General features: G+C 40.9%; 3 protein-coding genes across 3 annotated transcripts in view; 1 reads left to right on the forward strand and 2 right to left on the reverse strand.

Annotated features, from left to right (window-relative positions):
* Positions 1-7,799: 7,799 nt before the first annotated feature.
* LOC133574576 (TBC1 domain family member 10A-like) lies at positions 7,800-27,303 on the reverse strand. The gene is made up of 9 exons (XM_061926751.2): positions 26,552-27,303; positions 19,093-19,192; positions 18,872-18,979; positions 16,581-16,687; positions 16,382-16,496; positions 16,227-16,292; positions 14,709-14,898; positions 14,486-14,640; positions 7,800-9,994 (listed from the first exon to the last, which is right to left on the reverse strand). The coding sequence occupies exons 1-9, from the start codon at positions 26,731-26,733 to the stop codon at positions 9,632-9,634; spliced, it is 1,386 nt and encodes a 461-aa protein (XP_061782735.1). The 5' UTR covers positions 26,734-27,303; the 3' UTR covers positions 7,800-9,631.
* Positions 27,304-39,299: 11,996 nt separating this feature from the next.
* Positions 39,300-58,418, reverse strand: LOC133574609 (protein phosphatase PTC7 homolog). The gene is made up of 6 exons (XM_061926792.1): positions 57,957-58,418; positions 54,548-54,727; positions 52,134-52,332; positions 49,431-49,554; positions 39,509-39,638; positions 39,300-39,413 (listed from the first exon to the last, which is right to left on the reverse strand). The coding sequence occupies exons 1-6, from the start codon at positions 58,156-58,158 to the stop codon at positions 39,355-39,357; spliced, it is 894 nt and encodes a 297-aa protein (XP_061782776.1). The 5' UTR covers positions 58,159-58,418; the 3' UTR covers positions 39,300-39,354.
* Positions 58,419-68,193: 9,775 nt separating this feature from the next.
* The window catches only part of prnpb (prion protein b), a 4,922-nt gene continuing 1,026 nt past the window's right edge, over positions 68,194-72,089 (forward strand). Inside the window, exons 1-2 of the mRNA XM_061926768.2 lie at positions 68,194-68,496; positions 70,884-72,089. The exon at positions 70,884-72,089 is cut by the window's right edge and continues 1,026 nt beyond it. Of these exons, the coding sequence (XP_061782752.1) occupies positions 70,888-72,089 (1,202 nt within the window). The 5' untranslated portion in view covers positions 68,194-68,496; positions 70,884-70,887. The remainder of the gene's footprint in view (positions 68,497-70,883) is intronic.

Consider the following 72,089-nt stretch of genomic DNA (forward strand, 5'->3'; position numbering starts at 1 on the left):
TTGACGTGTTTCTTGCTACTTTATGTTGTATATTTTTTACGTGAGATTTCCAGTAGTAGATTAAAATATGACTGTCTATTAGAGATGCGCGGTTTGCGGGCACAACCGCGGAGTCCGCGGATTATCCGCGGATCGGGCGGATGAAATTTAAAAAAATTAGATTTTATCCGCGGATCGGGTCGGGCGGTTGAAAAAAATAAAAAATAGATTTTAAATAGATTCAGGCGGGTGGCAGTTAAACCAATTCGGAAATATATATACATAGTTAAATGTTGTTACCCACATACGAAAAACGAGCAGGCACCTGCAGCATATGCCACAACAGAAGAAAAAAAAAAGAAGAGATGGACACTTTTACGGAGGGGAGAAGGGACGCCTCGCCGGGGTCCGGGACCGAGGCCCCTTCCCCCGAGAGGGCCCCACCGGGAGCCGTAGCTGAGGCGATCCGCGAGAAGGGCCCGACGCACGTCCAGGGTCACCGACGCACGTCCAGGGTCACCACCGCACCGACACCCCGCCTCGTCCGCCTTCGCCGCGGCCGGCGTCACGCGCAGCAGGTAAGCAGCTTACCTGCCCGCCACCCCCGTGGCCGGGGGCTCGTAACAGGGGTCACTCCGCGCGCAGTGCGCTCACGAAAGGGGTGGGGCTCACCCTGGTTGATATAGACAGCAGGACGGTGGCCATGGAAGTCGGAACCCGCTAAGGAGTGTGTAACAACCCACCTGCCGAATCAACTAGCCCTGAAAATGGATGGCGCTGGAGCCTCGGGCCCATACCCGGCCGTCGCCCGCAGCGAGACGCGCTTGGAGGTGCGCTCAGCGCGGCTCCCATATGATTGCGCACTGGTGTGCGTCTGGGCCGTGACAGCGTGGCACGCAAATGTCTGTGCTGCATTGGATCAGTCTCCTTTCTTTAACAGGCAAAAGCTTTATAACCTCACTAATGCCTTGCATCGTCTATATTAGATATATAACAACGGGCGGGTGCGGGCGGATGCGGTTCTGATCAAATGTTACATCGGGTGGATGGCGGATGGTTGACGACTTTCTGATGCGGTTGCGGATGAAATAATTGCCTATCCGCGCATCTCTACTGTCTATCGGTGTTGGCCATGCGATTAGGTGGCGACTTGTCCAGGGTGTACCCCGCCTTCCGCCTGATTGTAGCTGAGATAGGCTCCAGCACCCCCCACAACCCCGAAGGGAATAAGCGGTAGAAAATGGATGGATGGATGTATTTTAGTCAGACAACAAAAAGAAAATAGCATTAAAGTGTACAGTATGGATTAGGCCTTAAACAGTATGCACATGTTCCCTACTACACATGACCCCTGCAAGTACCTTCTACTACAACAGTAGCTCCGGGCCACAAAAAAACCCAACCTCATTCATAACGATCGGCTCTCATTTCCTACCCAAAAAAAGATGAGGTTTTGATGATGATGATGATTGCACACCTGGCACGCCGGCTACCGTTATCCTGAGGAAAACCATTAAAAGGGACACACACACTTCCTGCATTGAAAGAGCATCTGTGTCACCTCTGACCTCCACTTCCTGTTCTCCACGCGTGCCTCCAACTTTACTCTTCTAAAAAGCTAACGAAGAAGGAAAAAAACTCTGAGTACGAATCAGTTTGGGGTGCTAGGAGGAGTTTGGTGTGCATTAGGGATGTCCCGATCCAGGTTTTTGCACTTCCGATCCGATACCGATATTGTTTTTGCATTTCCGATCCGATACCGATACTGACCGATACCGATACTGACCGATAATGGCCTATACGAGCATGTATTAAAGTTTAAAGTTATTTAGCCTACTTAGTTGTCAGAATCATGTTGAAAAGGGTTTTAGTACTCTTGATAACAACTAGCCAGCTGAATTAGGGGAGTTTGAATAATACACAATGGTTGGTAACAAGAAACTGACCTGTTTATTCAAGGATAAACACAAAATAGACAAAATTATACATGACAAACAGAAATGGCATCATTGAACTAGGGCTGGGCGATATGGCCTTTTTTTAATATTGCGATATTTTAAGGCCATATTGCGATACACAATATATATCTCGATATTTTGCCTTAGCCTTGAATGAACACTTGATGCATATAATCACAGCAGTATGATGATTCTATGTGTTTTGATTGATTGATTGAGACTTTTATTAGTAGGTTGCACAGTGAAGTACATATTCCGTACAATTGACCACTAAATGGTAACACCCCAATACGTTTTTCAACTTGTTTAAGTCGGGGTCCACTTAAATTGATTCATGATACAGATATATACTATCAGATATATACTATCATCATAATACAGTCATCACACAAGATAATCACATTGAATTATTTACATTATTTATAATCCAGGGTGTGGAGGGGGGGCGCCGGATGTAAGTGTCAAAAAGACAGCCAAAAGAGTTTGATATGAGAATAAATCTAAAGTTAAAATATAGGGTAGAAATGCACCCATTTGCAGGAAATGTAGTCTTGATTTTCAAAATTTTCTTTCAAGGCTTGCATGTCTACATTAAAACATTCTTCTTCATACTGCATTAATATATGCTACTTTTAAACTTTCATGCAGAGAAGGAAATCACAACTAAAAAAATCACTAATTTTTCATACGGTGTTGATGTGGAAATTTTTGCCTTGGCATTTTGATGGTGTGGACGTGTGGCACCGAATGGAGATAAGCGTCTCGACAGACGTCACAATATTTGAACAATGATGACGAAAACTGTTTTCTCTGTCGTGTCCGTGTGTCGAAAATTGTTATGTGCTTATTTTTTTATTTGATTTTGTGCGTGGCATAGATTTGCCGTGCGCAGAGGACGTTTGAGCAGGCGCGCACCTTAGCGGCTGCGCTAGCATCACAGCTAACGTTGGCCATGCCGCTACCTCGCTCTCTGCTGGGAGAGGACGTATACGTATGTGACGTGTGACGTGACAGTATGTGACGTATGACGTGACAGTATGTGACGTGTGTAAGAAGGTGCGCTCGCTGTCTGTGAGAGGGAGACACAGGCAAGAGTGAGAAGAGCCTGTCGTGTAATGCCAGCAGCTAAAAGCAACTGCGTGAGAATTGTGGATGTGTTGAAGGTGTTTTGGAAAATGCGGAACGGAAATTAGGGAGCAGCAGAAAAGTGGAATGTATTATTTAAATAGGTGCATTGAAAACACGGACCGGAGTTTTTTTTTTAAACTGGATCTGGATCGGCATTTTCCCATGCCTTGCCGATACGCAATTTTTGGCAAATATCGGCAGCCGATCCGATCCAAATATCGGATCGGGACATCCCTAGTGTGGATGAACCATTATTTTCTTCCACTTTGACTTCCTGTACGTGTGCAATGGCCGGTTGTCCCAATACATTTGGACATTATTTGTATGGCCTCCAAGTATGTACTTCAATGTTTCACATACACACGGAACATTAAATGGATAAATGCCATTAATGGTTAGAGTGTTGTGTCTCTAACCCCCTAAATCCCTCATGGGGAATAGTGGAGGGGGGTAAAGGTGCAACCCCTCTCCGACTACGTTACCAAGAAGCTTGTAGATGAAGCTTTACAGCTCACCGAAGGCCAGACTTTAATCTCCTTCACACATATGCCCACCCCACCCCCTATATGCCTCCCCTCCCCGCCAAAACAGCAGGTATCGCATGTGCAACACAAGATAGCACTTTTTAATAACAGTACAGGCACTCCAAAAAGGAAGCACTGATACAAGTGTAACAATAAGTTAACATGGTGCAATATAGAAAATATAAATGATACAAACATGGCCAATGATAGAGCTTTTAATATTATTCTTAAAGTGTGATAATGCATGTTGACACATTCTACAAAACCCAAAACCAGTGAAGTTGTCACGTTGTGTAAATGGTAAATAAAAACAATGATTTGCTAATCCTTTTCAACTTATATTCAAATGAATAGACTGCAAAGACAAGATATATAATGTTCAAACTGAGGAACTTAATTTTGTTTTGCAAATAATCATTAACTTAGAATTTAATGGCAGCAACACATTGCAAAAAAGTTGTCACAGGGGCATTTTTACCACTGTGTTACATGGCCTTTCCTTTTAACAACACTCAGTAAACGTTTGGGAACTGGGGAGACACGTTTTTGAAGTGGAATTCTTTCCCATTCTTGCTTGATGTACAGCTTAAGTTGTTCAACAGTCCGGGGGTCTCCGTTGTGGTATTTTAGGATTCATAATGCGCCACACATTTTCAATGGGAGACAGGTCTGGACTACAGGCAGGCCAGTCTAGTACCCGCACTCTTTTACTATGAAGCCACACTGTTGTAACACGTGGCTTGGCATTGTCTTGCTGAAATAAGCAGGGGCGTCCATGGAAAAGACGTTGCTTGGATGACAACATATGTTGCTCCAAAACCTGTATGTACCTTTCAGCATTAATGGCGCCTTCACAGATGTGTAAGTTACCCATGTCTTGGGCACTAATACACCCCCATACCATCACAGATGCTGGCTTTTCAACTTTGCGCCGATAACAATCCGGATGGTTATTTTCCGCTTTGGTCCAGAAGACACGACATCCACAGTTTCCAAAAACAATTTGAAATGTGGACTCGTCAGACCACAGAACACTTTTCCACTTTGTATCAGTCCATCTTAGATGAGCTTGGGCCCAGCGAAGCCGGCGCCGTTTCTGGGTGTTGTTGATAAATGGCTTTCGCTTTGCATAGTAGAGTTTTAACTTGCACTTACAGATGTAGCGACGAACTGTAGTTACTGACAGTGGTTTTCTGAAGTGATCCCGAGCCCATGTGATGATATCCTTTACACACTGATGTTGCTTTTTGATGCCTGAGGGATCGAAGGTCACGGGCATTGCCGCTTACATGCAGTGATTTCTCCAGATTCCCTGAACTTTTTGATGATATTACGGACCGTAGATGGTGAAATCCCTAAATTCCTTGCAATAGCTGGTTGAGAAATGTTGTTCTTAAACTGTTCGACAATTTGCTCAAGCATTTGTTCACAAAGTGGTGACCCTCGCCCCATCCTTGTTTGTGAATGATTGAGCATTTCATGGAAGCTGCTTTTATACCCAATCATGGCACCCACCTGTTCCCAATTAGCCTGTTCACCCGTGGGATGTTCCAAATAAGTGTTTGATGAGCATTCCTCAACTTACTCCGTCTTTTTTGCCACTTGTGCCAGCTTTTTTGAAACATGTTGCAGGCATCAAATTCAAAATGAGCCAATATTTGCAAAAAATAACAAAGTTTACCAGTTCAAATGTTAAATATCTTGTCTTTGCAGTCTATTCAATTGAATATAAGTTGAAAAGGATTTGCAAATCATTGTATTCTGTTTTTATTTACCATTTACACAACGAGCAAACTTCACTGGATTTTGTTTTGTACATAACAAATAACATATTGTTATGTATATCGCCTATCCCTAATGTGTACTCATTAAAACTGTTACACAAAAAGTGTAAACATATTGTTTATATTGAAATCATGTGTACTCACCCTTTGGCGGGCTTAGCAACTATGAAGAAGAGATTGCTGAGGTCAGTCTCTGTAAGAAAACAATTTTTAAAAAGACATTAGCCACTGTTAAAAGTGTAAAACGAGTGTGTGCCACTTACCTGCTTATGATGAGGCGGCCGGAACAAGATGCAGAGGGAGACTTGGGAGGAGAGTCTCTTCACATTGGGATTGAACAAAGCAACATACTTGATGCATATTTTTTTTATTTGTTACCATCAGCCATGTCGTACTGAGCTGCCAGGACAGAGTGGTAGGCCCTTCTTGTCTGGTTCTGTGGTTATCATCACAACATTTCTTCTTTGCCGTCACCTATGTGGTAGCTTCTTTTTATAAATTGCGCTTTATTCTGACATTCTAATGTGTGTTTGAGCAAGTTCATACCTGCCAACTTTTGAAATCAGAAAAACCTAGTAGCCAGGGTCCAGGGGCCGCAGGCCCCAGTAGGTCCAGGACAAAGTCCTGGTGGGGGGTTCAGGCCGACGCAAAATGTTTATTAGCATTCAGACAGGTTAAAATGTTGCTAAAACCATCACTTTTCTATCAGTCACAGTGACTTTTCAAAACAAAAATATTACAGCAAAAATCATATGGGTTGATTGACATGTTTATTCTGTAAGCTAACTTCAATAGTTTGAAATTATTTTGACAGTTAATGCCAGTTATCCTGTCAACCTTTCACAAGACTTCAATTTGTTAATTGAAAGTATAAACAATATAAACACTTTTTACAGTAAACAAATGGTAAAACAGTACTAAACAATTCCATTAAAAAAAATAATTGGTGTCATTATTAACTTTCTGTCCAAGCTTGTATAATCTACTGCCTTGTTCAATTGTAAAAAATATTCTGTGCCTAAAATTCACATTTCTATCACAATTATCGTACTGTAAACATGGTAAGCTAACTTCATTAAAATTAATAGTCCTGTCAATAGCATGGAATTACAATTCAAATGTAGTTTTTTTGTAAGCCTTTCAAAAGAATTCAAAATATGAAAAATTAATGAAAATTAATTTAAGCCATCAGACACTTGAAAAGTGGCACATCACATCTCTAATGTAATCATTTTAACTTTTCAACAGAAATAGCACTGCAAAAATATTAAGGACATACTTCTGTATTTTGGTAGTTATTTGAGGTTTCTGTTCCAAGACACTGAATAATGTTTGATGTTTTGGTTCGACCACATCCATATTTTTTGGCGATTTTCGAGTCGGGAAACATTTTCCGAAATAACTGTCCCGTGTGATCAGCCAGTGCGATTGGAAGTCCATGCTCAATTATTGCCTCCGTAAATAAAACTTCGGCATTTATCACATCCAAAGAATCTGTTTGGGCGACGAAAAACGTTGAAAGTTTTCCACTTGTATCGCTAGCAACGGCATTAGACTTGTGTTTTTTTGTCCCAACGTGGTCTTTTACATCGCTAATTCCTCCGTGTCCGATCGAAAAATCTTGTCTGCGCAAGGTGCAATTCGCGTAGTTTTCACCCTTTTTGGAACGGATAATTATTCCCGGATAGGCTTTTGAATATTCTTCACGGAATGACTGCAGTTTTCTTTTCGGTTTAAGACTCGTTTGCGATTTTTCTCCGGCTGATTCCATGATCGTTCGCTCGTTTGGAAACAATGGCAACTGGTGCCTCGTGCTTGGCAGCGGTGCGATAAATAGCCTCGCGCATGGCATTCGGAATGGCTCGATAGGAAGTTACGGGAAGCAGTGTCGATTGTCATTGTTGTTACGCGACTTTGTGAATAAAACTTTTAAAAAAATAAAAATTTTAATTAATGAAAAACCGTATTTTTTATCCCTGCAACCGCAACCCGGAATAGGTTGATGAAAACCGTACTAATTACGGGAAAACCGGAGTAGTTGGCAGGTATGCAAGTTTAACACATAGAAGAACCGTGTATGCGATCAATAAATTCATTTACCGACTTAATCCTGCAGTAGCGCAGCTGATCTCCATCATGGAGTCAGCCCGCCTCCATTCAGGCGTCTAAACGAGGCTAAAAGGCGCACTGGACGGCGCTGTGGGAATTGGCACTAATTCACATGCAAATTCCCCTAGCACGAGCTGAAAGAGCCGGAGCAACAGGTGTCGGAGGAAGTGCGGCGGGCGAGGGAGGGCGGAGGATGAATGCTAACTAACACAGGGTGTCTTATTGGACTTTGGCCCTGTGTGTGTTTGTCCTTTTTTTCTCTCTTAATTAGAGCAATTAAACAGAGTCATTGAACAAACCAGTCTGCAAAATCAAAATCACTTAGCTATTTTCATTTATTAAATGTAAATATAAAACAGTTGCCTTTTTCTTGAACTCATTTACAAACCAAGCAGTGTGATAGAAAAATACTTTAGCATCCCAGCATCCTGTTATTGGATTGCACTAATTAGTGATGAGCATTATTACCCTTAGGATCAGGAGCAGCTCAGTGGCGCCATCTACACATCACACAAAGCACTACATCCTGAAATAGTGTTGATTGAGAGACAGTCCAATACCCTTCACTGTTTTTCCCTTCATAAAGTTTATCGATAAATCATGTTCATGGTTGATCCTATGATTGTAAGTATATATCGATTCCCCGCCCTAAAAGTGCAATGTAAATATAATCGGAGTACGTGTACATTCGTTGGACTGCGTTTGTTTTTTAAACAGTAGAAATGATCTCCCAACAACACATTAAGGTAAAGAGGATTGTGCTTGCGTGACAACAATGTGGTTTTCCAGTAACATCCTTAGACTTGATTGCATTTTTTTGCTTCATTCGCACACATGGCTAAGCGTCTTTAAAAATCTTTGGCTAACGGTAGCGCACAAATACCTTCATGTATTAATGTCTGCTGGTGATGGAAGGTAGTGCATGGGAGCGTCACCGGCCACAACATTAGGAGCAGTGTCAAATTATTCAACATCTGTATTTTGTATGCTCTAATCCATATTATGTTTTGCCTTCAGATAGGATAGAATGTATGTAGTGGGCAAGTACACTGTTTTACTTCTTTAGATTACAAACGAGTTGAGATTGAATCTGACTCCAAAGTCCTTACCTTTACCTTATTTAGAAACACAAAATGATGGCAGAAATATTTGCCTCTCTGACAGAGTCAATCAAATCTGATCATCACTGTCTTCATACAGGCAGTATCTTATTCAAATATCTACCTGATGATGTAGCCGGTGATTGCGTAACTCCATGGTTGTCTGCCGAGACATGATCATAGTCCAGGGGTCGGCAACCCGCGGCTCTTTAGCGCCGCCCTAGTGGCTCTCTGGAGCTTTTTCAAAAATGTATGAAAAATGGAAAAAGATGAGGGGGGAAAAAATATATTTTTTGTTTTAATATGGTTTCTGTAGGAGGACAAAACCTCCCTAATTGTTATAAAGCACACTGTTTATATTAAACATGCTTCACTGATTCGAGTATTTGGCGAGCGCCATTTTGTCCTACTAATTTTGGCGGTCCTTGAACTCACCGTAGTTTGTTTACATGTATAACTTTCTCCGACTTTCTAGGACGTGTTTTATGCCACTTCTTTTTCTGTCCACCAAACTTTTAACGTTGTGCATGAATGCACAAAGGTGAGTTTTGTTGATGTTATTGACTTGTGTGGAGTGCGAATCAGACATATTTGGTCACTGCATGACTGCAAGCTAATCGACGCTAACATGTTATTTAGGCTAGCTATATGTACATATTGCATCATTATGCCTCATTTGTAGCTACATTTGAGGTCATTTAGTTTCCTTTAAGTCATCTCAATTCAATGTATATCTCATGACACACTATCTGTATGTAATATGGCTTTTAATTTGTTTGCGGCTCCAGACAGATTTGTTTTTGTATTTTTGGTCCTATATGGCTCTTTCAACATTTTGGGTTGCCGACCCCTGTCATAGTCCATCAATAGTAGCAGTTGCAGGTCAGTAGTGGAAAAAAACCGTGACTGCACTGCCCGTCATTGTCGCCACCTGCTGTTGTTCAAAGGGAATTACACATTTATAAACCAGCAGATGTGCCACTGTCCATGGCGGTAACGGACTGATAATCATGATCTTTGGCGCTCATAAGATGAGCGTGCTCACCTGGCTACAGATAGGTGTCGCTAACGCTCTCCCTGGACACTTGTGCCGGTGAGGGGAGCGGCGAGGGCTCAGCGAGACGCGAGGGAGGACCTTCCGTCTCCTGTGTCGGCAGAATAGTCCCCTTCCGCTTCTCCTTCTTGCCCTTCCTAGTGTTGTCCCTTTCGTCCTCCGGGAGGAGCTCCTCGACGATGGTGGGCCTCTGCCTCAGATCCTGTCTGCTTGGCGGCTCGGCGGCCATGACGGCCTTGGCGCCGTGCATCCTGGGAGGCGACGTGTAGTGGAGGTCGCCGTGGGAGTCCTTCCAGTGTCGCAGCTGCGCCAAGTGTTCTTTCTCGATGTCTTTCTCTGACACGGACAAGTCCAGGATCTGAGTCGCACATAATGTCAATGAATGAATACCATGAATTGATTAACGTGGACCCCGACTTAAACAAGTTGAAAAACTTATTGGGGTGTTACCATTTAGTGGTCAATTGTACGGAATATGTACTGTACTGTGCAATCTACTAATAAAAGTTTCAATCAATCAATCAATCAATAGTAGGGGTGTAACGGTACGTGTATTTGTATTGAACCGTTTCGGTATGGGGGTTCCGGTTCGGTTCGGAGGTGTACCGAACGAGTTTCCACACGGACATATTAAAGGGGAACATGCAAGCGTCAATATATACCTTGATGTTGCAGAAAAAAGACCATATATTTTTTTAACCGATTTCCGAACTCTAAATGGGTGAATTTTGGCAAATTAAACGCCTTTCTAATATTCGCTCTCGGAGCGTTGTGACGTCACATCGGGAAGTAATCCGCCATTTTCTCAAACACCGAGTCAAATCAGCTCTGTTATTTTCCGTTTTTTCGACTGTTCTCCGTACCTTGGAGACATCATGCCTCGTCGGTGTGTTGTCGGAGGGTGTAACAACACGAACAGGGACGGATTCAAGTTGCACCAGTGGCCCAAAGATGCGAAAGTGGCAAGAAATTGGACGTTTGTTCCGCACACTTTACCGACGAAAGCTATGCTACGACAGAGATGGCAAGAATGTGTGGATATCCTGCGACACTCAAAGCAGATGCATTTCCAACGATAAAGTCAAAGAAATTTGCCGCCAGACCCCCATTGAATCTGCCGGAGTGTGTGAGCAATTCAGGGACAAAGGACCTCGCTAGCACGGCAAGCAATGGCGGCAGTTTGTTCCCGCAGACGAGCGAGCTAAACCCCCTGGATGTCTTGGCTCACACCGTCCCTTAAACTGGACAGATCAGCTTTCAGGAAAAGAGAGCGGATGAGGGTATGTCTACAGAATATATTAATTGATGAAAATTGGGCTGTCTGCACTCTCAAAGTGCATGTTGTTGCCAAATGTATTTCATATGCTGTAAACCTAGTTCATAGTTGTTAGTTTCCTTTAATGCCAAACAAACACATACCAATCGTTGGTTAGAAGGCGATCGCCGAATTCGTCCTCGCTTTCTCCCGTGTCGCTGGCTGTCGTGTCGTTTTCGTCGGTTTCGCTTGCATACGGTTCAAACCGATATGGCTCAATAGCTTCAGTTTCTTCTTCAATTTCGTTTTCGCTACCTGCCTCCACACTACAACCATCCGTTTCAATACATGCGTAATCTGTTGAATCGCTTAAGCCGCTGAAATCTGAGTCTGAATCCGAGCTAATGTCGCTATAGCTTGCTGTTCTATCCGCCATGTTTGTTTGTATTGGCATTACTGTGTGACGTCACAGGAAAATGGACGGGTGTTTATAACGATGGTTAAAATCAGGCACTTTGAAGCTTTTTTTAGGGATATTGCGTGATGGGTAAAATTTTGAAAAAAACTTCGAAAAATAAAATAAGCCAATGGGAACTGATTTTTAATGGTTTTAACCTTCTGAAATTGTGATAATGTTCCCCTTTAAGTAGCGTAACACACGTTGTGTAAACAATGCACACCGAGGCACAACACACGGCATGCTAGCAGCTAACGGGATACGATAGACTGACCATACGTCCTCTTTTCACCGGACATGTCCTCTTTTGCGGAGCTGTCAGGGCGGAGTTTCTTAAATGCCTCAAATGTCCAGCATTTTGCGTGTATTTTCAATGTACGTTCAGGGTTAAGAAGGGGTTAAAAACAAAACAAATTGTGCGAGCAGCAGCATTGGTGAGGGAGGGGCAGAGACAGAGAGAGAGAGAGAGAGTTATGATAAACGTGCATGCGTCGCCAGGCTCTGCTTTTTATCCATAGATTTATCACATTTAGTTTTTTATTATCTATAGCAGGGGTGTCAAAAGTGTGCTCCGGAGGCCATTTGCGGCCCACAGCTAATGTTTTAAAGGCCCACGGCACATTCTAAAAAATACTATTAAAATAAACAAAAACATAACAAAAGTGAAATAGAAAAGCTTAAAGGTTAAATGTAATTTAGAAAAAGTTGCAATGTTGACTAATAAACAGGCATGTGATTTGACCACAATGAAAAAGACTGAAAACATTTCCGGGGGTCTGGGGGACGACGCCCCCCGAAGCTCCTGGTTTTTCACCAATTTAACATGCTAAAATTAACAAAGACAGCACCATTTGAAGAAAACATTTTAGTGTTTAAAGACATGAAAACATCATTAATAGAAGATACCTTGCTTCAAGTTGTTTCATATGTTTTTGGCGTTTCGCATGTACTTCCAAAGCCTTCAAACCTCGTGATCCATAGTCAATATTATCATGACACCACGTGCACAAAACCTTTCCGGGACGATCGATTTTCCGGATAAAATCACCGAACAAAGTCGTAACTTCCTTCTTCCCAACAGTATCAGTGATTTCCCTTTCCATCCAGTCCCATCGAAACTTATTTTTGACATGTTTATCAATTTCTTTTACTCGTAAAGCGTCCTTTCTCTCGAGAACCGACATCGTTTACATATGGAAAATGGCGGTAATAACCATTATGAATGATGACGTTATTAACGTCATCATTCATAACAGATGTCCTGATTGGTCACAAGGAACATATCGACCAATCAACTACGGCGTAATATAAACTACGTCTCGAATCTTGATTTAGCGTCGGAAAAAAACCCGGAAAAACGGGAGATAATTTTTTTTTTTCCCCCGAGATTAAAAAAGACGGAACTTTAGACGGAAAAATCACATGCCTGAATAAAACAAAGCTGTTTTTTTTCTTTCAAACTGTCATTGCTCAAAACATAATATTGAATCAAAATCAATGTTATTATGAATTATTGACCTATCCAAGGTTCCCGATACTTCACATCAAATATTACACTAAGAAAAATATTTTTGGTGGAAGATTTTGCAAATTTGATAAATAAATAACCTCAAAATGTATATTTTGTTGTTTTCTTAATGCATACTTGCCAACCCTCCCGGATTTTCCGGGAGACTCCCGAAATTCAGCGCCTCTCCCGAAAACCTCCCGGGACAAATTTTCTCCCGAAAATCTCCCAAAATTCAGGCGGACTCAGGTCCATGAGGACCTGAGTCCGCTAACCCACAATATAAACAGCGTACCTGCCCAATCACGTTATAACTGTAGAATGATGGAGGGCGAGTTCTTGGTTTCTTATGTGGGTTTATTGTTAGGCAGTTTCATTAACGTCCTCCCAGCGCGGCAACAACACACAACAACAGCAGTCACGTTTTTGTATACCGTAAAGCAGTTCGTCTGCCGTAAACAGCAATGTTGTGACACTCTTAAACAGGACAATACTGCCATCTAGTGCATTTGATGAAAGCACTTTTGTGCGTGCCACACAATCATTAGAAAGGGTGTTCAGCATGGTTAGAAAAATAGTGACAGAGAATAGAACAAGGATGGACAATTCAACCCTTAACTCAACAATGAGTAGATGAGTGTTATGTGTGTGTATATGTGTAAATAAATGAACACTGAAATTCATGTATTTATTTTATATATATATATATATATATATATATATATATATATATATATATATATAGCTAGAATTCACTGAACGTCAAGTATTTCTTATATATATATATATATATATATATATATATATATATATATATATATATATATATATATATATATATGAAATACTTGACTTATATATATATATATATATATATATATATATATATATATATATAAGTCAAGTATTTCATATATATATATATATATATATATATATATATATATATATATATATATATATAAGAAATACTTGACGTTCAGTGAATTCTAGCTATATATATATATATATATATATATATATATATATATAAGTCAAGTATTTCATATATATATATATATATATATATATATATATATATATATATATATATATATATATATATATATATATATATATATGAAATACTTGACTTGGTGAATTCTAGCTGTAAATATACCCCTTTTAGCCACGCCCCCAACCACGCCCCCGTCCCACCCCGACCACGCCCCCCCCTCCCGAAATCGGAGGTCTCAAGGTTGGCAAGTATGTCTTAATGTACCGAAAATTAACCGAACTGTGACCTCTAAACCGAGGTACGTACCGAACCGAAATTTTGGTGTACCGTTACACCCTTAATCGGCGGTATAGCTCGGTTGGTAGAGTGGCCGTGCCAGCAACTTGAGGGTTCCAGGTTCGATCCCTGCTTCCGCCATCCCAGTCCCCGCCGTTGTGTCCTTGGGCAAGACACTTTACCCACCTGCTCCCAGTGCCACCCACACTGGTTTAAATGTAACTTAGATATTATTGGGTTTCACTATGTAAAGCGCTTTGAGTCACTAGAGAAAAAGCGCCATATAAATATAATTCACTTCACTTCACTAATCAATAGGAAAGAATGATGCAAGCTGGAGTAAAAACACCACCTCACCTCTTGCACCAGAAAGCTCTCTTGCATGTACTGTGGAGGTATGGCCCTAAGACGCTCCATTGTTTCATAGAGGCCTCGGCAGGCCTTCGCCTTCTCTTGCGATCCCAACATGCGTTTGAGGAGAACCAGGCCCACTCGGAAGAGGATCTTCACTCCTGCGAGGAAGAAAGAGAGAGCTGACAACACGAAAAAGAAAGAATGTTGTTTGTTTTAAGCGTCTCGCCTTCACAGAGAAACATGTCCCAGACGCGGAGGACCGACACCCACGGCAGCGTGCGCGAGAAGGCGCACATGAACCACTCCGTCATGTACAAGATGGGCTCCAGCTTGTGCTGCTTGAGGTGACGGTGGGCCACGGGAGACGCACGCCGCAGCAGAGCGTACAGGATCTCTCCGTCCAGTTGGATGGCTTCCTGCAGGGAGGACAACACAAACCACAATCAGAGAGGTCTGATACGTTTTTATTAGAGATGTCCGATAATGGCTTTTTTGCCGATATCCGATATTGTCCAACTCTTAATTACCGATTCCGATATCAACCGATACCGATATATACAGTCGTGGAATTAACACATTACTATGCCTAATTTTGTTGTGATGCCCCGCTGGATGCATTAAACAATGTAACAAGGTTTTCCAAAATATATCAACTCAAGTTATGAAAAAAAATGCCAACATGGCACTGCCATATTTATTATTGAAATCACAAAGTGCATTATTTTTTTTTTAACATGCCTCAAAACAGCAGCTTGGAATTTGGGACATGCTCTCCCTGAGAGAGCATGAGGAGAAAGGTGGGGTGGGGGTTAGTGGGGGGTGTATATTGTAGCGTCCCGGAAGAGTTAGTGCTGCAAGGGGTTCTGGGTATTTGTTCTGTTGTGTTTATGTTCTGTTACGGTGCGGATGTTCTAACCGAAATGTGTTTGTCATTCTTGTTTGGTGTGGGTTCACAGTGTGGCGCATATTTGTAACAGTGTTAAACTTGTTTATACGGCCACCCTCAGTGTGACCTGCATGGCTGTTGACCAGTGTTGGGACTAACGCGTTAAAAAGTAACGCGTTACTGTAACGCCGTTAGTTTCGGCGGTAACTAGTAATCTAACGCGTTATTTTTTATATTCAGTAACTCAGTTACCGTTACTACATGATGCGTTACTACATAAAAAAATAACGTAAAATAACGCAGTATCGGCTAGAAACAGAAGTGACGTGCTTCTGATTCTTCCTCTGCGCTCTGTGTGTGTGTGTGTCTGGGTGTGGGAAGGGGAGGGGAGGGGGGTGCGCAATACAACGTAAACCGTTGGCCAACCAAAAAGTAACCACAGAACACTATAGTGTTCTTTTTTGGCCAACCAAAAAGTAACCACAGAACACTATAGTGTTCTGTGGTTACTTTTTGGTTGGCCAAGCGGACGTGACGACAGGCTGTCCTCACTCGGGTCCGCATTTATCGGCCGATGATATCGGCAGTGCGATATTATCGGACATCTCTAATTTAAAAGCTTTTGCGGGCCACGTTAAATAGTGCGGCGGGCCAGATCTGGCCCCCCCCGGGCTTTGATACTACATCCACAATAGCAAACATACTGTTAAATTACCAAAATACCTCTACAACAGTGTCAATCATTATACTGTATCATTAGACGGTGTACCTAATGGTGTAAATAAGAGACCTAAGTTGTGTGTATTCTCATTCTTTATCCATTTAAATGGGTTCAGAACAGCTGAGAGTGTATCTTACCAGCCCCGTGCTGTAGTACCCAGGAAGGTATTTCTCACAAATTTGCACAAGAACCCAGAACGCATCCTATTGGAGACAATGTGGTCATGTGAGCAAAAAGTTAACTTGAATGGCTTGTATGTGAGATCATTGACTTCACCATCAGATGTGTTTACCTCTGCAGGCATGTGCATGAGGAGCACAGCGGCCACAGGGGCCTGAGCCTGACAGTAGCCCTCCTCGGGACGGTGCAGCGAGTACGCCTTAAGCACACGGAACAAGTCCTGCTGCCTGCATTTTTTGCCAAAACAGACTCAGATAAAAATGCATCTTGGACTAGATACTGCGCCACGCAGCCAGCCAATCAGGGCTCACCCGTGTCCTCCTCTAGCTGAGAACATTTCATGGAAGGGAAACTGTCGATGGAGGTCTCTCTCGATGATGTCCACCCATTTGGGGTCCCCTGGTTGGATGTCCAGTTCCTAAAGGCACCATTGTGTTATAATTTGTAGCCTGATATGTAACATGTACAGTACAGGCCAAAGGTTTGGACACACCTCCTCCTCATTCAATGGGGCTTCTTTATTTTCATGACTATTTACATTGTAGATTGTCACTGAAGGCATCAAAACTATGAATGAACACATGTGGAGTTATCCATCCATCCATCCATCTTCTTCCGCTTATCCGAGGTCGGGTCGCGGGGGCAGCAGCCTAAGCAGGGAAGCCCAGACTTCCCTCTCCCCAGCCACTTCGTCCAGCTCCTCCCGGGGGATCCCGAGACGTTCCCAGGCCAGCCGGGAGACATAGTCTTCCCAACGTGTCCTGGGTCTTCCCTGTGGCCTCCTACCGGTCGGACGTGCCCTAAACACCAGGTGGCATCCTGACCAGATGCCCGAACCACCTCATCTGGCTCCTCTCGATGTGGAGGAGCAGCGGCTTTACTTTGAGCTCCCCCCGGATGACAGAGCTTCTCACCCTATCTCTAAGGGAGAGCCCCGCCACCCGGCGGAGGAAACTCATTTCGGCCGCTTGTACCCGTGATCTTGTCCTTTCAGTCATAACCCAAAACTCATGACCATAGGTGAGGATGGGAACGTAGATCGACCGGTAAATTGAGAGCTTTGCCTTCCGGCTCAGCTCCTTCTTCACCACAACGGATCGATACAGCGTCCGCATTACTGAAGATGCCGCACCGATCCGCCTGTCGATCTCACGATCCACTCTTCCCTCACTCGTGAACAAGACTCCGAGGTACTTGAACTCCTCCACTTGGGGCAGGGTCTCCTCCCCAACCCGGAGATGGCACTCCACCCTTTTCCGGGCGAGAACCATGGACTCGGACTTGGAGGTGCTGATTCTCATCCCAGTCGCTTCACACTCGGCTGCGAACCGATCCAGCGAGAGCTGAAGATCCTGGCCAGATGAAGCCATCAGGACCACATCATCTGCAAAAAGCAGAGACCTAATCCTGCAGCCACCAAACCGGATCCCCTCAACGCCTTGACTGCGCCTAGAAATTCTGTCCATAAAAGTTATGAACAGAATCGGTGACAAAGGGCAGCCTTGGCGGAGTCCAACCCTCACTGGAAACGTGTCCGACTTACTGCCGTGGAGTTATGTGTTTAACAAAAAAAGTTGAAATAACTGAAATCATTTTTCATATTCTAGTTTCTTCAAAATAGCCACCCTTAGATCTGATTACTGCTTTGCACACTCTTGGCATTCTCTCGACAAGCTTCAAGAGGTAGTCACCTAAAATGGTTTTCACTTCACAGGCGTCATAGTTTTGATGCCTTCAGTGACAATCTACAAGGTAAATAGTCTTAAAAATAAAGAAAACGCATTGAAATGAGAAGTGAAGTGAATTATATTTAGCGCTTTTCTCTAGTGACTCAAAGCGCTTTACATAGTGAAACCCAATATCTATGGACTGGACTCTTACTATTATGTTGGATCCACTATGGACTGGACTCTCACAATATTATGTCAGACCCACTCGACATCCATTGCATTCGGTCTCCCTAGAGGGGGGGGGGTTACCCACATATGCGGTCCTCTCCAAGGTTTCTCAAAGTCATTCACATCGACGTCCCACTGGGGTGAGTTTTTCCTTGCCCTTATGTGGGCTTTGTACCGAGGATGTCGTTGTGGCTTGTGCAGCCCTTTGAGACATTTGTGATTTAGGGCTATATAAATAAACATTCATTGATCTAAATTACATTTAAACCAGTGTGGGTGGAACTGGGAGCAGGTGGGTTAAGTGTCTTGCTCAAGGACACAACGGCAGTGACTTGGATGGCGGAAGCGGGGATTGAACCTGGAACCCTCAAGTTGCTGGCACGGCCACTCAAACCAAACCGAGCTATACCGCCCAGAAGGTGTGTCCAAACTTTTGGCCTGTACTGTATATGTGTGTTAGTCACACAAATATGAATATTTTGTATGAATAAAATTACAATAAAATAAAATATTAAATTAAATTTGTAGCAAATCTCCATTTCTTAAAACAAAAACGTCTGTTAACTTCATTATTTAATATTTTAGCAGATGTCATATAAATCTTCAATTTTTTTATTTTGCTTTATTTCAATATGCATGTGATTCTAAATTAACTATTTGAAAATTCTGTTCTGCGTAAAAATAAAAAATAAAGTGATTCTGACCCGGAACTTGCCCCGGTTTTGCTCCTCTTTCACTTTGCCTCCTGTCAGGTAGAGCCAGGCCCGACCACGCAGCGAGGGAGGGATGCCCTTTTGACAGCGCTCTTTCACCTGATGACACAATCAAATAAAACACAATAAAAACAAACCTTGCACAACTTAAAAAAAGTCTCCCAGGTTGGTGAACTTAGAAAAAACCTAGGTTTCAATTCAAGGTTGTGGACCTTCTTGTGTTTCTTGGCCATCCACTTGTCCCAGTTGTTGAGCATGTCCAGCCATTTGGCCTCCCGCTGCCTTAGCACGTCAGTGGGGATTTCTTCAGCACTTTGGAGAGAAATTGTTAGTTATTCTCTAATACATTGATTCTCAAACTGTGGTACGTGGGTTCCATCTTGTGGTATGCCAAAGATTTGATTCATTATTTAGATACAGTGTTGTATTTTCCTATATTCAAACTAGGGTTGTACGGTAGAGATGCGCGGATAGGCAATTATTTCATCCGCAACCGCATCAGAAAGTCGTCAACCATCCGCCATCCACCCGACCTAACATTTGATCAGAACCGCACCCGCCCGTTGTTATATATCTAATATAGACGATGCAAGGCATTAGTGAGGTTATAAAGCTTTTGCCTGTTAAAGAAAGGAGACTGATCCAATGCAGCACAGACATTCGCGTGCCACGCTGTCACGACCCAGACGCACACCAGTGCGCAATCATATGGGAGCCGCGCTGAGCGCACCTCCAAGCGCGTCTCGCTGCCGGCGACGGCCGGGTATGGGCCCGACGCTCCAGCGCCATCCATTTTCAGGGCTAGTTGATTCGGCAGGTGGGTTGTTACACACTCCTTAGCGGGTTCCGACTTCCATGGCCACCGTCCTGCTGTCTATATCAACCAGGGTGAGCCCCACCCCTTTCGTGAGCGCACTGCGCGCGGAGTGACCCCTGTTACGCGCCCCCGGCAACAGGGGTGGCGGGCAGGTAAGCTGCGCGGGCGGAGCGCGCGGAGTGACCCCTGTTACGAGCCCCCGGCCACGGGGGTGGCGGGCAGGTAAGCTGTTTACCTGCTGCGCGTGACGCCGGCCGCGGCGAAGGCGGACGAGGCGGGGTGTCGGTGCGGTGGGCGCGGTGGTGACCCTGGACGTGCGTCGGGCCCTTCTCGCGGATCGCCTCAGCTACGGCTCCTGGTGGGGCCCTCTCGGGGGAAGGGGCCTCGGTCCCGGACCCCGGCGAGGCGTCCCTTCTCCGCTACGTAAAAGTGTCCATCTCTCTTTTTTTTTTTTCTTCTGTTGTGGCATATGCAGCAGGTGCCTGCTCGTTTTTCGTATGTGGGTAACAACATTTAACTATGTATATATATTTCCGAATTGGTTTAACTGCCACCCGCCTGAATCTATTTAAAATCTAATTTTTTTTTATTTTAACCGCCCGACCCGACGATAAAATCTAATTTTTTTTTATTTCATCCGCGGACTCCGCGGTTGTGCCCGCAAACCGCGCATCTCTATTGTACGGTATAAAAGCGGTACTATACTCCGTTTGAAAAGTACCGGTTCCCCATTTATTTTTTATTTTTTTACAGTAATGAATGACATTGCTGGTTTTACGAACAGAGGAGCATGTTCGGCAGCGCACAATCACGGAGTACTTACAAGCAGACACAGTGTGTAGACAGAAAAGGGAGAATGGACGCATTTTGGATTAAAAAGTAAAGATAAAGGTGAAGCTATAACACTGAAACGCCCTCAGGAAGAGGTGCTAATATCCATCCGCAGTCGGCAGTGTTTTAGCTACTTCTAAATCAATATTCCTTGTCTCCATGGCAACAAATAAAGTGAGTTTCTTCCAAGTGTCCTTATCACTGGAGGACGAGGAATAGCTAAACATGCTTCATGACAGACCTGAGCATTCGGCGGCCCTGTATGGCCCGCGTGAGGCCAATCATAAATTACAAAATAAATTAAAAAATTATCTATGTCGAGTGTGCAATACAACGGTGTTGCTTTTGTTTTGAAAAGCGTTATTTGTATTACTTCCGTGTGGACGAATGCGCGTGTGTGATTGTGAGTGAATGTGAACAGCGGGAATCACAAATTACAAAATACATTTTAAAAAACATCTATGTCGTGCGTGCAATACAACGGTGCTGCTTTTATTTTGAAAATTGTTATTTATGGACGTATGTCCGGGTGTAGCCTGTGAGTAAAGGTGCACAGCGACAAGTGATGCCCAGTTACCCCCGAGATGTCAGCTCACGCTAAAAAAAGAAAAGTTGATGACGAATGGCGTGTTTCCAACAAGACATGGACTGCCAAGTATTTATTTACAGAAATTAAAGGTAAAGCCGTGTGCTTAATTTGTGGTACACAGGTTGCTGTGTTTAAAGAATATCATTTGAATCGCCACTACACGACGAAGCGCAAGGGATAATACCGGAATCTGTTTAATGAAGAGCGCGCAAGGGAGGCTGATGCGTTGATGGTAAAACTGCAAACCCAACAAGGACTTTTTGCCATATTTAACACCCCCAGAGATGCAGCCGTCAGGACAAGTTTCGTCATTTCTCACAAAATCGCCATAAAAAGTAAGGCGTTTTCTGACGGAGAGTTTATTAAGGAGTGCTCATTGGACTCGGTTGCGCTAATACAGGTAAAAGCCAGTAAATTAGAATATTTTGAAAAACTTGATTTATTTCAGTAATTGCATTCAAAAGGTGTAACTTGTACATTATATTTATTCATTGCACACAGACTGATGCACTCAAATGTGTATTTCATTTAATTTTGATGATTTGAAGTGGCAACAAATGAAAATCCAAAATTCCGTGTGTCACAAAATTAGAATATTACTTAAGGCTAATACAAAAAAGGGATTTTTAGAAATGTTGGCCAACTGAAAAGTATGAAAATGAAAAATATGAGCATGTACAATACTCAATACTTGGTTGGAGCTCCTTTTGCCTCAATTACTGCGTTAATGCGGCGTGGCATGGAGTCGATGAGTTTCTGGCACTGCGCCAGGTGTTATGAGAGCCCAGGTTGCTCTGATAGTGGCCTTCAACTCTTTTGCGTTTTTGGGTCTGGCATTCTGCATCTTCCTTTTCACAATACCCCACAGATTTTCTATGGGGCTAAGGTCAGGGGAGTTGGCGGGCCAATTTAGAACAGAAATACCATGGTCCGTAAACCAGGCACGGGTAGATTTTGCGCTGTGTGCAGGCGCCAAGTCCTGTTGGAACTTGAAATCTCCATCTCCATAGAGCAGGTCAGCAGCAGGAAGCATGAAGTGCTCTAAAACTTGCTGGTAGACGGCTGCGTTGACCCTGGATCTCAGGAAACAGAGTGGACCGACACCAGCAGATGACATGGCACCCCAAACCATCACCCAACCATGCAAATTTTGCATTTCCTTTGGAAATCGAGGTCCCAGAGTCTGGAGGAAGACATGAGAGGCACAGGATCCACGTTGCCTGAAGTCTAGTGTAAAGTTTCCACCATCAGTGATGGTTTGGGGTGCCATGTCATCTGCTGGTGTCGGTCCACTCTGTTTCCTGAGATCCAGGGTCAACGCAGCCGTCTACCAGCAAGTTTTAGAGCACTTCATGCTTCCTGCTGCTGACCTGCTCTATGGAGATGGAGATTTCAAGTTCCAACAGGACTTGGCGCCTGCACACAGCGCAAAATCTACCCGTGCCTGGTTTACGGACCATGGTATTTCTGTTCTAAATTGGCCCGCCAACTCCCCTGACCTTAGCCCCATAGAAAATCTGTGGGGTATTGTGAAAAGGAAGATGCAGAATGCCAGACCCAAAAACGCAGAAGAGTTGAAGGCCACTATCAGAGCAACCTGGGCTCTCATAACACCTGAGCAGTGCCAGAAACTCATCGACTCCATGCCACGCCGCATTAACGCAGTAATTGAGGCAAAAGGAGCTCCAACCAAGTATTGAGTACTGTACATGCTCATATTTTTCATTTTCATACTTTTCAGTTGGCCAACATTTCTAAAAATCCCTTTTTTGTATTAGCCTTAAGTAATATTCTAATTTTGTGACACACGGAATTTTGGATTTTCATTTGTTGCCACTTCAAATCATCAAAATTAAATGAAATAAACATTTGAATGCATCAGTCTGTGTGCAATGAATAAATATAATGTACAAGTTACACCTTTTGAATGCAATTACTGAAATAAATCAAGTTTTTCAAAATATTCTAATTTACTGGCTTTTACCTGTATGCCCGGAGAAGAGGGGACGCATTTGAGAACGTGTCACTCTCCCGACGCACTGTAACGAGGCGGGTTGAGACCATCGCTGGAAACTTGGGAGCTTCAGCTGAAGAACAGAACGGCCGACTTTGACTGTTTTTCGCTGGCTTTGGATGAGAGCTGCGATGTACGTGACACCGCCCAGCTGCTCATCTTCTTACGCTGCAGACTTTCAAATGACGGAGTAGCTGGCAGCCATGCAGTCAATTAAAGAGACAACCACAGGTAATGATGACTTGTTCACAGAGGTAAATGCGTGTTTGGACATGTTCGGACTGAAATGGGACAAGCTGGCAGGTGTGACAACAGATGGTTGTCCAAATCTGACGGGGGAAAATGTTGGACTTTTAAAGAGGGTGAAGGATAAACTTTAAATTAACCCTGTGCAGTAATTGACATTTTTGCATTGTATTATCTATCTTGCCGATTGTATTGTACCATATGTCCCGGCAAGAAATCTGCGTTCAAAGAACTCTGGCTTATTAGTGATTCCCAGAGCCCAAAAAAAGTCTGCGGGCTATAGAGCGTTTTCTATTCGGGCTCCAGTACTATGGAATGCCCTCCCGGTAACAGTTCGAGATGCTACCTCAGTAGAAACATTTAAGTCCCATCTTAAAACTCATTTGTATACTCTAGCTTTTAAATAGCCCCCCTTTTTTAGACCAGTTGATCTGCCGTTTCTTTTCTTTTCTCCTCTGCTCCCCTCTCCCTTGTGGAGGGGGAGACACACAGGTCCGGTGGCCATGGATGAAGTGCTGGCTGTCCAGAGTCGGGACCCGGGGTGGACCGCTCGCCTGTGCATCGATTGGGAACATCTCTGCGCTGCTGACCCGTCTCCGCTCGGGATGGTTTCCTGCTGGCCCCACTATGGACTGGACTCTTACTATTATGTTGGATCCACTATGGACTGGACTCTCACAATATTATGTCAGACCCACTCGACATTCATTGCATTCGGTCTCCCCGAGAGGGGTGGGGTTACCCACATATGCGGTCCTCTCCAAGGCTTCTCATAGTCATTCACATCGACGTCCCACTGGGGTGAGTTTTTCCTTGCCCTTATGTGGGCTCTGTACCGAGGATGTCGTTGTGGCTTGTGCAGCCCTTTGAGACACTTGTGATTTAGGGCTATATAAATAAACATTGATTGATTGATTATACATCAGGAAGTGTAGTGTAAGACAGTGTTAAAAATAAAACCATCAAAAGCAATCTGTTTTTGTATAAAGTTAAATTAGGTTAAATTAAATTATTATTATTTATCTTACGGTATATCAAAAATAATATTGAGCAAAATTTTATTGAAATATTGTCGATGTGGCCCTCCAGCAGTGCTCGGGTTGCTCATGCGGCCCCCGGTAAAAATTAATCGCCCACCCCTGCCGTAGGAGGATACAATAGTTCAGTGTTTTTCAACCTTTTTGGAGCCAAGGCACATTTTTTTCATTGAAAAAATGTGGAGGCACACCATCAGCAGAAATCATTAAAAAATTAAACTCAGCAGCTGATATTGACAGTAAAAAGTTGTTCTTGTAAGTGTTGGATATGACTTTAAAGCATAACCAAGCATGCATCAATATAGCTCTTGTCTCAAAGTAGGTGTACTGTCACCACCTGTCACATCACCCCCTGACTTATTTTGACTTTTTTGGTGTTTTCCCGTGTGCAGTGTTTTAGTTCTTGTCTTGCACTCCTATTTTGGTGGCTTTTTCTGTTCTGTTGGTATTTTCCTGTAGCAGTTTCATGTCTTCCTTTGAGCGCTTTGTTTTAGCAATCAAGGCTATTTAAGTTGTTGTTATCCTTCTTTGTTGGGACATTGTTGCTTGTCATGTCATGTTCGGATGTACTTTGTGGACGCCGTCTGCTCCACAGTAAGTCTTTGCTGTCGTCCAGTATTCTGTTTTTGTTTACTTTACAACCAGTTCAGTTTTAGTTTAGTTTTGCGGGGCATTCACCTTTTGTTTATTTTTGGTTTAAGCATTAGACACCTTTTTACCTGCACGCTGTCGTCTGCATATTGTGATCACGACAAACCACGTTCCCGACATCTACAAAGCAATTAGCTACCTGCTGCCACCTACTGATATGGAAGAGTATTACACGGTTACTCTGCCGAGCTCCAGACAGCACCGACACTCAACAACAACACATAATTTGTAGACTATAATTACTGGTTTGCCAAAAATATTTTTAACCCAAATAGATGAAATTACATAATCTCCCACGGCACACCAGACTGTATCTCACGGCACACTAGTGTGCCACGGCACAGTGGTTGAAAACACTGCAATAGTTCACCGGCGCCACAATGTAAACAAATGCCATGGGTGGATCTACACCTGACATCCACTGTAATGATACCAAGTACAGGAGCCATACTTGCCAACCTTGAGACCTCCGATTTCGGGAGGTGGGGGCGTGGTTAAGAGGGGAGGAGTATATTGACAGCTAGAATTCACAAAGTCAAGTATTTCATATATATATATATATATATATATATATATATATATATATATACATCCTGAAAATATGCAAACAAAACTGTGTTTAGATAATTGATACTTCAAACTTGCATAAATAAATATTAAGGAATATAACAACTTGGCTTCTGAGAGTTTCAAAATGTAATAAATAAAATGCTAAAGTTGTTGATAAACAAGCTATTATTTTAATAATTAAATATGGTCATTTTAAATGAATTATCATGATAATTTAAAATTAATTATTTCAAATATGTTTATTTTAATGTATAATTCTATGGCTGGATGTAATAAGGAGTCAGAAAAAATACAAATAAAAATACAATTAATTTTGATGTTTTTAGCAAAATATAGTAAAAATGTATTTAGCTATTTAAAAAAAAAAAAAAAAAAAAAAAAAATTATTTTTAGGTAAGATAAACATAATAATACAATTTGTCTCTATAGTCTGGATGATTTAGTTCTTGTCACCCTGTTGTCCTCCCGTCGTGAAAAAAGGCTGTCCTCACTCAGGTCCTCCGGCTGAAAATCGGGAGATTTACGGGAGAATATTTGTCCCGGGAGGTTTTCAGGAGAGGCGCTGAATTTCGGGAGTCTCCCGGAAAATTCGGGAGGGTTGGCAAGTATGACAGGCGCGTATCTAGTCGATACTACTATGATTACATTAGTATTTTTTATCATCACAAAATCTTTTTTGTTTTTAAATTTATATTATATTCAAAAACTCAGGAAATATGTCCCTGGACACACGACAACTTAAATTCTGACCAATGTATCACCCTGTAACTACTTGGTATCAGATCGATACCATTTGTGGTATCGACCAAAACAAGGAAGCCGTAAGAAAAGAAAAAAATCACCACAGTTCATCATTTTGTCTTCTCTTAATCGTTCCAAAGCGATCATTATTGTCTGGGCGCATTAACACACTTACGAGAGTCCTGGGTACTGCTGGGCTCCTCCTGTGAAGCCGTACTTGTCCACCTCTTTCTCCCCGGATGTGCCATTCGCCTCCAGCGGCACAACATCACTGTGTCCACCACCACCTCCACCACCTATCAGCTTGTCTGTGCTGCCCCGAATATCAACTCCATTGCCCGGCTCGCTTCTTGCCATTGAGCCAACATGGAGGACTAAACTTAACAACTTCCCTGACGTGCTAACTTAGCTAACACTCGTATAGCCTCCATTTGGGCTAGCTCTTAAGCTAGGCTAAAACTAGCGACGGTCGCATAAAAGCCACACTGTCGGCCTCATCATTTCAACATTTATAGAACATACAGAGCAAAAACGGACGCTAAAGTGCTACCGTAAGCTAAGCTAACGTACTAGCACCTCGCACACCTGTCAGCTGACTATTAAATCTCTGCTGCGGTCAGCAGGAAGTAAACAATCATGTCTGCTCTCTACTGCACTCTAGCGCTCGTATGCCGCACTCGCATGTGGCGCTGCGGCGGTAAAACACTTTTTTAGTTGGCAGTTCGGAAAAATTGTCTTCTTTTTTGTAAAAAAATATTGTTGGTTCCGTGCACAAATTAATGTTCAAGCATGACGTCAAGCTTTTATGTACTTGCTCGTTGTTGTGTAGTTAAAAAGAATCCACTTAACCCAGGCGCCGTGACTGCCCCTGGTGGTCAGTACGTGTAGTACAAAAACATGTAGCAATGGCGACTTCGCATATAAACCATGCATTTTCAAACAATTTAAATATGCAATACTCTCTTAAAATAATTAGAAAATATTACCTTTAAAAGTTGGCATGGTCAGAGGTATTATTTTTTTTTAGCAATATGCTTGTTAGTATATACAGCAGGTCTAGGCAAATTAAGGCCCAAGGGTCACATGCGTTTTTTTTTGATTGATTGAAACTTTTATTAGTAGATTGCACATTTCAGTACATATTCCGTACAATTGACCACGAAATGGTAACACCCCAATACCTTTTTCAACTTGTTTAAGTCAGGGTCCACGTAATCAATTCATGGCTTTTCAATCTGGACATTCCCAAATAACTTTTTTTTAGATCTTTAAGATGGAAAGTGTAGCTGCCATTATGATGTGCAGTGATGTTTTCTAATGACCGTAAGTCTTCAACGATACAAAGTATTTCAATGGTTGGATTCTGCGCTTCTGCATGATATACTAGTTACTATGGTCATCTATACTAGTTACTTACTAGTATCTACATAGTTACCCCACTATGGACTGGACCCCCACACTGTTATGTTAGATCCACTATGGACTGGACTCTCACACTATTATGTTAGATCCACTATGGACTGGACTCTCACACTATTATGTTAGATCCACTATGGACTGGACTCTCACACTATTATGTTAGATCCACTATGGACTGGACTCACACTATTATGTTAGATCCACTATGGACTGGACTCTCACACTCTTATGTTAGATCCACTATGGACTGGACTCCCACACTATTATGTTAGATCCACTATGGACTGGACTCCCACACTGTTATGTTAGATCCACTATGGACTGGACTCTCACACTATTATGCTAGATCCACTATGGACTGGACTCTCACACTATTATGTTAGATCCACTATGGACTGGACTTTCACACTGTTATGTTAGATCCACTATGGACTGGACTCTCACACTATTATGTTAGATCCACTATGGACTGGACTCTCACACTATTATGTTAGGTCCACTATGGACTGGACTCTCACTATTATGTTAGATCCACTATGGACTGGACTCTCACACTATTATGTTAGATCCACTATGGACTGGACTCTCACACTATTATGTTAGATCCACTATGGACTGGACTCTCACACTATTATGTTAGATCCACTATGGACTGGACTCTCACACTATTATGTTAGATCCACTATGGACTGGACTCACACTATTATGTTAGATCCACTATGGACTGGACTCTCACACTCTTATGTTAGATCCACTATGGACTGGACTCCCACACTATTATGTTAGATCCACTATGGACTGGACTCCCACACTGTTATGTTAGATCCACTATGGACTGGACTCTCACACTATTATGCTAGATCCACTATGGACTGGACTCTCACACTATTATGTTAGATCCACTATGGACTGGACTTTCACACTGTTATGTTAGATCCACTATGGACTGGACTCTCACTATTATGTTAGATCCACTATGGACTGGACTCTCACACTATTATGCTAGATCCACTATGGACTGGACTCCCACACTATTATGTTAGATCCACTATGGACTGGACTCTCACACTATTATGTTATATCTACTATGGACTGGACTCTCACACTATTATGTTAGATCCACTATGGACTGGACTCTCACACTATTATGTTAGATCCACTATGGACTGTACTCTCACACTATTATGTTAGATCCACTATGGACTGGACTCTCACTATTATGTTAGATCCACTATGGACTGGACTCTCACACTATTATGCTAGATCCACTATGAACTGGACTCTCACACTATTATGTTAGATCCACTATGGACTGGACTCTCACACTATTATGTTAGATCCACTATGGACTGGACTCTCACTATTATGTTAGATCCACTATGGACTGGACTCACACTATTATGTTGGATCCACTATGGACTGGACTCTCACACTATTATGTTAGATCCACTATGGACTGGACTCTCACACTATTATGTTAGATCCACTATGGACTGGACTCTCACTATTATGTTAGATCCACAATGGACTGGACTCTCACACTATTATGCTAGATCCACTATGGACTGGACTCTCACAATATTATGTTAGATCCACTATGGACTGGACTCTCACACTATTATGTTAGATCCACTATGGACTGGACTCTCACACTATTATGTTAGATCCACTATGGACTGGACTCTCACTATTATGTTAGATCCACTATGGACTGGACTCTCACTATTATGTTAGATCCACTATGGACTGGACTCTCACTATTATGTTAGATCCACTATGGACTGGACTTTCACACTATTATGTTAGATCCACTATGGACTGGACTCTCACAATATTATGCTAGATCCACTATGGACTGGACTCTCACTATTATGTTAGATCCACTATGGACTGGACTCTCACACTATGATGTTAGATCCACAATGGACTGGACTCTCACACTATTATGCTAGATCCACTATGGAATGGACTCTCACACTATTATGTTAGATCCACTATGGACTGGACTCTCACACTATTATGTTAGATCCACTATGGACTGAACTCTCACACTATTATGTTAGATCCACTATGGACTGGACTCTCACTATTATGTTAGATCCACTATGAACTGGACTCTCACACTATTATGTTAGATCCACTATGGACTGGACTCTCACACTATTATGTTAGATCCACTATGGACTGGACGCTCACTATTATGTTAGATCCACTATGGACTGGATTCTCACAATATTATGTTAGATCCACTATGGACTGGACGCTCACTATTATGTTAGATCCACTATGGACTGGACGCTCACTATTATGTTAGATCCACTATGGACTGGACGCTCACTATTATGTTAGATCCACTATGGACTGGATTCTCACAATATTATGTTAGATCCACTATGGACTGGACGCTCACTATTATGTTAGATCCACTATGGACTGGACTCTCACACTATTATGTTAGATCCACTATGGACTAGACTCTCACACTATTATGTTAGATCCACTATGGACTGGACTCCCATAATATTACGTTGTGGCTTGTGCAGCCCTTTGAGACACTCGTGATTTAGGGCTATATAAGTAAACATTGATTGATTGATATGCAATACTCTCTTAGAATAATAAAAAATAAATATTGCCTTTAAAAGTTGGCATGGTCAGAGGTATTAATTTTTAGCAATATGCTTATTAGTGTATACAATAATGTCATTAACAAGCATTACAATTAGATTAATCACATTTTGGATTTTGAATACATGTTTATTTGCACAAAGCTTGTCAACAGTTTTAGCTACTGTGCAGTTAGGGCAGACCCTGGGCAAATTGGGGCCCGGGGGCCACATGCGGCCTGTAAAGCTTTTCAATCTGGCCCGCCGGACATTCCCAAATAACTTTTTTAGATCTTTAAGATGGAAAGTGTAGCTGCCATTATGATGTGCAGTGATGTTTTCTAATGACCGTAAGTCTTCAACTATAGAAAGCATTTCAATGGTTGGAATCTGTGCTTTTGCATTGATTAACAGTAGTTAATACTATATGATCAATGTTAATTACAAACTAAATGTGGGATATAAATATAATGGAAGTATAATTGTTTGTATATAGTATATAATTGGTGCAAAACGTTAACATGTGTACAAGGATAGTTCACATGCCTTTACTGTGTATATAATTGAACATTATTTATGTTGTGTACAAAGTGTATTTATAATAGGTTGTGAAAAGAAAATGTCATATTTTGTGGAAGCTCATCTTGTACTTGACTTTATTTATAGGGTTAGGCACAATAAGTGTTCAACTTCAGCCTAAACCCTTTCGGTCATTTTTTTTTAAATTTATGAATGTACAACTGTTTGTTTATGAATGAACATCTGTTTGTTTATGTAAAACGGTTTGTTTATTTTGTTGACCATTGACCGAATAAATAATAAACTAAAACTAACAAAAAATATACTAGTTACTATGGTAATCTAATGAGTTACTATGGTAACCTAAGTCACAGCAGCTCAGACCAGGCACCAAGCAGTGTGGGTGGGGAGCGTTTCCAGAGTGGCCAGCCTGAAATGCAGGTGTCAGGGACAGACGCGGAAGGAGATTTTTACAACAAAGTTCTAAAGCTTAGTGAGATATCAGATATATTAGATGGTAGGTGGTTTTTTTTTTTACCCTTCGCGTTCATATTTTGCTGTTTTTGTTGCTTTTCACTTGATTGTAAAATGTTGATCGAGAGGGGATGTGATGTTCATATTTGGTCAATATTCAGTGTTTTATCCTTTATAGAAAAATGTAAAATTCCATTACGTTTTTTAAGGCGGCATGTCATAATGTTTTTATCATTCAATCAGACATTATTGTGAGGTTTTGTATTAGTGTTCCTAAACATAGATATACTGGCCCCCCAGCATACTTGCCAACCCTCCCGGATTTTCCGGGAGACTCCCGAAATTCAGCGCCTCTCCCGAAAACCTCCCGGGACAAATTTTCTCCCGAAAATCTTCCGAAATTCAGGCGGAGCTGGAGGCCACGCCCCCTCCAGCTCCATGCGGACCTGAGTGACGTGTTGGCAGCCTGTTCACATGTCCGCTTTTCCACAATATAAACAGCTAATGATCGAGGGCGAGTTCTTGGTTTCTTATGTGGGTTTATTGTTAGGCAGTTTCATTAACGTCCTCCCAGCGCAGTAACAACACACAACAACAGCAGTCAAGTTTTCGTCCCCCGTAAAGCAGTTGGTCTGCCGTAAACAGCAATGTTGTGACACTTTTAAACAGGACAATACTGCCATCTACTGTACATGCATATGTGACCCACCCATAATGTGTCACATTTTTGTGTTGATTTATTTTATTTTATTTTGTGGTTTGAATTCGTTTTTGGAGCTGTCATTACAGATTTATCAGTATTCACATTGGTCAGTAGGGGGCAGTAGGGCGTTTCTTCCCAATTGAATGCTGTCACCTGCAGACCGGAAGTGTCTTGTCATTCTGATGAGCGCGACCAGTCTGTGAACGATTGAAACGTCCTGTGTGCTTTTTCCTCCTGTATAACAGGTTAGTTTTGGTGAATCAACTCACTGAATAATATCCATGTGATCTTTATAAGTTTAAGTACACATTCTGATGGTGGAGCCTAACTGTAAAGTGTTTGTGAGTTGTAGTTTGTATTTATGAATGAATCCAGTGCACAGCTGCAGTAATCAATACAAAAAGGTGACGTGAGTGCGCAATGTTTATATAGGAACTTCTGATACTAATTCAGACTCCCAAATTAGAGCTCCCGTTTTCTTATTGATTTTATAATGTATATTTGTATAATGTGTGTGTTCTGAAATAGTGACAGAGAATAGAACAAGGATGGACAATTCAACCCTTAACTCAACAATGAGTAGATGAGTGTTATGTGTGTGTATATGTGTAAATAAATGAACACTGAAATTCAAGTATTTCTTTTATTTACTTATATATATATGTAATAAAATATATATATATATTTATAGCTAGAATTCACTGAAAGTCAAGTATTTCTTATATATATATATATATATATATATAAACCACGCCCCCCGCCCCACCCCCGACCACGCCCCCACCCCCACACCTCCCAAAATCGGAGGTCTCAAGGTTGGCAAGTATGGCCCCCAGACACATTTTTTTCTCTGAATTTGTCCCCCTCGTGTCAAAATAATTACCCAGGGCTGAGTTAGGGTGTATTTGAGCGTGAAATTTGCCAGCAAGCACACCAGTCAGGAGCCTCCTCACTCATTTTCAACTGACGGATGCATTGATCTGATCACCGGCCAGAAAGCGGTTAAGGTCAAATAAATGACATGAAAATGTAATTGTGTACAAACCCCGTTTCCATATGAGTTGGGAAATTGTGTTGGATGTAAATATAAACAGAATACAATGATTTGCAAATCCTTTTCAACCCATATTCAGTTGAATGCACTACAAAGACAACATATTTGATGTTCAAACTCAAACTTTTTTTTTTTTGCAAATAATAATGAACTTAGAATTTCATGGCTGCAACACGTGCCAAAGTAGTTGGGAAAGGGCATGTTCACCACTGTGTTACATGGCCTTTCCTTTTAACAACACTCAGTAAACGTTTGGGAACTGAGGAGACACATTTTTGAAGCTTCTCAGGTGGAATTCTTTCCCATTCTTGCTTGATGTACAGCTTAAGTTGTTCAACAGTCCGGGGGTCTCCGTTGTGGTATTTTAGACTTCATAATGCGCCACACATTTTCAATGGGAGACAGGTCTGGACTACAGGCAGGCCAGTCTAGTACCCGCACTCTTTTACTATGAAGCCACGTTGATGTAACACGTGGCTTGGCATTGTCTTGCTGAAATAAGCAGGGGCGTCCATGGTAGCGTTGCTTGGATGGCAACATATGTTGCTCCAAAACCTGTATGTACCTTTCAGCATTAATGGCGCCTTCACAGATGTGTAAGTTACCCATGTCTTGGGCACTAATACACCCCCATACCATCACACATGCTGGCTTTTCAACTTTGCGCCTAGAACAATCCGGATGGTTCTTTTCCTCTTTGGTCCGGAGGACACAACATCCACAGTTTCCAAAAACAATTTGAAATGTGGACTCGTCAGACCACAGAACACTTTTCCACTTTGTATCAGTCCATCTTAGATGAGCTCAGGCCCAGCGAAGCTGACGGCGTTTCTGGGTGTTGTTGATAAATGTTGATAATAGTTTTAACTTGCACTTACAGATGTAGCGACCAACTGTAGTTACTGACAGTGGGTTTCTGAAGTGTTCCTGAACCCATGTGGTGATATCCTTTACGAACTGATGTCGCTTGTTGATGCAGTACAGCCTGAGGGATGGAAGGTCACGGGCTTAGCTGCTTACGTGCAGTGATTTCGCCACATTCTCTGAACCCTTTGATGATATTACGGACCGTAGATGGTGAAATCCCTAAATTCCTTGCAATAGCTGGTTGAGAAAGGTTTTTCTTAAACTGTTCAACAATTTGCTCACGCATTTGTTGACAAAGTGGTGACCCTCGCCCCATCCTTGTTTGTGAATGACTGAGCATTTCATGGAAGCTGCTTTTATACCCAATCATGGCACCCACCTGTTCCCAATTTGCCTGTTCACCTGTGGGATGTTCCAAATAAGTGTTTGATGAGCATTCCTCAACTTTATCAGTATTTATTGCCACCTTTCCCAACTTCTTTGTCACGTGTTGCTGGCATCAAATTTTAAAGTTAATGATTATTTGCAACAAAAAAAAATGTTTATCAGTTTGAACATCAAATATGTTGTCTTTGTAGCATATTCAACTGAATATGGGTTGAAAAGGATTTGCAAATCATTGTATTCCGTTTATATTTACATCCAACACAATTTCCCAACTCATATGGAAACGGGGTTTGTACATGATTAATGCAATGGTTTTTGTGATCAATCACAAGTTAGCCCGAATTAAAATACATTTTCCAGCTGCAAAAAAAAAAAAAAAAATCCACGTAGGTTTTTCTGTATAAATATTGTATCTTTTTATTTAAATATCAAACATTATTTTGAAAACGTATTTACATAAATTAGACTTGCATTGTTACACTGTGACAGACATGGATGTTTGATTCGTACGTTGGAAAAAAAAGACAATCATACCATGAAAGATGGCAGAAGCACCTTTGCTCTGAGGGAGAGGTGTTTTTGTTTTCTTGCGGAGGTGGGGGCTTCATTAATTAATAACTGGACAAGACGAAGGACAAAGACAGGCTTGCAAGGACAGTGAAGGCCTCTTATGACGGGTCGAGCAATGTGTTTTAAGGCTGAAAACCGTGCTCCCCTTCAGTCACACACCTTCAGCATACCTGCCAACTTTTGAAATCAGAAAAACCTAGTAGCCAGGGTCCAAGGGCCGCAGGCCCCGGTAGGTCCAGGACAAAGTCCTGGTGGAGGGTTCAGGGCTTCGCCCCCCGACGCAAAATGATTATTAGCATTCAGACAGGTTAAAATGTTGCTAAAACCATCACTTTTCTATCAGTCACAGTGACTTTTCAAAACAAAAATATTACAGCAAAAATCATATGGGTTGATTGACATGATTATTCTGTAAGCTAACTTCAATAGTTTGAAATTATTATCCTGTCAACCTTTCACAAGACTTCAATTTGTTAATTGAAAGTATAAACAGTATAAACACTTTTTACAGTAAACAAATGGTAAAACAGTACTAAACAATTCCATTAAAAAAAAAATTGGTGTCATTATTAACTTTCTGTCCAAGCTTGTATAATCTACTGCCTTGTTCAATTGTAAAAAATATTATGTGCCTAAAATTCACATTTCTATCACAATTATCATACTGTAAACATGGTAAGCTAACTTCATTAAAATTAATAGTCCTGTCAATAGCATGGAATTACAATTCAAATGTAGTTTTTTTGTAAGCCTTTCAAAAGAATTCAAAATATGAAAAATTAATGAAAATTAATTTAAGCCATCAGACACTTGAAAAGTGGCGCATCACATCTCTAATGTAATCATTTGAACTTTTCAACAGAAATAGCACTGCAAAAATATTAAGGACATACTTCTGTATTTTGGTAGTTATGCTGTCAACATTTAACAAGATTTCTTCAACTTGGACTTGAAAGCATAAATAGTATAAACACTTTTAACAGTATGTCGTGCTGTGAAATACAGCCGACAGGATTGCGCACCAAACACGAAGCAAGGCCAAAGCGCATGGTGCAGGAGAACAAAGGACTTCTTTCATTTAAGGTTTGTGATAAACCATCAAACTCATTCGTTAAAAGGACTCTATAGTAATATAAAGCGAATTTTTCTGGACATTATCATGCAAGAAAAGTTTATTTTTGGGACCGCGATCACCGCGTAATGATTTTTAAAGGTTGCATTACAAACATTTAACTGTCCCATGTGATCAGCCAGTGCGATTGGAAATCCATGCTCAATTATTGCCTCCGTGAATAAAACTTCGGCATTTATCACATCCAAAGAATCTGTTTGGGCGACGAAAAACGTTGAAAGTTTTCCACTTGTATCGCTAGCAACGGCATTAGACTTGTGTTTTTTTTGTCCCAACGTGGTCTTTTACATCGCTAATTCCTCCGTGTCCGATCGAAAAATCTTGTCTGCACAAGGTGCAATTCGCGTAGTTTTCACCCTTTTTTTTTTTTTTAATTCATAAAACCGTATTTTTTATCACTGCAACCGTAACCCGGAATAGGTTGATGAAAACCGTACGAATTACGGGAAAACCGGAGTAGTTGGCAGGTATGCTTCAGTGTATATCTTCAAGAAATGAGACGGAGACAATGCAAGAAGAACAGCACCAACAAATATAGGAATAACTACTTCTTCCTCTATATTTCCCAACATACAACAAGTGACAATATTCGTCTCCACCAACACAATGTTATGTTTACAACAGGGGCCCTAACATGCATTCTATATGGCTTTCCTTCTTTGGCTTTAGGATTTAGATGGAAAAAGAAAAAACTAACAAAACCTTCCTCAGCACAGGAAAATGTAAAGTACTGCTGCTTCATGGTGTTATTTACGACAACAAGGCGTACTGGAGAAAAGTGAGTCTTTGGTGCGCCCGCTTTGAAACTATAAAAAGACATTTTAACATCACAAAGAGTGCCTTTAAGAGCAGCCTGCCCGTGAGCGGAACATTAGAACCGATTTTTGGACTAAATGCCGGCACACGTTTACAATCGCGGTGAACATGTTGGTTGGTGTAAAATTTCATCATGTAGACACAGACATTACCGTATTTTCCGCACTATTAGCCGCACCTAAAAACCACAAATTTACTCAAAAGCTGACAGTGCGCCTTATAACCCGGTGCGCTTTATATATGGATTAATATTAAGATTCATTTTCATAAAGTTTCGGTCTCGCAACTACGGTAAACAGCCGCCATCTTTTTTTCCCCGTAGAAGAGGAAGTGCTTCTTCTTCTACGCAAGCAACCGCCAAGGTAAGCACCCGCCCCCATAGAACAGGAAGCGCTTCTTCTTCTACTGTAAGCAACCACCCGCCCGCGTAGAAGAAGAAAAAGCGCGCGGATATTACGTTTCATTTCCTTTGTGTTTTTACATCTGTAAAGACCACAAAATGGCTCCTACTAAGCGACAGGATTCCGGTTCATGAAAAGACGCAATCTCTCCATCCGCACACGGACTACTATTTCACAGCAACTGCCTAAAGACTTTCAAGAAAAGCTGGCTACTTTCCGTGCATATTGTAAAAACAAGATAGCTGAAAAAAAGATCCGGCCAGAGAACATTATCAACATGGACGAGGTTCCACTGACTTTTGATATCCCTGTGAACCGCACTGTGGATACAACGGGAGCACGTACGGTGAATATTCGCACCACAGGGAATGAGAAGTCATCCTTCACTGTGGTTCTAGCTTGCCATGCTAATGGCCAGAAACTTCCACCCATGGTGATATTCAAAAGGAAGACCTTGCCAAAAGAGACCTTTCCAGCCGGCGTCATCATAAAAGCTAACTCGAAAGGATGGATGGATGAAGAAAAGATGAGCGAGTAGTTAAGGTAAGTTTACGCGAAGAGGCCGGGTGGCTTTTTTCACGCAGCTCCGTCCATGTTGATATACGACTCCATGCGCGCCCACATCACGCTGGTTTTTAATATATTATTAAAGTTTGACTGACCTGACTGTTTTTTTGACATTCCTTTAGCGCAGTTAGATGCGGCTTATAACACGGGGGCGGCTTATAGGTGGACAAAGTTTTGAAATATGCCGTTCATTGAAGGCGCGGCTTATAACCCAGGGCGCCTTATGGTGCGGAAAATACGGTACACAAGAGAAGCAGCAAAAATGAAAAAAAAAAGCGGGACACACAAACTTAAAAAATACACACCTATATAATTGTTGCTCGAGTTAATGGTACTACTGTATTTCCTCAAAGAGTGGCCTCTATTCTAATAGATCAACCTTAAATAATTGATGGGTGTGCCATAAATTACAACAGGGGTGTGCAAACTTGCTCCACCGAGGGTACACAATTGATACATTTTGCACACGAAACATGCTAAAATGATTTAAATACATTTTCAGAATATGCAGCAAGACAATGACAAGACAAATAACAAATAATGGCCTATTTTGGGACAAATCCACACCATTTTTCTCACTAACACAATTAAATGCAGTATTGCCCTGAAGGGAAACATAAAAAAAAAGTCCCCTAATAAAAGCCACATTGTTCCGGTACTTTCTGCAGAGCCACTATAAGAGGAAATACAGCACTTCATCTAAGCACACACTTCACCAGTACAACCGTGTGACAACTTGTAAAAAAATATACATCTCTTTAAATTCACACTTGACCCATATATATCGTAAGCATGACCAGATGCTAGCGTTAAGCTTTGTGAACATCAAACACAACACTAATCACACACAAACACACACGCTGGCCGGTTCAATTGTGCGTATTCCCACACGTCTGCTCGGCGGTTCCATGGCGTATACGTGTGGAAGGGTGCAACATTGAGACCCGGCCACTCTTTCCTACCACACTGTTTTTTTTCTCGGTAAATGTTGATCTCGGCAAGTAGAAACGTGAGATGAACCGAAAAAGAGTCTTTGCTTTAACACAAAGAAGACAAAAGAAAGAACAAAAACTATTTACATGAATCCCTCGTGCAGCAGCGCAAGTGGAGAAAACCTTTGCATCTTTGTGTTTCTCTTCAGTTCTGAGCTAAGTTAGCGCTTCCTATGTTCACATCCCCCCCGACACCTCAATGTCCCTGACATCAGCTACCATGGCTTACTCCTCTTTGCTAGGTCACTTTTTTTTTTGTTCTAACACAGACTTGAAGCTCCAGGCCACGAACGACAAACCGATTGGGTGCTCAGCTTCCTCCTGCGTCACTATCATCGAACGCTTTCCCTTTGAAACGTGCAACCACCAAAACACAGCAGAGGAAGAAAAAAATGTACACGGCCGGACGTCAACACAGACACTTATTTTGGAGGGACACAGACGGACGGATGAGTTCGCTCCACACACACACTAGTCGGCATATTCAGCCACTATAGACAGCAGCACGGTGATATCGTCTGGCTTTCCTCCTGTAGAGGAAATAAGATGTACGTTTTACATCTTGAAAACTTTTTTTGAGTATAAAAAGAGTGTGATCATAGAGGCCCCTTGGATACACGCTTACCTCTTACATTCAGGCCGTTGTCACATGCAAACTGTGCGAAGGGGGACATGTAGTTGGGATCGTAGGCCAGGTTGTGAGCTTGCTTTGCTATACTCTGCGCCGTCTGCAGGATGCTGTCGTAGTTTGTGGCCTGAAAAGGAGGGAAAAAAGTTTTTTTTAATATTTCATTATAGCAATCCTTCTCAAAGAGTGGGGCGGGCACGTGACCCCAGTCAGTATAATGCAGTATCATGCTTCACTACTAGGGATCAGAGGTGGGTAGTAACGCGCTACATTTACTCCGTTACATCTACTTGAGTAACTTTTGGGATAAATTGTACTTCTAAGAGTAGTTTTAATGTAACATACTTTTACTTTTACTTGAGTATATTTATAGAGAAGAAACGCTACTTTTACTCCGCTACTTTTATCTACATTCAGCTCGCTACTCGCTACTAATTTTTATCGATCTGTTAATGCACGCTTTGTTTGTTTTGGTCTGTCAGACAGACCTTCAAAGTGCCTGCCTTACTGGTGACGTTTCACTTCGTTCCACCAATAAAATGCAGTCACTAGTGACGTTGGACTCCGTTCCACCAATCAGATGCAGTCACTGGTGACGTTGGACCAATCAAACAGAGCCAGGCGGTCACATGACCTGACTTAAACAAGTTGAAAAACTTATTGGGGTGTTACCATTTAGTGGTCAATTGTACGGAATATGTACTGTACTGTGCAATCTACTAATACAAGTTTCAATCAATCAATCAAAAGTGTGAAGGAAAAAAGACACTTTTATTTCAAACGTACATCCCGTCACAAGCCTAAAGACTGACTGCACAGTTCCTGTCTTCACAATAAAAGTGCCGCTCCATCGCGCCTGCGCTTTCAAAATAAGAGTCTCCGAAAGCCAGCGCAAACAAGCTAGCAAGCTACGGAATTTGCCGCCAATGTATTTCTTGTAAAGTGTGTGAAAACGAATATGGAAGCTGGACAAATAAGATACCAAAAACCAACCACTTTCATGTGGTATTAGACAGAAAAGAGGAACTTTTTTTCTCCTGCATTTGAAAACGTGGACGTTATCATCACAACTGTCTGATTACAATCAACGCAAGTCATCAGAATCAGGTAATACACCAACTTATATTCTTGTCAACATGAAAGAAAGGAATCTATATGTGTTAAACATGCATGTATATTCATTAAAACACCTTTAACATGTAAACAAAAACGGCAAAATAAATAAATATAAATGATATACTGTATATATCAATGTATGTGTATATATGTGTATATATATATATATACATATATATATACACACCGGTATATATATGATATGTGTGTGTATGTTACTCATCAGTTACTCAGTACTTGAGTAGTTTTTTCACAACATACTTTTTACTTTTACTCAAGTAAATATTTGGGTGACTACTCATTACTTTTACTTGAGTAATAAATCTCTAAAGTAACAGTACTCTTACTTGAGTACAATTTCTGGCTACTCTACCCACCTCTGCTAGGGATGTCCCGATCCGATATTTGGATCGGATCGGCCGCCGATATTTGCAAAAAAATGCATATCGGCAAGGCATGGGAAAATGCCGATCCAGATCCAGTTTAAAAAAAAACTCCGGTCCGTGTTTTCCAACGCACCGATTTAAATAATGCATTCCACTTTTCTGCTGCTCCGTAATTTCTGTTCCGCATTTTCCAGCACACCTTCAACACAACCACAATTCTCACGCAGTTGCTTTTAGCTGCTGGCATTACACGACAGGCTCTTCTCACTCTTTCCTGTGTCTCCCTCTTACAGACAGCGAGCGCACCTTCTTACACACGTCACATACTGTCACGTCATACGTCACATACTGTCACGTCATACGTCACATATGTATACGTCCTCTCCCAGCAGAGAGCGAGGTAGCAGCATGGCTAACGTTAGCTGTGATGCTAGCGCGCCTGCTCAAACGTCCTCTGCGCACGGCAAATCTATGCCACGCGCAAAATCAAATAAAAAAATAAGCGCATAACAATTTTCGACACACGGACACGACCGAGACAACAGTTTTCGTCATCATTGTTCAAATATTGTGACGTCTGTCGAGACGCTTATCTCCATTCGGTGCCACACGTCCACACCATCAAAATGCAAGGCAAAAATTTCCACATTAACACCGTATGAAAAAAATAGTGATTTTTTTTAGTTGTGATTTCCCTCTCTGCATGAAAGTTTAAAAGTAGCATATATTAATGCAGTATGAAGAAGAATGTTTTAATGTAGACATGCAAGCATTGAAAGAAAATTTAGAAAATCAAGACTACATTTCCTGCAAATGGGTGCATTTCTACCCTATATTTTAACTTTAGATTTATTCTCATATCAAACTCTTTTAGTTGTCTTTTTGACACTTACATCCAGCGCCCCCCTCCACACCCCGGATTATAAATAATGTAAATAATTCAATGTGATTATCTTGTGTGATGACTGTATTATGATGATAGTATATATCTGATAGTATATATCTGTATCATGAATCAATTTAAGTGGACCCCGACTTAAACAAGTTGAAAAACTTATTGGGGTGTTACCATTTAGTGGTCAATTGTACGGAATATGTACTTCACTGTGCAACCTACTAATAAAAGTCTCAATCAATCAATCAAAACACATAGAATCATCATACTGCTGTGATTATATGCATCAAGTGTTCATTCAAGGTTAAGGCAAAATATCGAGATATATATCGTGTATCGCAATATGGCCTTAAAATATCGCAATATTAAAAAAAGGCCATATCGCCCAGCCCTAGTTCAATGATGCCATTTCTGTTTGTCATGTATAATTTGGTCTATTTTGTGTTTATCCTTGAATAAACAGGTCAGTTTCTTGTTACCAACCATTGTGTATTATTCAAACTCCCCTAATTCAGCTGGCTAGTTGTTATCAAGAGTACTAAAACCCTTTTCAACATGATTCTGACAACTAAGTAGGCTAAATAACTTTAAACTTTAATACATGCTCGGATAGGCCATTATCGGTCAGTATCGGTATCGGTCAGTATCGGTATCGGATCGGAAGTGCAAAAACAATATCGGTATCGGATCGGAAGTGCAAAAACCTAGATCGGGACATCCCTATGCACTACGCTCCCTAAAGCTGTGCACTGCAAAACCTGCTCATTGTAGCCATTAATCCTGACTTCCTCAATTCGATTAAAAATAAAATAAAAATCAGCACAAATTGTATTCATTTTTGTTTTGTAGGTTGAAGTGTTTTATACATTGTGCTCCTGAATTTGAATTCATTATTATTTATTGAGTTTATTTTATTTTTCAGAATCACATATAGTACAGGCCAAAGGTTTGGACACACCTTCTCATTCAATGCATTTTTCTTTATTTTCATGACTATTTACATTGTAGATTGTCACTGAAGGCATCACAACTATGAATGAACACATGTGGAGTTATGTACTTAACAAAAAAAAGGTGAAATAACTGAAAACATGTTTTATATTGTAGTTTCTTCAAAATAGCCACCATTACTGCTTTGCACACTCTTGGCATTCTCTCAATGAGCTTCAAAAGATAGTCACCTGAAATGGTTTTCACTTCACAGGTGTGCTTGAAGCTCATGGAGAGAATGCCAAGAGTGTGCAAAGCAGTAATCGGAGCAAAGGGTGGCTATTTCGAAGAAACTACAATACAAAACACGTTTTCAGTTATTTCACCTTTTTTTGTTAAGTACATAACTCCACATGTGTTCATTCATAGTTTTGATGCCTTCAGTGACAATCTACAATAGTCATGAAAAGAAAAAAAACATTGAATGAGAAGGTGTGAACTTTATGTATGTGACACACCCAGTCTGTGGGTGCATACATTATATTTAAAGACATGTACAAAAACTACCTTTTAGAGTATTTGTTTACTAAACTGCAGAGATGACAAGGTAGGATGAGGCCTTTATTGGCGCAAAAAACATTGAATGAGGAGAAGGTGTGTCCAAACTTTTGGCCTGTACTGTATATTAGTCAGTAAAAACATTTTTTATAGTTTAAATAAAGATACATTTTTTTTTACTTCAGGCAAATTGATGCACTTTAAATATTTTGCGTTTTCTGTTACAGACAAAAAACAATGCTACTAAAGTTATTATTTGTTGCAAGTTGATCTATATTTATTTATTTTAAATTATATTTAATGTTGTTAAGTATACAATGTTTGCACCTTGCTACAACATATTTTATTTATTATAGTTTTTGTTATTAACATTGTATTATTCATAACCAGACCCCACTCGCCTACCTTGTCAAAATCTCCCAAACGTTTTTTTTGTCTATTAAAATTTTTTATTAGGGATGTCCGATAATGGCTTTTTGCCGATATTGTCCAACTCCTTAATTACCGATACCGATATCAACAGATATATGCAGTCGTGGAATTAACACATTATTATGCCTAATTTGGACAACCAGGTATGGTGAAGAGAAGGTACTTTTTAAAAAAATTAATAAAATAAGATGAATAAATTAAAAACATTTTCTTGAATAAAAAAGAAAGTAAAACAATATAAAAATAGTTCCATAGAAACTAGTAATTAATGAAAATGAGTAAAATTAACTGTTAAAGGTTAGTACTATTAGTGGACCAATCATGTGTGCTTACGGACTGTATCCCTTGCAGACTGTATTGATATATATTGATATATAATGTAGGAACCAGAATATTAATAATATTAATAACAGAAAGAAACAAACCTTTTGTGTGAATGAGTGTAAATGGGGCAGGGAGTTTTTTTGGGTTGGTGCACTAATTGTAAGTGTATCTTGTGTTTGTTATGTTGATTTAATAAAAAAAGAAAAAAAAAGAAAGAAAAAAGAACGATACCGATAATAAAAAAACCGATACCGATAATTTCAGATATTACATTTTAACGCATTTATCAGCCGATAATATTGGCAGACCGATATTATCGGACATCCCTAGTTTTTATGTTATTAACTACAATAGTTTTTATGTTCATAATGTGTGTTTATGTTGTGGGGCTGGTTATGAATAGTAACATACAACTATAATAGAAAACAACTTTTGCAGCACAAACTAATGGGGACAAATTTGGGGAGACTTTGACAAGGTGGGGGAAAGGGCTAGTTATGAATATTAACAACAAAAACTAATAGTCAAAACATAAAAACTGTAATAGAGAAAAAAAATGTTGCAGCTCAAACTGATGGGGACAAGTTTGGTGAGATTTGGATGAGGATGACTTCACTAGTCAAAAATATGCATACTTGCCAACCTTGAGACCTCCGATTTCGGGAGGTGGGGAGGTGGGTGGGGGGCGTGGTCGTGGCATGGTTGGGGGCGTGGTTAAGAGGGGAGGAATATATTGACAGCTAGAATTCACCAAGTCAAGTATTTCATACATATATATATATATATATATATATATATATATATATATATTATATACATATACACATACATATACACATACATCCTGAAAATATGCAAACAACACTGTGTTTGGATAATTGATACTTCAAACTTGCATAAATAAATATTAAGGAATACAACATAACTTGGCTTCTGAGAGCTTCAAAATGTAATGAATAAAATGCTAAAGTTGTTGATAAACAAGCAATTATTTTAAAGTTAAAGTTAAAGTTAAAGTACCAATGATTGTCACACACACACTAGGTGTGGCGAAATTATTCTCTGCATTTGACCCATCACCCTTGATCACCCCCTGGGAGGTGAGGGGAGCAGTGGGCAGCAGCGGTGGCTGCGCCCGGGAATCATTTTGGTGATTTAACCCCCAATTCCAACCCTTGATGCTGAGTGCCAAGCAGGGAGGTAATGGGTCCCATTTTTATAGTCTTTGGTATGACTCGGCCGGGATTTGAACTCCCAACCTACCGATCTCAGGACGGACACTCTAACCACTAGGCCACTGAGTAATAATTAAATATGGTCATTTTAAATGAATTATTATGATAATTTAAAATTAATTATTTCAAATATGTTTATTTGAATGTATAATTCTATGGCTGGATGTAATAAGGAGTCAGAAAAAATAAAACAATAAAAATACAATTCATTTTGATGTTTTTAGCAAAATATAGTAAAAATGCATTTAGTTGTTTTTTTTTGTAATTAATAAATATATTTATTTTTAGGTAAGATAAACAATTAATAAATATATTTATTTTTAGGTAAGATAAACATATAATACAATTCATCTCTAGTCTGGATGATTTAGTTCTTGTCACCCTGTTGTCCTCCCGTCGTGAAAAAAGGCTGTGGCTTCTAGCTCCGGCTGAAAATCGGGAGATTTTCGGGAGAATATTTGTCCCGGGAGGTTTTCGGGAGAGGCGCCGAATTTCAGGAGTCTCCCGGAAAATTCGGGAGGGTCGGCAAGTATGAAAATATGTATTGTATAATAACCTAAAAGCACAAACGAATGGCAGTGTCATTTTAACATGTGCAATGATAAAGGGGGGCCAAGTCAACACAGGTGCAACCAGCAACTACAGGTGACTCAGCGCTTCAAATACCAGCAGAGTGGAAAAACAAGTTGACTTTATATGCTTAGTACTGTTTCATTGTATCCATTAAACCATATCTAATTGTATTTACAATCCGCAAATTATGTGAAACTGCCGTAGCTTCTTTGAAGACACTAGAATATAAAACATGTTTTCAGTTATTTCACCTTTTTTTGTTAAGTACATAACTCCACATGTGTTCATTCATAGTTTTGATGCCTTCAGTGACAATCTACAATGTAAATAGTCATGAAAATAAAGAAAATGCATTGAATGAGTAGAAGGTGTGTCCAAACTTTTGGCCTGTACTGTATGTGTTTTGTTAAAACCACTAATGGTAACATAAGCTAGCCCAGTGTCTTTCAACCACTGTGCCGCGGCACACTAGTGTGCCGTGAGATATTGTCTGGTGTGCCGTGGGAGATTATGTAATTTCACCTAATTGGGTTAAAAATATTTTTTGCAAACCAGTAATTAGAATCCGCAAATGTGCCGTTGTTGAGTGTCTGTGCAGTCTAGAGCAGGGGTGCTCATTACGTCGATCGCGAGCTACCGGTCGATCTCGGAGGGTGTTTCAGTAGATCACCAGCCAGGCATTAAAAAAATAGTCCTAAAAATGAGCGATCATAAATCTTCACTATGACGTCACTTTCGTCACGTGATTGACATTCACGGCACCCGAGGGTCTTCTGAGATGACACTGGCTGCTGCCAGCTCATTAAAATTACCGACTGGAAGGCGAGAAACACTTTATTTCAACAGACTCTGGCGCCGTACCTGTCGTCAAAACTCCAAAGACCGACTGCACAGTTGCGCTAACAAAACAAGAGTCTCAGAAAGCTGGCGTGCACAAGCTAGCAAGCTACGGAGTTTGCCGACAATGTATTTCTTGTAAAGTGTATACAAAGGAGTACAGAAGCTGGACAAATAAGATGCCAAAAACCAACCACTTTCATGTGGTATTGGACAGAAAGGAGGACTTTTTTCTCCTCCATTCGAAAATGCGGACGTTTTTAGCACCACTGTCTGATTCCAATCAATGCAAGTCATCAGAATCAGGTAATACACCAACTTATATTCTTGTCTTCATGAAAGAAATGAATCTATATGTGTTAAACATGCTTGTATTATCTTTAAACACCTTTAACTTATTAACAATATTAACTATATGCGTTAAACATGCTTGTATTATCATTAAACACCTTTAACTTGTTAACAATATTAACTATATGTGTTAAACATACTTTTATTATCTTTAAACACCTTTAACTTATTAATAATATTAACTATATGTATTAAACATGCTTGTATTATCATTAAACACCTTTAACTTGTTAACAATATTAACTATATGTGTTAAACATGCTTGCATTATCTTTAAACACCTTTAACTTATTAACAATATGTGTTAAACATGCTTGTATTATCATTAAACACCTTTAACTTGTTAACAATATTAACTATATGTGTTAAACATGCTTGTATTATCTTTAAACACCTTTAACTTATTAATAATATTAACTATATGTATTAAACATGCTTGTATTATCATTAAACACCTTTAACTTGTTAACAATATTAACTATATGTATTAAACATGCTTGCATTATCTTTAAACACCTTTAACTTGTTAACAATATTAACTATATGTATTAAACATTCTTGTATTATCATTAAACACCTTTAATTTATTAACAATATTAACTATGTGTTAAACATGATTGCATTATCATTAAACACCTTTAATTTATTAACAATATTAACTATTTGTGTTAAACATGCTTGCATTATCATTAAACACCTTTAACTTATTAACAAAAACATATATTTCATAAATAAGTAGATATAAATCATATATATGAATGAGGTAGATCCCCATGACTTGATCAATTGAAAAGTAGCTCGCCTGCAGAAAAAGTGTGAGCACCCCTGGTCTAGAGCTTGGCAGAGTAACCGTGTAATACTATTCCATATCAGTAGGTGGCAGCAGGTAGCTAATGTCATGATCACAATATGCGAGAGGCAGCATGTAGGTAAAAAGGTGTCTAATGCTTAAGCCAAAAATAAACAAAAGGCGAGTGCCGCTAAGAAAAGGCATTGAAGCTTAGGGAAGGCTATGCAAAACAAAACTAAAACTGAACTGGCTGCGAAGTAAACAAAAACAGAATGCTGGAGGACAGCAAAGACTTACAGCGTGTGGAGCAGACGGCGTCCACAAAGTACATCCCGTACATGACATGACAATCAACAATGTCCCCACAAAGAAGGATAGCGTCCGCACAACTGAAATAGTCTTGATTGCTAAAACAAAGCAGGTGCGGGGAATAGCGTTCAAGGAAGACATGAAACTGCTACAGGAAAATACCAACAAAAGAGGAAGAGCCACCAAAATAGGAGCGCAAGACAATAATTACAACACTTCACACAGGAAAACAAGTCAGGGCGTGATGTGACAGGTGGTCACAGTACACCTACTTTGAGACAAGAGCTATAGTCACGCATGGTTGGTTATGGTTTAAAGTCATATCCAACAATTGCAACAATGACTTTTTACTGTCAACTGAGTTTCATTTTTAATGATTTCTGCTGGTGGTGTGCCTCAGAATTTTTTCAATGAAAAAAATGTGAAAAATAAGTGTGAGAGTCCAGTCCAAAGTGGATCTAACATAATAGTGAGAGTCCAGTCCATAGTGGATCTTACATAATAGTGTGAGAGTCCAGTCCAAAGTGGATCTAACATAATAGTGAGAGTCCAGTCTATAGTGGATCTAACATAATAGTGTGAGAGTCCAGTCCATAGTGGATCTAACATAATAGTGAGAGTCCAGTCCATAGTGGATCTAACATAATAGTGTGAGAGTCCAGTCCATAGTGGATCTAACATAATAGTGAGAGTCCAGTCCATAGTGGATCTAACATAATAGCGTGAGAGTCCAGTCCATAGTGGATCTAACATAATAGTGAGAGTCCAGTCCATAGTGGATCTAACATAATAGTGTGAGAGTCCAGTCCATAGTGGATCTAACATAATAGTGTGAGAGTCCAGTCCATAGTGGATCTAACATAATAGTGAGAGTCCAGTCCATAGTGGATCTAACATAATAGTGTGAGAGTCCAGTCCATAGTGGATCTAACATAATAGTGTGAGAGTCCAGTCCATAGTGGATCTAACATAATAGTGAGAGTCCAGTCCATAGTGGATCTAACATAATAGTGAGAGTCCAGTCCATAGTGGATCTAACATAATACTGAGAAAAAACACTGAGCTAGCCAATGGTGTTCTTGTTAAGATTTTTTGCTTTAAAAATGTAACTGTGAGCAAGTTGCAAACATCCCCTTAGCGGAGAGTTGCGCTAAATTAGAAGCAATGTAAAAAAAAGTCTGACCTTAAGCTTTTTGAGCTCCTGAAGGATCATATAGTCTGGCATGTTGTCAAAGAGGCCGTCGGTGGCCGTCAGGATGATGTCGCCGAGCTGCACGTCAAAGGAGGAGCTGTCAGCTGCTTCTGGACTAGAATGGGGGTGGGGGGAGATAAGATGACGAACGGTGAGATCAGACGAAAATGAAACCGGATCTCACAGCGTTATTACTGCTGCTTTCCACTGTCTGATATTGAGGGTGTTAACTCGGACTTGCTGGCGTCATAGATGCAGATTAATGAAGCCTGAAACCTTTGAAGACCTTCTTCTTCAGGGGTTTATTTTTAACACGTTAATGTAAGCAAACAAGTCTTGCAAAAAAAACTTACCGTATTTTTTAGACCATAGGGCGCACCGGATTAAAAGGCGCACTGCAGATGAGCGTGTTTATTCAGGTCTTTTTTCATATAAAAGGCGCATCGGATAATAAGGCGTATTAAAGGGGTCATATTATGATTTTTTTTCTAAATGTAAAAGACTTCCTTGTGGTCTACATAACATGTAACGGTGGTTCTTTGGTCAAAATGTTGCATAGATGATGTTTTACAGATCATCTTCAAGTAGCTTTCTGAGCATCTCTGCAGGATGCGCCGTTTTGTGGTCGGTCTTATTTACGTGGCTCACCTTCGACAGCGTCTTCTCCCCGTCATCTTTGTTGTAGCGGTGTAGCGTGCAAGGACGGGCGTGGAAGAAGTGTCAAAAGATGGAGCTAACTGTTTTAAAACCTCTTCAGGCCCAAGCTGTTTGTTTACATGCTTTTTTTATTTTTCTTTGTTATTTGGGCTTATTGGACCCTAATTAGAATAAAAACTAAGAATCATCTTTTGATATGATGTACTTAGTCCATAAGTACACAAACGTGTACATCATGTTTAGTGACATGCTAATTTTTTTTCCACTTTTTTCCCCCCAAATTCCATTGTATGTAGTACTTTTCTGACACCACCAGATGGCAGTACAAGTATCCACATAAGCGGCCATAAGACCCCAATTCAGTAGTGTACACAATTTTGGAAATAAGAGCAAAAAGGTGCTGTCCACGCATGTGGCCACTAAGCCTTTAGAGGTAATTATATCCAGACTTTACTTCAATCAATAACGGAGCAGCATCCCCTCATCCGTGGCTCACTAGTGCAACAACAAGGCCGGAAATGTGTCCTGTGGAAAAACGTCCGACCGGAACTCTAATAACTGAAGTTCCGTGGGTGAATTATGTAAACTCACTACAGTTTTTAGCGCTTTGATAGCTAGTCTACTGACAGATATAAGTTAGAACTTTACGCTACTTTATATTAGAAATGGCAACAGCGGAAGATGAATGCCACATAAGAAGGTAGAGAAAAAGAAGCTTATGGACTACGGTGTTGGCGCGGACTACAATTGCGGACGCACGCACATTTTCAAGACATGCCGATAAATACACATCAGCAGGTACCAGAAGGTAAGAAAAGTTGGTTTTACACCATGTACCAAATAAATTTGCTTCGAGGTCAGTAAGCACAACCAGAATTATGCCATACATTAGGGGCACCGGGTTATAAGGGGCACTGTCGATTTTTGAGAAAATGAAAGGATTTTAAGTAGAGATGTCCGATAATGCCTTTTTTTTTGGCAATATCCGATATTCCGTTATTGTCCAACTCTTAATTACCGATTCTGTTATCTACCGATACAGATATATACAGTTGTGGAATTAACACATTATTATGCCTAATTTTGTTGTGATGCCCCGCTGGATGCATTAAACAATGTAACAAGGTTTTCCAAAATAAATCAACTCAAGTTATGGGAATAAAATGCTAACATGGCACTGCCATATTTATTATTGAAGTCACAAAGTGCATTATTTTTTTTAACATGCCTCAAAACAGCAGCTTGGAATTTGGGACATGCTCTCCCTGAGAGAGCATGAGGAGGTTGAGGTAGGTCAGGTTGGGGGAAGAGTTAGTGCTGCAAGGGGTTCTGGGTATTTGTTCTGTTGTGTTTATGTTGTGTTACGGTGCGGATGTTCTCTCGAAATATGTTTGTCATTCTTGTTTGGTGTGGGTTCACAGTGTGGCGCATATTTGTAACAGTGTTAAAGTTGTTTATACGGCCACCCTCAGTGTACCCTGTATGGCTGTTGACCAAGTATGCATTGCATTCACTTGTGTGTGTGAAAAGCCGTAGATACTATGTGATTGGGCCGGCACGCAAAGGCAGTGCCTTTAATGTTTATTGGCGCTCTGTACTTCTCCCTACGTCTGTGTACACAGCGGCGTTTTAAAAAGTCATCAATTTCACTTTTTGAAACAGATACCGATAATTTCCGATGTCACATTTTAAAGCATTTATCGGCATCTCTACTTTTAAGTGCGCCTTATAGTCCGAAAAATATGGTACCTTGAAAGCAGTGTTTTCCTAAATAGTGGGTCAGGACTCGAGCTTGACAATTAATCACAATTTTGGCTGCTACAATTAAATGTTAAATGAGGGTGAAAGTCAGCAATACCAACATTTAAAAGCAAGCACTTATACAGAAGAGCGAAACCCTGTGAAGCGCATTTAGCGATGTTCCTTTTCTTTTAGCATCGTCAACTAATCGGATTACAATTTAAAGTCGATTAATCAAGGAGCCCCATCGTTAAAAATTAGAAAAAGGGAACTTTGACACAGGTCACGAGCACCCACCTGTCACTGAGCACCACCCCCTCGGACCCCGGCGGGGCGATGGACAGCTGGAAGGGCGTGTTGAAGTAGTGCTGCTGCTCGTCCGAGCGGTGCACCACCTCCCCGGCCCGCACCACCAGGAAGCCGGAGTCGCCGAGGTTGCACGTGTGGAGCTGGTGACTACGCCTGTCCAGGACCACGATGCAGGCGGTGCTGCTCCCTGTGGGTAAAGCATGTAGCATTAAATGGTGGATGGATAACAAAAGAAGTGTACTTGCAACAAAATAGTGCATGAACATGTTTCCATGCAGCCTCGGGAGTAACACATCAATCATGCAAAAAGGAAACAACCTATTAATTTGATAAACATTGTGTCTAATGTGCAGCATGTCTTTGATGAAATGCAACCTTGGTGTCGTGTTTGACTCCTCCTGTGGTGTCACTTACATCTCTGCATGCATGAAGAGATAAAAGCATTACATTGCCTTCCTTAGAAGTAAACCCTCTTGCTTTTTTAAATTGTTGCCTGTGTGGGAAAATGTTGTGTCTTGATATGACCACAAAATGTTTTTTGTGCCAATAAAGGCCTCATCCTGCCTTGTCATCTCTGCAGTTTAGTAAACAAATACTGTAAAAGGTAGTTTTTGTACATGTCTTTAAATACAATGTATGCACCCACAGTCTGTATGTGTGTGTGTGTGTATATTAAGGCTGAAACGACGCGTCGACATAGTCGACGTCATCGATTACGTAAATATGTCGACGCCGTTTTTGTGCGTCGACGCGTCGCATACCTTAATTCCTTGAATAGCCTCCGGGGCGCTAATTAATTTAAAACCTCTTCTCACTCCTGCGCTTACCAAAAGGCGTGGGGTAAATTTAGGCCTGCGCTTATAAATTTGAGTGATGTAAGGATAGCATCATGAAAAGCACATTTAATAAAAAAAAACGTTATTATGGTCTTACCTTTACTTATAAATGAGTATTCTGATCAAAAGCATCGATAACTTGTTTATAGAAGTCTTCCTTATCTTTCTTCAGTTTTAAAAGTCTCTCTGTCTCGATGGAGATATTCCTTTTGATTGAAAGTCCAGTTTAGAAAACTGTTTTATTTTAGATATGTAATCCTCCATGTTAAAAGTGCAAGCAAAGGATCACTGCTGACTCTTGTGGCTTGGGGCGGCATGGCGTAGTGGGTAGAGCAACCGTGCCAGAAACCTGAGGGTTGCAGGTTCGCTCCCGGCCTCTTACCATCCAAAAATCGCTGCCGTTGTGTCCTTGGGCGGGACACTTCACCCTTTGCCCCCGGTGCCACTCACACCGGTGAATTGAATGATGAATGAAAGGTGGTGGTCGGAGGGGCCGTTGGCACAAATTGCAGCCACGCTTCCGTCAGTCTACCCCAGGGCAGCTGTGGCTATGAAAGTAGCTTACCACCACCAGGTGTGAATGATTGATGGGTTCTACATGTAAAGCGACTTTGGGTACTTAGAAAAGCGCTATATAAATCCCAGTTATTATTATTATTATTGTTGTCTTCTTCTGCAGCACCGATCTTCTGCAGTACCGGTAGTCGCAAGAAGGATCACTCGCGCCCTCTACCAGCAGGAGGCGGGAGTCATTTAATGACTCATATTTGACACACGCAGCTACAGTATATTAATAAAACATAGCTGCTTACTGTTCTTTTTAGCATATTCAATCGCTTGGACCTTAAATCCTACTGAATAGCTCTTAATCTTCTTCCCTTTATGCGATTTCAAATGATTGAAATCAGCCTCCTCCATTTTGAAAATGATGGCTCGTGACGTGACGAGTTTGACCCGGCGGAAGTTCTAGGCATATGCTAATTATTTTGCGAAACTAGTTTGACCCGGCAGTAATTCGAGGCATGCGAATACTATATACCAATTCAAGGAAATACGCACTTTTTTGTATTGGATGTTTATCTTTATTTTTGCACATTTTAAAGCAAAATAAGCAATACTTTTACTTTTGAAATGCTTATACTATTGCAGAATATTAAGATTTGCACTGGATGTTTACTTTTATATTTGCACATTAAAAAGCAAATAAGCTACTTTTAATTTTGTTAAATGTTAAAAGTTTTAAATGTTTACATTGTTACAGAATATTTTGTCATGTTGTTGTCAATGTTGACTGAGTGGCCATACTTTTTTTTTTTGTAAATAAAAGCCATGCCTTTTGAAAAAACTGGCTTACATTTATTTTTTCATCTTCATTTTAAATTAAAAAAATAATCGGTAAAAGGAAAAATAATCTATAGATTAATCGAAAAAAATAATCTATAGATTAACCGATGAATCGAAAAAATTATCTATAGATTAATCGATAGAAAAATAATCATTAGCTGCAGCCTTAGTATATATATATATATGTGTGTGTGTGTGTGTAATTGTGTGACCATGACTCACCTAGAAGGGGTACTTTGTTCTGTAGGAGCTCGTAGTAGCCCGAAGTGAGGATGCCCACAGGATTGCTGGGAGTGAAGCGGCCCTCCTTCACCAGCCGCTCGCACGTTCTCATCAGCGTGGCGGAGAACTGCGACGGGTCAACGCCGTAGTCCCGCCAGCCCCCAACACCATCTGCTACGCCTGTTGTGACAAATGGATAACACAGTTCAAGTTTATGGGGGTCATAAAGTCAGACTGGAAGCCCTAGCAAGTGCTTTGATTCTTCAAACAACCAAAGTCACCTTTTTTTTTTTTTAACTCTTGTTCTATTCTTTGATGAGCGGAAGAATAAAAGACACTACAGAAACTTAAGAGTGCGGTACATTAAAACAGGAACAATAGATAAAATATTGAATTTGTTGGGATTTAGGCTTCCTACTAAAGAAAATATTGCTAATATATCAATCAATCAAAGTGTATTTATATAGCCCTTAATCACAAGTGTCTCAAAGGGCTGCGCAAGCCACAACGACATCAGATCCCACATCAGGGCAAGAAAAAAACTCAACCCAATGGGATACAATGAGAAACCTTGGAGGGGACCGTAGATGCTGGGACCCCCCCTGGGCGACTGGTGCAATGAATGTTGAGTGGATCTAGTTAATAAGTGTGAGAGTCCAGTCCAAAGTGGATCTAGTTAATAAGTGTGAGAGTCCAGTCCAAAGTGGATCTAACATAATAGTGAGAGTCCAGTCCATAGTGGATCTTACATAATAGTGAGAGTCCAGTCCATAGTGGATCTTACATAATAGTGTGAGAGTCCAGTCCAAAGTGGATCTAACATAATAGTGTGAGAGTCCAGTCCATGGTGGATCTAACATAATAGTGTGAGAGTCCAGTCCATAGTGGATCTAACATAATAGTGAGAGTCCAGTCCATAGTGGATCTAACATAATAGTGTGAGAGTCCAGTCCATAGTGGATCTAACATAATAGTGTGAGAGTCCAGTCCATAGTGGATCTAGCATAATAGTGTGAGAGTCCAGTCCATAGTGGATCTAACATAATAGTGTGAGAGTCCAGTCCATAGTGGATCTAACATAATAGTGTGAGAGTCCAGTCCATAGTGGATCTAACATAATAGTGTGAGAGTCCAGTCCATAGTGGATCTAACATAATAGTGTGAGAGTCCAGTCCATAGTGGATCTAACATAATAGTGAGAGTCCAGTCCATAGTGGATCTAACATAATAGTGTGAGAGTCCAGTCCATAGTGGATCTAACATGATAGTGAGAGTCCAGTCCATAGTGGATCTAACATAATAGTGTGAGAGTCCAGTCCATAGTGGATCTAACATAATAGTGTGAGAGTCCAGTCCATAGTGGATCTAACATAATACTGTGAGAGTCCAGTCCATAGTGGATATAACATAATACTGTGAGAGTCCAGTCCATAGTGGATCTAACATAATAGTGAGAGTCCAGTCCATAGTGGATCTAACATAATAGTGAGAGTCCAGTCCATAGTGGATCTAATATAATAGTGTGAGGGTCCAGTCCATAGTGGATCTAACATAATAGTGAGAGTCCAGTCCATAGTGGGGCCAGCAGGGGATTATCTTGAGTGGAGACAAGTCAGCAGTGCAGAGACGTACCTAACTGATGCACAGATGAGTGGTCCACCACCGGTCCCGACTTTGGACAGCTAGAATTTCATCTGAGTTTGATATGAGAATAAATCTAAAGTTAAAATATAGGGTAGAAATGCACCCATTTGCAGGAAATGTAGTCTTGATTTTCAACATTTTCTTTTAAGGCTTGCACGTCTACATTAAAACATTCTTCTTCATACTGCATTAATATATGCTACTTTTGAACTTTCATGCAGAGAAGGAAATCACAACTAAAAAAATCACTAATTTTTTCATACAGTGTTGATGTGGAAATTTTTGCCTCAGCATTTTGATGGTGTGGACGTGTGGCACCGAATGGAGATAAGCGCCTCGACAGACGTCACAATATTTGAACAATGATGACGAAAACTGTTTTCTCTGTCGTGTCCGTGTGTCGAAAATTGTTATGTGCTTTTTTTTTTTTATTTGATTTTGTGCGTGGCATAGATTTGCTATGCGCAGAGGACGCTTAAACAGTGCGCAATTGCACAGGCGAGCACCTTAGAGGGAGCGTTGCCATGCTGCTACCTCTCTGCTCGGGGAGGACGTATACGTATGTGACGTATGACGTGACAGTATGTGACGTATGTCGTGACAGTATGTGACGTGTGTAAGAAGGTGCACTTGCTGTCTGTGAGAAGGAGACACAGGAAAGAGTGAGAAGTGCCTGTCGTGTAATGCCAGCAGCTAAAATCAACTGCGTGAGAATTCACAGACCTGTGGATGTGTTGAAGGTGTGCTGGAAAATGCGGAACGGAAATTACGGAGCAGCAGAAAAGTGGAATGTATGATTTAAATCGGTGCGTTGGAAAACACGGACCAGAGTTTTTTTTAAAACTGGATCTGAATCGGCATTTTCCCATGCCTTGCCGATACGCAATTTTTGGCAAATATCGGCAGCCGATCCGATCCAAATATCGGATCGGGACATCCCTATATATCTGTATCATGAATCACCTTAAACAAGTTGAAAAACTTATTCGGGTGTTACCACCTACTAATAAAAGTCTCAATCAATCAATCAAAAACCAACCTGGTCACGTCTGTTGTGTCCTTGGGCAAGACACTTCACCCTTGCTCCTGATGGGTCGTGGTTAGGGCCTTTTGCATGGCAGTGTGAATGTGGAAATAGCGTCAAAGCGCTTTGAGTACCTTGAAGGTAGAAAAGTGCTATATAATAAGCTCTGCTTCTTCCTACTCCTTTTCGAACATGTTGAACAGAGAAACTGGAGTATCATGCTGTATGTTCCGAATACATTCAACTCAACAGTTAAATGGGGGTAAGTCCAAATGACGCTTATTCCATTCAGAACTATTTATTTTCCTTCCAAAGCGAGGACAAAGCGACGTACTTGGAGCTAAGCTGAGCGAGCTAAATGTTAGCAAAATGGCTGCCTCCATGCTCAACCATTCTGACCTTTGTAAGACATTGTTAGTCATATATGATACATTCGGTGTTTATTCCGAGGTTATTCATATTAAGTGTTGCCAGTCAACATCTTCCAATAAAACGCCTTTAAAATCGCGCCTTTTCTTGGGTTGTAGCCAATGTAGGTGAAAGGTCACCCGGGTGTACATGGTTACAGGAGCTAACATGACATCTATGTGTTGTTATGGAATGGATTTATATTCAAATAAGGTGGTTAAAATGTGGCCGGGCGAGATGAAATGGATGCCGGAATGTTTACATTCACGGGGGTCGTCCCACGTGGAGGGAAGCCCCACCGAAGGTCACCACGGTCAGCGGGGGTAAACTCACCCAGGACATCCGCACTCTTGTTGCGGGCAATGAAGCAGGCGTCGTCCCCGTAGCACATGCCTTTCTTCAGTATCCCCTTACGGAAGTCTTTGCCGAAGCCATAACTGGCGGTGACCAGGCTGTAGTCCCGACCGTCCGTCTGCGAGAGTCCCCCGAGCACGGCCCTGGCGACCAGTCTGCCGTAGGACAGTACGGATAACATCCCGCGGCGAGGAGCAGTCCGCCCGGCTCCCGTTTGAGTGTCAGCCCCTCTCTCTCTCTCTCAGCCTCTCCACACGGTCCTTAATCGGCTTCTTCGGATCAAGTCCCGTACGAGTGTCTTTTTATGCACCCATTCGCGGCAGAAATCCTCAAAACTGGCATTAAACACCACGGTGCTGCTGCTGGGTCTTTGTGGCACCGTGTCCTGTGTGCAAGGCACCTCCACTGGGCACTCTTCGCTCCGACATCTTGCCTGTGTTGTGTACCGGGGTACATCCGGGCACTTGGCAGTTTACCATAGTGACATCAAAGCCAGGCTACGACGACCAATGAGAGAGCTGCACAAAAAAAAAAAAAAAAAGAGTCCCATAAAACTGCGCATGCGTCAAATGTTCGCTTGTTTTACTACCCTGGGATACCCATCCATCCAGGGCCGGCCCGTGGCATAGGCCGTATAGGCAAATGCTAAGGGCGCCGTCCATCAGGGGGCGCCACGCCAGTGCCACAAATGTTGGAGAAAGAAAAAAAGTTGGTACTATTATTTCTAAATACAAAAAATAATCCCACGTTAATTAAAATGCAAAGTAAAGCCTATTTAATAGAAATATTACTTGTTACAACATAGCGCCCCCCTCCTCCCCCGCACGGTGCGCCCCCTCCCTTCCCGTATCATGACTCTTTTTGGACGTCACCACATCAAAAAATCAACACAAGATGTCAAAACGGCCAAAACTGTCAGGTGCCCAGGGAAGAAAAAAGAGAAAAGAAGAGGAGTAGAAACGAGAAAAGACAGAGGTAGCAGGTAGGTAACGTTAGCCTACATGAAATTATTTGTCTGTTACAGAATGTGATAGTAACCTGGCTTTTTAGCATTAAGCTAATGTTACATGATTCGGCAATTGCTAATCAATAAATAGCTAGTTTTGTTTTAACGTCGGGTTAATATTGTTGGAGGGGGCTAAATTGTTATGGAAAATAATAATGTAACGTTAGTACTCCCACCTTACATTCCTCAGGGACATTTGTATTAGATCTTTTAAGCAGGTGTTTTTTGTTTACATTGTTTTTGCCTTCTGGTTAGCTAATGTTTGCCCTGCAGGTAATAGTCACTTTTCCACCCCTTTATATATTAGGTATAGTTGTAAGTAAAAAAAAAAAAAAGGTCAAAGACAAAGCTATTCAGTTTCTTGTGAGTATATACACTTCACTGCCGATGTGGGGGGGCGCCACCTAAAATCTTGCCTAGGGTGCCAGATTGGTGAGGGCCGGGCCTGCATCCATCCATCCATTTTCTACCGCTTATTCCCTTTGGGGTCGCGGGGGGCGCTGGAGCCTATCTCAGCTACAATCGGGCGGAAGGCGGGGTACACCCTGGACAAGTCGCCACCTCATCGCAGGGCCAACACAGATAGACAGACAACATTCACACTCACATTCACACACTAGGGACTTTTTATTTTATTTTATTTTATTTTAATTTTTTTAATTTTATTTGGCAGACCATTACTCGTGGAATGATGAGCTTTATTTTTGTAGGTGACATTACAAGTGTAGTTTAGAAAATTTTGAAAGAACAAACTAAGCCATACTTGCCAACCCTCCCGAATTTTCCGGGAGACTCCCGAAATTCAGCGCCTCTCCCGAAAACCTCCCGGGACAAATATTCTCCCGAAAATCTCCCGATTTTCAGCCGGAGCTGGAGGCCACGCCCCCTCCAGCTCCATGCGGACCTGAGTGAGGACAGCCTTTTTTTTATGACGGGAGGACAACAGGGTGACAAGAACTAAATCATCCAGACTAGAGATAAATTGTATTATTATGGTTATCTTACCTAAAAATAAATATATTTTTTAATTTATTAAAAAAAACAACTAAATACATTTTTACTATATTTTGCTAAAAACATCAAAATTAATTGTATATTTTTTTTTCTGACGCCTTATTACATCCAGCTATATAATTATACATTAAAATAAACATATATGAAATAATACATTTTAAATGATCATAATAATTCATTTAAAATGACCATATTTAATTATTAAAATAATTGCTTGTTTATCAACAACTTTAGCATTTTATTCATTACATCTTGAAGCTCTCAGAAGCCAAGTTATGTTATATTCCTTAAGATTTATTTATGCAAGACTGAAGTATCAAATATCTAAACACAGTTTTGTTTGCATATTTTCAGGATGTATGTATATATATATATATATATATATATATATATATATATATATATATATATATATATATATATATATATATATATATATATATATATATATGTGTGTGTGTATATATATGTGTATATGTATATGTATGAAATACTTGATCTGGTGAATTCTAGCTGTCAATATACACCTCCCCTCTTAAACACGCCCCCGCCCACAACCACGCCCCAGTCCCACGCCCCCCACCTCCCGAAATCGGAGGTCTCAAGGTTGGCAAGTATGAACTAAGCTCAATGTCAACAATTTTTGTTTTGGTTTTTAAGGAGAAAAAAATAAAAAGTACACAGCATACATAGCTTAGTCGGTGTCAAATACACTGTGGTACTCTTTCAACGAAAATCCTTTTTGGTACAACAAAAGCAAAATACCACGTTTATCTCATTTTAACTGAAACTACAAACTTTATTGAAAAACGCAATGCCGAGAAGACATTTGTATCATTAGTATCCTATACAGGTAAAAGCCAGTAAATTAGAATATTTTGAAAAACTTGATTTATTTCAGTAATTGCATTCAAAAGGTGTAACTTGTACATTATATTTATTCATTGCACACAGACTGATGCATTCAAATGTTTATTTCATTTAATTTTGATGATTTGAAGTGGCAACAAATGAAAATCCAAAATTCCGTGTGTCACAAAATTAGAATATTACTTAAGGCTAATACAAAAAAGGGATTTTTTAGAAATGTTGGCCAACTGAAAAGTATGAAAATGAAAAATATGAGCATGTACAATACTCAATACTTGGTTGGAGCTCCTTTTGCCTCAATTACTGCGTTAATGCGGCGTGGCATGGAGTCGATGAGTTTCTGGCACTGCTCAGGTGTTATGAGAGCCCAGGTTGCTCTGATAGTGGCCTTCAACTCTTCTGCGTTTTTGGGTCTGGCATTCTGCATCTTCCTTTTCACAATACCCCACAGATTTTCTATGGGGCTAAGGTCAGGGGAGTTGGCGGGCCAATTTAGAACAGAAATACCATGGTCCGTAAACCAGGCACGGGTAGATTTTGCGCTGTGTGCAGGCGCCAAGTCCTGTTGGAACTTGAAATCTCCATCTCCATAGAGCAGGTCAGCAGCAGGAAGCATGAAGTGCTCTAAAACTTGCTGGTAGACGGCTGCGTTGACCCTGGATCTCAGGAAACAGAGTGGACCGACACCAGCAGATGACATGGCACCCCAAACCATCACCCAACCATGCAAATTTTGCATTTCCTTTGGAAATCGAGGTCCCAGAGTCTGGAGGAAGACAGGAGAGGCACAGGATCCACGTTGCCTGAAGTCTAGTGTAAAGTTTCCACCATCAGTGATGGTTTGGAGTGCTATGTCATCTGCTGGTGTCGGTCCACTCTGTTTCCTGAGATCCAGGGTCAACGCAGCCGTCTACCAGCAAGTTTTAGAGCACTTCATGCTTCCTGCTGCTGACCTGCTCTATGGAGATGGAGATTTCAAGTTCCAACAGGACTTGGCGCCTGCACACAGCGCAAAATCTACCCGTGCCTGGTTTCCGGACCATGGTATTTCTGTTCTAAATTGGCCCGCCAACTCCCCTGACCTTAGCCCCATAGAAAATCTGTGGGGTATTGTGAAAAGGAAGATGCAGAATGCCAGACCCAAAAACGCAGAAGAGTTGAAGGCCACTATCAGAGCAACCTGGGCTCTCATAACACCTGAGCAGTGCCAGAAACTCATCGACTCCATGCCACGCCGCATTAACGCAGTAATTGAGGCAAAAGGAGCTCCAACCAAGTATTGAGTATTGTACATGCTCATATTTTTCATTTTCATACTTTTCAGTTGGCAAACATTTCTAAAAATCCCTTTTTTGTATTAGCCTTAAGTAATATTCTAATTTTGTGACACACGGAATTTTGGATTTTCATTTGTTGCCACTTCAAATCATCAAAATTAAATGAAATAAACATTTGAATGCATCAGTCTGTGTGCAATGAATAAATATAATGTACAAGTTACACCTTTTGAATGCAATTACTGAAATAAATCAAGTTTTTCAAAATATTCTAATTTACTGGCTTTTACCTGTATAGCCAAAAGTACACAATTAGGCATTTTAGTGCGGCTTGAAACTATATTATGTACAAAATATTGAGGTGGCTGCAGCCTCCCATACACACATTGGGACCTAGTGGCCTTTTGTTTTGCAAGTACTGGTAGGACAAAGTATCAGGTATTTTTCTTTGTTGGATGTCTTAGTACATACCGGGAGACTCCCGAAATTCAGCGCCTCTCCCGAAAACCTCCCGGGACAAATTTTCTCCCGAAAATCTCCCGAAATTCAGGCGGAGCTGGAAGCCACGCCCCCTCCAGCTCCATGCGGACCTAAGTGACGTCAGGTGCGCAACACCACGTACGGTAAATCGTTGGCCAACCAAAAAGTAACCCCAGTACGCTATAGCCAACATTCACCAGGAAATGGCGACAGACAAACATAGATCACTATTACATTCCTCCCCTTTTAGAAATGTATAGAAGTTACTCAAAATAAATAAACAACCCAACCAAAAAATGCAGCAGCTCGATTAAAAAACTGTACTTAAGCCACATTCTTTTCTTCTTTTTTTTTTTAGTACTGAACTCTTAACCCTCATTTGTAAAAAAATAACATGCTTATTATACAAATAGTATTTTTACACCTTTAACACAGATTTTTATACTGTCTTCAGAGATTCAGTTTTTTTGGTGGTACTCGAAACCTTTCTGGGTACCTGCGAAAGGGTGTTCAGCATGGTTAGAAAAATAGTGACAGAGAATAGAACAAGGATGGACAATTCAACCCTTAACTCAACAATGAGTAGATGAGTGTTATGTGTGTGTATATGTGTAAATAAATGAACACTGAAATTCAAGTATTTCTTTTATTTATTTCTTATATATATATATATATATATATATATATATATATATATATATATATATATATATATATATATATATATATGTATATATATATATATATATATATATATATATAATAAAATATATATATATATATATATATATATATATATATATATATATATATATATATATATATATATATATATATATATATATATATATATATGAAATACTTGACTTGGTGAATTCTAGCTGTAAATATACTCCTCCCCTCTTAACCCCGCCCCCAACCACGCTCCCGCCCCACCCCGACCACGCCCCCCACCCCCCACCTCCCGAAATTTGAGGTCTCAAGGTTGGCAAGTATGTCTTAGTATAACATCAAGGAGCTATCATTCGATAAAAGATTACAGTTGTATGTATTTGTGTTGCACCACAAACATTTAGTACCTTACTCAAACCAGGCTAATTTTAGTTTGCAAAAAATCTGTCTCTATTACAGTCAGATTGATTTTTTTCCTCGCCAGATTGAACATTTCTGGTACAATTAAATAATAACCATCAAATACCGTTAAAATATGAATGCCTTAGGTTTACTTCACGCTGGACCTACGCTCTTTACTACTCTATTGTAACAGTTACTAAATAGAAATATCGTTAAAGACAACTCTTAACCCCTAGAACTGTGAAACCCTGGGATACTTGGCCCCATAGACATCTTTATAAGAGTACGCAGAATCGAGCGCTACTGCCTAATGGCGCTGACGAGACGCGGGGCCGCCATCTTGGAGTGGTGATCCGCTCCACTCAGTGCAATTCAGTTGGCAGGAGCAATGAACTGTCAGCACATTTAATTCATCTTACCTCACTGAATACCAGAGGTGCTCCCCGGATTGTAAATAATCAAATGATTGATGACTGAAGTGCTGATATCAACCTCCCCTCCCCCCTCCACATCCCACTCCCCGGATTGTAAATAATGTAAATAATTCAATGTATATACTTTGATGATTAACTTGTGTGATGACTATTATGCTGATAGTATATATTTGTACCGTGAATTGATTTACTTGGACCCCGACTTAAACAAGTTGAAAAACTTATTGGGGTGTTACCATTTAGTGGTCAATTGTACGGAATATGTACTGTACTGTGCAATCTACTAATAAAAGTTTCAATCAATCAAAAAAAAAAATGGACTCGACTTCTGTCGTTGGTCATTTGTAATTTATCGTCGTCAAAGATCATGGAGCGGCCTCAGGCAAAAAGAAAGATTTCCGCCGTGTGGGAATATTTTGATCATATATCGGAAAAAAAGGCATTTGTGTTAATTTCCTTGTCGTTTCATCCTGTTCCCTCAATGTTTCCACTTGATCTATTAGAATTCAAAATTTCTTCAAAATGATTCTTAGTTTACTATTCATATTTTCTGCAGGTTAATTTGTACGACAGAATTGTCGTACATTAACAAATCCACCTCCTCAATGCTGAGGCATTTTAGGGCCAGGCATGAAAATGAAGTTCCAGAGACACACAGGATAATAACTTTTTTTTTCTTCTTTCTTTAGTTTATTTCGAACATGAACACACTTACATCATAATACATCACACAATTTCATATCATTTCATTTTACATCATGCCCGAAAAGGAGTAGGAAGAAGCCAAGCTTATTTAATCCTGCCCCTTTCCCACTTCAGAGCGTTTACAAATATATAGAATCATTTACTGACCTTTTTATATAATGAAATAACATCTATGAATTAGTATACAACAGTTTTGTAATATGTAATTAATTAATTAATTCTGTCATTATTAACATACTGAGATGAAGAATATCTTATTTTCAATAAGGTTGGAAGTATTTTTCATAATTCTTCTTCTTTGTACTCTGTAAGCACTATTATTTTGAACAACCTCTTAAACTGGATCATATCAGTACAATTTTTAACTTCTTTACTTAATACATTCCATAATTTAATTCCACATACTGATATGCTAAAAGTTCTAAGTGTTGTACGTGCATATAAATGTTTTTAAATTATTTTTTCCTCCAAGGTTATATTTCTCCTCTTTAGTTGAGAAGAATTGTTGTACATTCTTTGGTAGCAGGTTATAGTTTGCTTTGTACATCATTTTAGCTGTTTGCAATTTTACCAAATCACCGAACTTTAATATTTTTGACTTAATAAATAAAGGGTTTGTATGTTCTCTATATTCAACATTATGTATTATTCTAACTGATCTTTTTTGTAACACGGTTAGCGAATGTAGCGCACATTTGTAGTTATTTCCCCATATTTCTGCACAATAACTCAGATATGGTAACACTAGCGAGCAGTAGAGAATATGTAGTGATTTTTGGCCCAGGACATATTTTGCTTTATTCATTATTGAAATGTTTCTTGCCACCTTATGTTGTATGTTTTGTATATGAGATTTCCAGTTCATTTGATCATCTATCAATACTCCCAAAAATCTAGTTTCTTTTACCCTTTCTATGTCTACTCCGTCTAACTAAGAAGAGAAATCGTCTAAAATTGAATACGTTGGAAAAACTGTTTTTTTTTAAATAAAAATGTGTAAAAAAAAAAAAAAAAGAAATTCCCAGTACACAAGCATCCTCATTCACAACACGCTCTCTTAGATTTCCATGTTATAATACATGTTCACATTATTTGTTGACTGTATCTAAAAAATATAAAAATATATATATTTATTTAAATGAAGGTATGAAATAATCCTAAATGAAATACAATGACTTGGTTTAAATTATTGTACATACTCGGTCATAAAATCAGTGTCAGTTGAGTCGGTCCATAGGTTGCCTGTAGGGATTTTTAATGTCCAGCAGATGTCAGTATTTAGCAGTGTTGGGACTAACGCGTTACAAAGTAACGCGTTACTGTAACGCCGTTAGTTTCGGCGGTAACTAGTAATCTAACGTGTTATTTTTTTTTATTCAGTAATTTAGTTACCGTTACTACATGATGCGTTACTGCGTTATTTTACGTTACTTTTGATGTAGTATCGGCTAGAAACAGAAGCGCTGCGGTGTCGTTCTTCTGAATCTTCCTCTGTCACAAGCCGGAGAGAAGAAAAGAGGCGCGGTCTATGTGTGTGTGTGTGTGGGTGTGGGGAAAAAAAGTTGTTGGCACGTTCAGTCCACACACAGCGTGGTCATGGCGAGCGGAGTAACGGAGGAGCTTGAACGCCCCCCGCCATTGAATCGGTGTGTTTATAAGTGCAGACTCGGTTGTGCAAAACGAGGGTTTTAAACACATGCTGAACGTGCTTGAACCACGTTACGACATCCCGTCGCGCACCCACTTCAGCAATAAGATTGTGCCAGATCTTTATGAGCAGGAGAAGAAAAAAGTTGTGGATGAACTATCCCGAGCATCATCTGTTGCGCTCATGACAGACGGGTGGACGTCCAGCGGAACTATAAGCGCTCACTTCATCACAGCAGACTGGGAGATGAGAAGACACGCCCCCTCTACGAGAGTCACCTTGCGCAGGTGCTGACACAAGCAGTGGAGGAATGGAAGATAAAGATATCCCAGTCACACGTGATAATGCCAAAAATCTAATAATTACAGAGAATGAGGCAGGACTGGGACCACAGATAGGTGCTTTGCACATGTAGTGAATTTGGCATCACAGAAGGGAATCTCAGTCAATAGGATGAAGCGCCTCTTTGGGAGGATCAGGAAGGTTTCTTACTTCCACCCAAGCACAACAGCTGCTCATGTGCTTAAGACAAAGCAAGAAATGCTAAAGCTGCCTGCTCATACATGATGTCCCAACGAGGTGGAACTCCACTTATGATATGTTGGAGCAGCAGGCAGCTATATACTCTGCATTGACCCACAACACCCTGAAGACAAATGTCACCCTGTCTGATGATGATGTGAGAGTGGCAGGTGAGGTCCTCCAGGTGCTTAAACCCCTCAAAAGTGTTCCATCTCTACTGAGCACTGAAACTTCACCATCTGTGTCAATGATCCTGCCACTGAAAACAAGGATTCTACAATCCATGGCTCCAAGTGTGGAAGACAGCAGCATCACTCCAGATGTCAGGCTTTATGTGCCTTCTTATGTTGCACTTTAACTTGTTTTTTATTCATGGTCATTGGTCCAAGTTTAAAGAAAGGAGGAATGCCTTTTTATGTTGCACTGTTTTTCATTAATTATGTTAAAAGGAATATAAAAATGTATGTCAAGTTGATCAACAGATTGTATTATTCTCCAGTGCAATAACAGTACTGAAATGAAGGCAAAAAGGGCATTAATGGGAGCTTTAAAAAAAGAAGAAGAAAAAAAGAAGTAACTAAATAGTTACTTTTCACAGTAACGCATTACTTTTTGGTGTAAGTAACTGAGTTAGTAACTGAGTTACTTTTGAAATAAAGTAACTAGTAACTGTAACTAGTTACTGGTTTTCAGTAACTAACCCAACACTGGTATTTAGTGACACAGTATCGACACAGTATCAACACAGTTTTGCAATGTGTCGAAACGCTTCATGACGCCTCACCAACCCATCAATAACTGTCAGTTTAGGCTGCTCGCCGGCTCCTCATCACCACTTCAAGATGGCGACCGAATTTCTCGCGTCACAGCAGCCAATGCGGCGTCTACTTATAAGATGTCTATGCTTGGCCCAACATATTACTGCACATTTACCCAATATAATGTCTGTATTGATTAAATAATATTTATGAAACTATTCAACGTAAAAAATAAAACAAAATGACACAAAGCAAATTTCTGTGCGAAGGTCACTATTTCTTCACCGCCCTCCGGTGATGTTGTGTGCAAAAACGAGCACACCATATCCGGGGACGCAACCAACCTTGAGCGCTGTTCCGCCCAAGTACGCATGCGTCAGATGTGCGCTTGTTTTACGACACCGGGCGTGACAGCTCCATTGTTGCCCAAACCTTACGACTGCGTTTACTCAAGACAGGTTTGCAAGATTAGTTGTATTATTAAAACAACACAATGTAAGCGTTCCACCACAAAACTGTACATAAATCTCGTTTCTATGTGAAGGTCACTGTTTCCTCACCGCCATTCTGGTCTCCGTTGCGTGCAAAACAAACGCACCCTTAAAGCGGGGACCAAGCCCTCCTCAGCGAGCGAAGAAGGGGAATAAAAAGACGACAACAACACGTTCTCTTCAAATATTAACATCAAACAATCGAATTTAGCGGTCTTCTCGTCGTGAGACACTCTCCAGGTATGTGTGCTAATACGACGATAAAGTTGATTCCATCCTTAAATAAGGTCACGTTCCATTTGGATTATGTCGTTTTATTCTAACGGTTTAATGCGCCTTTAGTGCGCTGCTGGCTATAAATAACAACAATGTGGGTTCATGTTTGTTTTTTAATACAATTTTTACTTATTTTATTTGTATTTTTATTATATTTGTTTTTGTTATTGTAGTATGTTTTTCTTCTGTGATGTGGATCCCATTCGGTCTGAAATAAATGACCATAACGGACAAGCGGTAGGAAATGGATGGATGGAATATAATAACGAAGCGGATGTTTACATACAATTATTTTTTAATGGTCAAAGATGCAACCAATGAAATAACATTAGAGGAGATCAATGATGTCATACTGTTACCGTAAGCCCTTCTACTCCTGGACCGCTGCATACAAAAGGGTGAAACTGCGTCAAAAATATGCATCGCTACACTGTTGTCTGTGCTATTATTTGTCGGACAACTTCACCACATATTGACTTGAAATTTCTCACACAGCTCTACAAAAACACGTACCGTAACTTCCAGGTGTTTGGCCGAATCATCACAAAATTTGGTCCACGCCTTTAGGGGACTGACGAGCACACACCTGTGAAATTTGAGCAAAATTGGTTGAGAAACATAGCGTAGCGATCTGGTACCAACTAAGGCTGCAGCTAACGATTATTTTTCTATCGATTATATTTTTTTTCGATTAATCGGTTAATCTATAGATTTTTTTTTTCGATTAATCTATAGATTATTTTTCCTTTTACCGATTTTTTTTTTATTTAAAATGAAGATGAAAAAATAAATGTAGGCCAGTTTTTTCAAAAGGCATGGCTTTTATTTACCCAAAAAAAAAAGTATGGCCACTCAGTCAACATTGACAACAACATGACAAAATATTCTGTAACAATGTAAACATTTAAAACTTTTAACATTTAACAAAATTAAAAGTAGCTTATTTGCTTTTTAATGTGCAAATATAAAAGTAAACATCCAGTGCAAATCTGAATATTCTGCAATAGTATAAGCATTTCAAAAGTAAAAGTATTGCTTATTTTGCTTTAAAATGTGCAAAAATAAAGATAAACATCCAATACAAAAAAGTGCAAAACGAAAATAATCTGTAACAATGTAAACATTTCAACAAAAGTAAAAGTATTGCTTATTTGCTAAAATGTGCAAAAATAAAAAATAAACATCCAATACAAAAAAGTGCAAAACAAAATATTCTGTAACAGTGTAAACATTTCAACAAAAGTAAAAGTATTGCTTATTTTGCTTAATAACACAACAATGATAATATGATTAAAGTGAAAGTTAATTGTTGGTTTGTACATAGTATATGTAACCGTTAATGTTGTAAAAGGTATTTGCACAACTAATTAACGTTAGCGTTTGTGACACGTCTTGTGCCGTGGGGTTCTTTCAGGACCGACAGACTGAACGCCAGACGGCTTTGCCAGGTTTACAATCTTTTAATTTTACACAAAGTCTTTTCTCTTCCAACTCTTTTCTCTTTCTTTCCTCGCTTTTCAGCTCCTCTTCCTCGCTCGCTCGTTGTCCCCTGTCTCTGTCTCTCCTCCTCTCTCGCTCCACGTCAGCTTCACTCGGACTCCTTCCAGTCTCTCTTCCCTTTCTCTCTGCTGCTCCCCTTTTCTTCAGCGAGAGGAGATTGGATGATCGTGCCCAGGTGCACGGATCGCGCACCTGGGCACGATTGCGGCGTCGCTCCCGGCGCGCCCCACCTCGCCGCTCGCTCGCCGGCCCCACCTCTCCACAGCGTTAAAGAGGAGTGCGTCTTTGTAAACACTGCACGCCAAACGCACCTCTCAGAGCGAAACGGTGCTTTAGTTTATGAATTTACAACGCAGATACAAATGACACATTCATGTTTTTGTGTAATGATGACAACGTATACTCACGCGGACGATTGACTAGTTGATGGTGATGGCAAGAACGCTGTCGGTTTTCTTTTCAAATGTTCGTTCATAGCCGTTGTGCTGCTATGATAGGCCATTTCCGCTCGACACAGTGTGCATACAACAACATTATTAGGCCGTTTATTGAAATACTCCCACACTTTTGATGACTTTTGGCGTGCTTTTTCCCCCTCGCTCGCACCGTCTGCTTTGCGATCCGCCATGACAGTAGTGTGACGTAAATATGCGACGCATCGACGCACAAAAATGGCGTCGACGTATTTACGTAACCGATGACGTCGACTACGTCGACGCGTCGTTTCAGCCTTAGTACCAACTATGGGTATCCAAACAATACCCTGTTACTGGAGGTTACCAAAACAAGGGCGACCGCCCAGGACCAGGTTGGCACCAAGCTCAACGTCTAATCATTTGTCTTCTTTTCAGGGCCATGATGAAGAGGTGGCGCCAGGTGGCTTTTGCGTCGTTCCTTCTCGTTTGCCTCCTCAGCACTCAGTCCACATGGGCCAAAAGGGGGGGCAGCAGCAGCAGCAGATCCTCATCCTCCGGCAGTCGCGGCGGGTCGCAGTCCAAGCCGTCCAGCACTAATCATGGAAGCTCTTCCAACCGGAACACCAATCCGTACCCGTCTGGTGGAAGTTACCCGGGGGCGGGCACCAGAAACACGGGAGGAGGGTATCCCAGGCAGAACCCAGCAAGTAACCCGGGTGCCGGAAGTTATCCCAGACAGAACCCAGCGAGTAACCCGGGCGCCGGTAGTTATCCCAACCAATCTCCCGGGCGAAACAATCCTGGGGGTTATCCGAACCAGAACCCTGCGGGGGGTTATCCGAACCAGAACCCTGCGGGGGGTTATCCGAACCGGAACCCTGCGGGGGGTTATCCGAACCAGAACCCTGCGGGGGGTTATCCGAACCGCAACCCTGCGGGGGGTTATCCGAACCAGAACCCTGCGGGGGGTTATCCAGCTGCTGGGGGATACCCCAACCAGAACCCTGGAAGAGGTAACCAGTATCCCCAAGGTGGAGGCTACCCAGCAGGAGGCAGCTACCCAGGAAGAGGGGGTACCAACCAAGGATATCCGGCTGCTGGGGGTTATCCTAACCAATACCCTGGAAGGTATAATCCAAATCAACCTGGTGGTGGTTACCCGGCTGGAGGGTACCCAGGTGCAGGGGGCTATCCAAACAGGGGCGGCTACCCAGCTGCCGGGGGCTACCCAGCTGCGGGTGGGCAGGGTTGGGGCAACCCTCAAGGAAACTCCAATAATAAGATCATGAGTCCTCACATCGGGGGTGCGTATGGATACGGCGGTCGCGGCATGGGAGGGTCCCCGTTCTCTCATTCTGTCCAGCAGATGGGCTACAAACCCAAATCCAGCGGCTTTGCCAAGAAAGCCATCCTGGCCGCCGGCGTCGGCGCCGTCGCCGGTATGGCCGTCGGGTACGGACTCGGGCGCTTCCCTCGACCGCACTTCAACTTCCGCAACCCGGAAGAGGAGTCGTACTACAACAACTACATGTACCGCCGCTACGGCTCCCGCTCCACGGACGAAAAGGACTTCGGCCGCGACTACGAATACAAGCTCCCCCCGCGGGCGGAGACCTACGAGGCCTTCATGGGGAAATGCAT

The sequence above is a fragment of the Nerophis lumbriciformis genome, linkage group LG32, assembly GCF_033978685.3.
Source record: "Nerophis lumbriciformis linkage group LG32, RoL_Nlum_v2.1, whole genome shotgun sequence".
Classification (NCBI taxonomy): Eukaryota; Metazoa; Chordata; class Actinopteri; order Syngnathiformes; family Syngnathidae; genus Nerophis; species Nerophis lumbriciformis.

Coding starts and splice junctions, on each gene's coding strand:
- LOC133574576 (XM_061926751.2), bottom strand. CDS start 26,733: ATGGCAAGAAGCGAGCCGGGCAATGGAGTTGATATTCGGGGCAGCACA. Junction 16,497..16,580: donor TCAGCTAGAGGAGGACACGG/GTGAGCCCTGAT, acceptor CAAAAAATGCAG/GCAGCAGGACTTGTTCCGTG. Junction 9,995..14,485: donor AGAGCTTTCTGGTGCAAGAG/GTGAGGTGGTGT, acceptor TGTGCGACTCAG/ATCCTGGACTTGTCCGTGTC.
- LOC133574609 (XM_061926792.1), bottom strand. CDS start 58,158: ATGTTATCCGTACTGTCCTACGGCAGACTGGTCGCCAGGGCCGTGCTC. Junction 54,728..57,956: donor CAAGAGTGCGGATGTCCTGG/GTGAGTTTACCC, acceptor TTGTCACAACAG/GCGTAGCAGATGGTGTTGGG. Junction 49,555..52,133: donor GGGGTGGTGCTCAGTGACAG/GTGGGTGCTCGT, acceptor CCCCCATTCTAG/TCCAGAAGCAGCTGACAGCT.